This window comes from Marmota monax, unplaced genomic scaffold (assembly GCF_021218885.2).
Source record: "Marmota monax isolate L192 unplaced genomic scaffold, Marmota_monax_Labrador192_F-V1.1 WCK01_AAM20220418_F8-fsc00023, whole genome shotgun sequence".
Taxonomy (NCBI): Eukaryota; Metazoa; Chordata; class Mammalia; order Rodentia; family Sciuridae; genus Marmota; species Marmota monax.
In genome coordinates, this window is record NW_026692907.1 from 20,746,991 (window position 1) to 20,819,079 (window position 72,089).

The window sequence follows — 72,089 nt, forward strand, 5'->3', positions numbered from 1 at the left end:
AAATAACTTGAATAAAATATTTGCAAAAGACATAAGTAGACAATTTCTCCAAAGAAGACATAAAATTGGCCAACTGATATATGAAAAGATGCCCAGTATCATTTATTATCAAGGACTTGCAGATCAAAACCACTGTGAGGTATGACATCATGGTTGTTAAGATGGTTATTTTAAAACAATAACAGATGGTGATGTGGAGAAAAGAGAACTCTTGTATGACCAGAATGTAACATGATATGGAGGTTTCTAAATAAATTAAAAATAGTGCATCCACATGCCTCAGAAATCTCTCCTCTGGGCACAAGAAATAAAATCACCACCTTATAAAGATACTTGTACTCTCCTATTTATTACAACATCATTTACAGTCACCAAGATATGGAAATAATCTGTCAATGAACAAATAAAGAAGCTGTGAAATATGCGTATGTACAATTGAATATATATGTATATATTAATATATGCATAGATGTGAATTTATGTATATATATACATGTATATGATTATTATGTGAATATATGTACATAAATATGAATATTGTTCCACCAAAAAAATGATGGAGATCTTGCCATTGGCAATAAAAGAATGAATCTGTAGGAAATGTTGAGAAGTGAAATAAGGCTGAAACAAAGAGGAAAATAATACTCTTATATGTAAAATATTTTAAAAATTATGTTAATTTTACCCTAATAAACACCCTCATGGAAACATCCAGAGTATATTTGAGCAAATATTTAGGCACCATGGCCCAGCCTAGTAGGAACATAAAATTAAACTTCACAAAGGTGTTAAGTTTGTCTAAGGAATCACTCCTTTATCATCTCCCAGTTGGACCAGGAAGGAATACATGTAACTAAAGTAAAGTCTACCAAAATTCTTTCTCAGGAACTTAATATGGATGTCAGAATATTTCAGTATCTTTCCTTGTGAGTTCACAAACTGTGAGAGCTTATCAAATCTAGGATCCATCTTTGGCACCCTATAAGAATGAAGTCAATTTATCTAGAATGATCTACAATTTTCTGACAATATTATTTAGGCTGCTAGATGTAGATTTTCCTTAAGCCACTGAATTTTTAAGATTTTTTTTAACCACAGCATAAGCCAAAACATCAATTTATAACCCTTCACCTTTTTGTAGACTTTTTAGCATTGAGTTTCTCTGATTTGACATCATCAAAAAAGTTTAAATAAAATTTTGAGTTATTCTAACTATTTCTACCTTAATAAAAGCATGATAGAACTCTAAGTCAGAATCTGTGTAGGTACTGTAGAATAAAATTTCAGATACAATTAAAAGTTCTTGTCCTACACCTATATTCCTTAATAAGATGAAAAAAAAATGCTGTCATAAAATAACTGCCACACATATAATATCAAGAAAAATATAATCTACCATTTGTTTCTGTTGGTGCATGGAAAACACTATGAAATATATCTATTGAAAAACTACAGATTATTAATGCTTTTTACCACATAAAGTGTTGATCATTTTAATCAAGAACAGGGTTTTTTTGCATTAACATATCTAGTAGCAAATATTATTGAGGAAACTACTATATTGTGACTTGTCACAGAAACCTAATTGTAACAGAAGAGCAACCATTGCTACCTGCAGAGTTTGAGAATTGAAATATAATATACTGACTGTGACTGATGATTTAGAAAACAATAGGTCAGCATTTGCCAGTCATTAAAAATAAGACATGTAAAGCACAGCATCATGCCAGAATCACTATATAAAACCTAATAAAAAAACTCTAAATATTATAAGCAAGTTGAGAAAGATAAGTTGTAGACTATTGATAATTATAATAGCAGTATTGTCAAGAAAAACAATAAAACACCTTTTGATTACTCAGTATTATTCTAATATATATTTTCACATGTGACTCTCACAATAACTGTGTTACATAGAGGCTAAAGTTAAAAAAAAAAACTTAAAAAACAGACCCATTTTTCCCCACATATAATTCCATATTACTCTTATTGACACCCTGGAGAACATTCTAGCTTTGTCTACAGTTAGGCTTTAAAGAGCTCCTCACAATTGCTGAGGCTGCCTTGAGTCAACATTTGGTTATTCCTTCTCTCTTGCTCTATCATGGGACATCTATTTTGATGTCACCAAGTCCCTCACTTAATCCTCTTTCCTCACTTGCTCATTCTGCAAGGTGTAATCTAGAAAACTGTCCACTGTCAGGACAGTGCCTGTTTATTGACCTAGGGACTAAACTCCAGCCCTCTATGCAGGTTCCTGCAGTCAAATCTGATCAAAACCCACAATATAATAGTTTGAAACATGTAATATGGAGTCACAATGAACGTGATTTGATATTAGACAAGTCAACACTGAGTGCATCCAATTTTCTCATTCATAAAATGAACAATTAGTATTTGCCTCACTTTTAAAAAATGAGATAATGCTACTATTGTGCTGAGTGCAATGCCTGATAAAACAATAGCTCCTGGCACAGCAACAATTTCTCTTTTCCATCCTCTATCTATGTACTGACCATATAGTTTACTTGTCAATGTTTCAACCAGTTCAGTGGCTCATTCCCTTCTGTTATCACAGGTGCTGATTTATGTTTGCTTGCATTTTGTCTCAATGAATTGCCTTTAATTAATACCATGTGTTTCCACATAAATCCAACCGAGTGATGTGTCTTATTCTAGCTGCTGTGGACTATTCTAGAGATGGTTTCATAGAGATATATAGATAGTATAAATAAGAATTAGAAAAGTGTTTAATACAATGCTCCTCCACATAGAAACATGTATATTAACCCATACATAGTTGTTATTGTTTACATATAAGGTGTCCCACCAAAACTCATGTGTGACAAAATTCAGGAAGATATAGAGGTAAAATGATTAGGTTAGGAGAGACTTAACCTAATCAATGTGCTAATCCTCTGAAAAGGATTAATTGGCTGATAATGACAGGATGGTAGCTAGATGAATAGAGGTATGCTCCTGGGTTTTCTGTTTTGTAGTCGGTGAGGAGAGTTCTCTCTCTGCTTCCTGGTGCCATATCCTGAGCTGCTTTCTTCTGCCACAAATGCTCTGCCTCATGTTGAGCCCCAAGGAATGGAGGTATCTATTTATGAACAGAGACCTTTGAAACCCTGAGCTCCAAATAAACTTTTATTTCTTTAATTCTTCTTGTCAGGTCTTTGGGTCACAGCAATGAAAAGGCTGACAATGTGTAATAAGAATTGTAATGCATTCTGCTGTCATATATAAATTAAAAAAAGAATTTGATAATGATTAGTTAATTCTCCTTTCTATTTCATCAATTCCCTAATAAAAATGCTAAAATTTTGAAAAAAATTGAATACAAATGGGTCATAAACTTTTAATCAGAGAATAATTTTATCTTTATTATTCAATCTTCATAATTTTTTAAATACATGAGAGTGGAATGCATCACAATTCTTGTTACACATATAGAACAATTTTTCATACCTCTGTTTGTGTATGAAGTATGTTCACACCAATTCATGTCTTCATAAATGTACTGTGGATAATGATGTTGATCACATTCCACCATGCTTGCTAATCCCCTGCCTCTCCCTTTCCCTCCCACCCCTCTTCCCTATCTAGAATTCATCTAATCCTCCCATGCTCCTCTTTCCTATCCCACTATGAGTCAGCCTCCTTATATCTGAGAAACATTGGGCATTTTTTTTTGTTATTGGTTAACTTCACTTAGCATTATCTTCTTCAATACCATCCATTTACCTGCAAATGCCATGATTTTATTCTCTTTAATGCTGAATTATATCTCATTGTATATATATACCACATTTTCTTTATCCATTCATCCACTGAAGGGCATCTAGGTTGGCTCCACAGTTTAGTTAATGTGAGTTGTGCTGCTATAAACATTGATGTGACTGTGTCCCTATAGTATGCTGTTTATAAGTCCTTTGGGTATAGTCAGAGGAGAGAGATAGCTGGGTCAAATGGTGGTTCCTTTCCCAGATTTCCAAGGAATCTCCATACTGCTTTCCATATTGGCTGCACCAATTTGCTGTCCCACCAGCAATGTATGAGTGTGTCTTTTCCCCCTTGCCAACACTTGTTGTATTTTGCCTTCATAATAGCTGCCATTCTGACTGGAGTGAGATGGTATCTTAGAGTAGTTTTGATTTGCATTTCTCTAATTGCTAGAGATGATGAACATTTTTTCATATATTTGTTGATTGATTGAATATCTTCTTTTGAGAAATGTCTGTTCATGTCCTTGGCACATTTTATTGATTGGGTTATTTGGTTTTTTTTTGTTTGTTTGTTTATTTTTTGTGTTTTTTTTGGTGTTTAGCTTTTTGAGTTCTTTATATACCCTAGACATTAGTGCTCTATCTGATGTGTGAGGGGTAAAAATTTTCTCCCAAGATGTAGGCTCTCTATTCACCTCACAGATTGTTTCTTTTACTAAGAAACTTTTTAGTTTGGGTCCATCCCATTTATTGAATCTTGGTTTTAATTCTTGCGCTATAGGAGTCTTATTAAGGAAGTTGGGGCCTAATCCCACATGATGGAGATTAGGGCCTAATTTTTCTTCCATTAGACACACAGTCTCTGGTTGTATTTCTAAGTCCTTGATCCATTTTGAGTTGAGTTTTGTGCATGGTGAGAAATAGGTGTTTAATTTCATTTTGTTGCATATGGATTTCCAGTTTTCCCAGCACCATTTGTTAAAGAGGCTATCTTTTCTCTGATGCATGTTTTTTGGCACTTTTGTCTAACATAAGATAATTGTAATTTTGTAGGTTAGTCTATGTGTTCTCTATTCTGTACTATTGGTCTACCAGTCTGTTTTGGTGCCAATACTATGCTCTTTTTGTTGCTATTGCTGTGTAGTATAGTTTAATGTTGTGTTTTTTTGTTGTTGTTGTTGTTGTTTTTGTTTTAAGGTCATTTCCTTATGTTGAATGCCACCTGTTTCACTCTTCCTGCTAAGGATTGCTTTATCTATTCTGGGTCTCTTATTTTTCCAGATGAATTTCATGATTGCTTTTTCTATTTCTATGTGGAATGCCATTGGGATTTTGATCAGAATTGCATTAAATCTGTATAGTGCTTTTGGAAGTATGGTCATTTGATAAAATATTAATTCTGCTTATCCAAGAGCAAGGTAGATCCTTCTATTTTCTAACGTCTTCTTAGATTTTTCTCTTTAGGGTTCTGTAGTTTTCCCTGTATAGATCTTTCACTTCTTTTGTTAAGTTGATTCCCAAGTATTTTTTTTTAGGCTATTGTAAATGGAGTAGTTTTCCTCATTTCCATCTCAGAGGATTCATCACTGATATACAGAAATTCCTTTGATTTATGGGTGTTGACTTTATAACCTGCTACTTTGATGAATTTGTTTACTAGTTCTAGAAGTTTTCTGGTGGAGCTTTTTGGGTCTTCTAGGTATAGAATCATATCATCAGCAAATAGTGCTAATTTAAGTTCTTATTTTCCTATATGTATCCCTTTAATTTCTTTCGTCTAATTGCTCTGGCCAGTGTTTCAAGGACTATGTTGAATAGAAGTGGTGAAAGAGGGCATCCCTGACTTGTTCCAGTTTTTAGAGGAAATGCCTTAAATTTTTCTTCATTTAGAATGATGTTGTCCAGGACTTAATATAGATAGCCTTTAGTGTTGAAATATGTTCCTGTTATCCCTAGTGTTTTGAACATGAAGGGGTGCTTTATTTTGTAAAATGCTTTTTCTGCGTCTATTGAGATGATCATATGATTCTTGTCTTTTAGTCTATTGATGTGATGAATTACATGTATTGATTTCCTTATGTTGAACCAACCTTGCATCCCTGGGATGATGATCTTTTTGATATGTTTTCGTATTCGATTTTCCAGAATTTTATTAAGAATTTTTGTATCTATGTTCATTAGAGATATTGGCCTAAAGTTTGCTTTCTTTGATGTGTCTTTGCCTGGTTTTGGAATCAGGGTGATATTAGCCTCATAGAATGAGTTTGGAATGCTTCCTCTTTCTATTTCCTGAAATAAATTGAAGAGTATTGGTATTAGTTTTTCATTAAAGGTCTTGTAGAACTCGGCTGAGTAACCATCCAGTCCTGGGCTTTTCTTGGTTGGTAGGCTTCTGATGGCGTCTTCTATTTCATCACTTGATATTGGTCTCTTTAAATTGTGTATATCTTCCTGATTCAGTCTGGGCAAGTTGTATGACTTAAGAAATTTGTTGATGCCTTCACTATCTGCCGCAGTCTGGCTGGGCACAATCAGGAGCCACTTGTCAAAAGAAACTAACTTTATTTTTAGAACCACACACGACAAACAAAATAGTCTCTCAGGAAAAACCCTCAGAGCCTCAACTGCCACCACCGGCTTTCCCCAAGCCTCTCTCTCCCACACAAGCTTCTCTCCACCTCCCACAATCCTCCTGCTCTTGAGGCCGATTGGCTGGGTCACGTGGGCGGAGCCAAAAAAGTCCCCCAATGAGCAGCTCCGTGGTCTGAAAGGGCAGGGAAACAGTCCAATGAGCATCACCGCAGAGGAGCCAATCAGCTAGATGTTGCTGGGACCGAGGAGGCAATCAGCTAGATGTTGCTGGGGCCGCTGTGAGCCAATCATCAGCCAGCAGCTGGAAGTTTGCTGGCAGCTGGAAGTTTGCTGGGGCCCCTTTGGCTGTGGCTCTCAACAACTATCTTCTATTTTATTGGAGCATAAGTTTTCAAAATAATTTCTAATTATCCTCTGCATTTCTGTAGTGTCTGTGTGATATTACCTTCTTCATCATGTGTGCTGGTAATTTGAGTTCTCTCTCTCCTTCTCTTCATTAGCGTAACTAAGGGTCTGTCGATTTTATTTATTTTTCAAAGAACCAACTTTTTGTTTTGTCAATTTTTCAATTGTTTCTTTTGTTTCGATTTCAATAATTTCAGCTCTAATTTTAATTATTTCTTGCCTTCTACTGCTTTTGCTGTTGATTTGTTCTTCTTTTTCTAGGGCTTTGAGATGTAAAGTGAGGTCATTTATTAGTTGACTTTTTCTTCTTTTAAGGAATGAACTCTATGCAATGAACTTTCCTCTTAGAACTGCTTTCATAGTGTCCCAGAGATTTTGATATGTTGTATCTATGTTCTCATTTACCTCTAAGAATTTTTAATCTCCTCTTTGATGTCTTTCTTCTGCAACCTATTGTTCATTCAGTAGCATATTGTTTAGTCTCCAAGAGTTAGAGTAATTTTTATTTTTTATTTTGTCATTGATTTCCAATTTCATTCCATTATGATCTGATGAAATACATGGTAGTATCTCTACTTTTTTGTATTTACTATGAATTGCTTTGTGGCATAGTATATGGTCTATTTTAGAGAAGGATCCATGTGCTGCTGAGAAGAAAGTGTATCCACTTGATGTAGGTTGAAATATTCTATATATGTCAATTAAGTCAAAGTTATTGATTGTATTATTGAGTTCTATAGATTCTTTAATCAACTTTTGTTTCAAAAGATGTATCCAGTGGTGAGAGAGGTATGTTTATGTCACCCAAGATTATTGTGTTGTGGTCAATTTGACTCTTGAACTTGAGAAGAATTTGTTTGATGAACATAGCTGCACCATTGTTTGGGGCATATATATTTATGATTGTTATGTCTTGTTGGTGTATAACTCCCTTGAGCAGTATGTAATGTCCATCTTTTCCCTTTTGATTAAGTTTGGCTTGAAGTCTACTTTATTTGATATGAGGGTGGAAACCTCTGCTTGCTTCTGCAGTCCATGTGAGTTGTATGATTTTTCCCAACCTTTCACCTTCAGTCTGTGTATGTCATTACCAGATGAGTCTCCTGGAGGCAACATATTGTTGGGTCTTTTTTTTTTTTAATCCAATCTGCTAGTCCATGTCTTTTGATTTGTGAGTTCAAGCCATTAACATTCAGGGTTACTATTGAAACATGGTTTGTATTCCCATCCATATTTGTTTATTTTTGTTATTTAACTTGACTTGAGTTTCTTGTTTGATTAGTTTTTCCTTGAGGTACTACCTCCCTCTGCTGATTTTCATTCTTGTTTTTGTTTCCTCTTCATGGAATATTTCCAAGGATGTTTTGTAGTGTCTGTCAGTTTTCTAGCTATAAATTCTTTTAACTTTTGTTTATCATAGAAGGTTTTTATTTCATTTTCAAATCTAAAGCTTAATTTTTCTGGATATAAGATTCTTGGTTGGCACCCATTTTCTTTCAGAGCTTGATATATGTTGTTCCAGGAACTTCTATCTTTCAGGGTCTGTGTTGAAAAATCTGCCATTATCCTAATGGGCTTTCTTCAATATATAATTTGATTCCTTTCTCTTGTGGTTTTTAAAATTCTCTCTTTATTCTTTGATGGGCATTTTCATTATAATGTGTCTTGGTGTCAATCTGTTGTGATTTTATACACTCGATGTCCTGTAGGCTTCTTGAATTTGGATTTTTCAATTTATTCTTCATGTTTGGAAATTTTCTTATGTTATTTCATTGAATAGATTGTTAATTCCTTTGGTTTGAACCTCTATGCCTTCCTCAATCCAAATAACTTTTAAATTTGGTCTTTTTATGCTATCCCCTATTTCTTGAATGTTCTGCTCATGGTTTCTTACCATTATCACTGTGTGGTCTATGATCTTTTCAAGATTATATATTTTGTTCTTATTGGCTGATGTCCTATCTTCCAAGTGGTCTACTCTGTTGGTAATGCTTTCATTTGAGCTTTTAATTTGATTTATTATTTCTTTCATTTTAAGGATTTCTGTTTTTTTTTTTTTTTTGCACCTCTATCTCCCTATTGAAGTGATCTTTTGCTTCCTGTATTTATTTATGTAGCTCCTTGTCAAAGTGATCTTTCACTGCCTGTATTTGCTCTCTTATATCTTCCTTGAGTTCACAGAACATTTTAATCATGTATATCCTAAACTTCTCTGTCATTCCTCCTGCTGTGGCTGCCAATGATTCTAATGATATGGTGTCTTCATTGTTTGGGGCATTTTCTTCCCTTGTCTTTGCATGTTGCTTGTGTGTCTTCCTTTCTAGCTATGTGAATATAGATTGTTATTATTTTTACCCTATAGGTTTGTAGTGCTCTTGTAGGGTTCCAAGACTTCTCCTTTGTAGGGAAGGACAATGTTAACAGATCCCAATATCAACAATATAACACCTATGAACAATTTGTTGTTCAGTTTAGTCTTGATGTACAGAAATGTTGGATTCAATTATTATCTAAAATATAATCAGTAATTTTATAAAAAGGTTTACAGTTTCTGACAGTGAACAATAAACTGGGGGTGGGGCTTAGGACGATATGCTGAGGAGGTAAGATGTGAGGATATAGAGTTAATATATCTTAGGAAGTGTGAAGGAGAAATCTAGTGAAGAGGGTTAGTAGCAAGAGAATAGACCAGAAGTAAATTAGGGTAGGCAAGTATGTAGGATGACAATAGAGTACATAAAACAAACACATATATATTTAGAAAAATACATATGTTAAAACAGTAAAATTTGGAGGGGGAAAGAAAAATGAAAGAATGAAAAGGAAAAGGAAAAATAGGGCATATACAACCCCTCTATATTATATTATTCAGACGACTCAGTCCTCAAAGTCCTATTTCATGCAAAGTTCTTGGTTTCACATATGTTGGGGATGTGAGGGCCGGAGGAGGGATAGAAGGAAAAAAAAAAAAACAACCAACCAATCAACAAACCAACCAACAAATCTCAAAGGAAGAAGCCACGTTTTCAGCTAGCTTTAGAGATCCATATGTTTTCTGCTTTTCTTCTCATCCAGTAGGTGGCGTCATCTGTTGTAAGCTGGTGTCTGCTCTCCAGATGGTGGAGGTAACCTGGGTGGAAAGACTGGTCCTGGTGCAGGGTGCCTGGATGCTGGAAGTAGCACCCACCAGTCCCTGAAGAAAGACTGAACCTCACGGGTGTCTTTTTGAGGCCACTCGTATGACTAGCATGCCCAATACTATCTTCCTCTCTTGCCTGGAAATTTCCCAGGTCCTGGAACCGCTCCCCCAGTAGTTCTCAATTGAGGAAACTCTCACCCTGGGGCTCCCATAGGCAGCTCCCTGGTCGCACTGCACAGCTGTGTTGGGCAGCTACTGTGTTGGGTTACTGCCACTGGGAAGGGGAAAGGTTGGAAATCTGGTACCTGGCCACAGGAGATCCCATCTGGGAACTGCCCCCAGCTGAATGGTGAGAATGTTGAGTCAAGATGGCGGCAGCCTGCTTTGAGTGCTGGGGTGTCTAGTAAGATGGGAAGAGCCTGGGTAGTTGGGGGGAGCCTGGGGAGGTAGGGGGAGTCTGGGTTTGTTGGGGGGAGCCTGGGGAGGTGGGGAGAGCCAGGTGATGGCAGTTGTGCTGTGGGTAGGGGTAGGTAGCAGCTGAGTGACTTGCGTGGAAGTGGAGAGAAGTCTTGGCAACTTGCAGATGTGTTGATAGGTGATTCTGCTAAGGCACTCACCAAGTCTTGTGTGGACTGGAACTTCAGGCTTTGGGTCCTGCTCCAACCCTGGGCGTCCTACTTGAATCCTGAGGCCCGGAGCCCTGCATGGGGTCACAGTGATTTCTGCAGAAAGTAGCTGGATAGGGGTCCTCTAACATTCTCAGAGATGTAGTATTTCAACTAGGCGAGATCTGTGGGTCTGGCGGCTGGGGCTTGGGGTAGCTCACTCCCTTCCTGCCACCATGTTTTTTTTTCCCTTCATGATTCTTAAAATTAAAATTACAAGAATCTAAAGATTAACTTTAATTAAAATGGATATTACAAACCAAGCAAAAAAAATAAAGTGTGCAATGTTATATATTTTTTTAAATTCTCCATAGGAATAAAATACTCTTTTTGAAAATAATATAATTATTATTACATACTCATTTATATCCATCAAATTTCAATTATTTTAATTCATTTATATGGAATATTTAGTTGAATAAATAGGTATGAATAGAATACAACTTTTTATCAATTAAAATATGCTAAAGACAAATTTTTTAATTATTTAGTAAAATAATTAGTAAAATATGTCTTCAGGAGCTTTACTATAATGTCTTGAGTCTTATTACATAGGAGGTTATTACAATACAATTTATGAAGTATTGTCAAAGAATGATTGATCTTTATAGATATCTCACTTAAAAAGAGTATTTTCAAATAATGAAGCTGATTTTTCTATAAATATTTGTTTTCATATTTTGTCATTTTTTGTGAAACTTTTTCCAATGTATATGCTGAAGTTCCTGGTCTCAAAAATACACACACACATATGTTTGTATAACAAATTCTAATCACCTTTCAAGTGATTTTTTAATGCTACTTACTTTGAAGAGGAAAGGAGATTCTATTTTGATCTCATTTATTTATAGAAAATACATCTAATAAGTTATATAACTCCTAAAGAACACCAAACAATGATTTTTCCATTAGTCTAGCTTTCTTATTGCCACATAATTTGGTTCAAAAGTACATATGATGCATAGAGGTGTATAGAAAATTAAAATTACAGTTGGATAAACTCAGAGTTCAAGAACTCTATTTAGTGGCAATGCTTTAATTATTGAAAAAAGCAAGAGAACATTGCTCTCCTTTTCCCCATCTTTCTTATTGTGTCTGGTATAATTCTCATACTGTCCTTGATTCTCCAGAGCATATTCTATAATTTTTGCCAGGAAGTCTATCCAATTTCCACATCTGGTGCATCAATAAGAGAACCATATATAGTTTAGTGAAGGAATAAAAAGAATAAAATAGCCCTTAATAATTAAAAGTGAATTATGCTATTGCATATTAGTTGTATCATTGACATTGTTATTATATGTAGAATAGAATGTTTCGAGTGTTCATTTGACAACTTTCATGCATCCACATATAAAGAAGGACATATACATGTGTAATTGGAGTGTTTAAGAATCATCCTTTAAAATGTGAAGACAATTCAGGAACAGTGGTTAGAAATCAAGCATCTTGGAGGCAAGAGATCATATTGATAATGCAGATAGTCCTATCTCCACTATTTTAATAGATACCTAAATATGGTAGAAATAAAACAAACTTTACAACTGTATAACCATCACCAGCATATTTTGTACATTTTTAGTGGAATGTTGTCAGAGATTAGATAATGTTAATACAGTTCCAATTGTATTTAGAGTGTTATTGTCTTCAGTTTGGGGGTGTATGATGTATGATTTTGACACAAGTGCTTAAAATCTTTATTGGAAGCTTGGCCTTCAAAATTATTGATGGTTACATTTGATGTTTTGAACAAATTAGGTTAGCAACATGGCAAACTCAAAGTTATTAGGTATGCCATAATCCATTAACATATCTGTCACCACTATATAAGAAGACATTATCTCCCCAAGTGTCTTTTGATACCCTTGAAAGCTCATAGATACTACTAGGCAGGTATCTGCTGATTTTCTATGGTAGACTGTGTATTTCTTTATCGGTCTGTATCTTTGGTGAACCATAGGCACATTTCTATAGAGAAGCTAGCATGTATTATGTGAAAAAATTAGAGGTATTAGGAGTTGATAGATGGGCCAATACAGTACTAGTTAATATTTTGTTAAATCTTAGTGGTCTCAAACTGGTGATCTCTTGGTATTTTTAACAAATAGATTGTTACCTTGGATTAGTACTTTCATGTCTCTGAAGTAACGAATGCAAGTCATTCCTATCTTAATTACAATAAATGTATGAAACAATAATCACACAAGGATGAATTTTTCAGAACTAGGAGTCTCCTTGTGTAGGCTGCTACTAAGTGTTGTATTAAAAGAAAAGATTACAGCAGTGTGTAAAAGACTTGGCTTCTTTAAGGTAGTCTAGGATCTTACCATAGAAAAATATATTGCCTTTCAGTATATTGACAATTTGTATAGCATTAATGCAAATACATTTTTTTAAATGCAAAAGTCAGCTGCTGAAGTGGTTAGAGCAGAAAAGTGATTTTTAAATTTCTTGGAGTACCTTAAAATACTCAATCTTAGGATATATTTAATTGGCCTGTGGTGAAAACATAGATTATGATTCAAGAACTCTACCCTGGGCTCTATGATGTTTATTGTTTATAGATTGCCATAAAAGTAGTTTCATATCAGGGCCTTGGACTGGTAAATCACATGAGAGGTCATGATAAAATATAGGGATATCACTCAAAGAACCATGATTTTTTTCCATAAAGAAGTTCAACAAATGAAAGATAGCTAGAACTGATTTACTTGTTCAGAGCACTTTAATTGGCTTAAGAAAAACTGAATGAAAAGTAAGAAATAGCCCTCAACCCAAAGCAATATCAAAACATATGAGTTAATAAAATATGAGAAAATTTCATAATGCATTTGAGAGATAACTTCAGTGATCTTTCAGGTTAGGTGACAGACTCACTGGTGATAACATTAAAATAAAGGTACACAGAAACCAGCCTTTCTCTTCATCTTCTTCCTTTTTTAATGATAATCATGGTTTTTTTACATCAATTTGATGAAACTCTGATGCAATATAATGACAGGTTAATTTCTTTGTCTTGGACTCAGAGGAAATATTTCTTTTTTTTTAATCTTATTTTTTTTAGTGGGGTTCCTTTTTTTTTTTTTTGTCTTTTTTGGAACTGGGGGTCAAACCCAGGGCTTTGCAAATACAAGGCAGACGCTTTGCCACTGAGCTACATCTCAGCCAGGAAATATTTCTTGATTAAGGGGAACACAGTCCCAATTAATAAGTCATTTGCAAAATTCTATGTGCAGTGCTGGTAAATGGATATTATGGTGTGATGATATTCTTAGTTGCAATGTGGTCGAGAGAATATATGTGCAGTATGAAAGTAGAAATGGATCTTCTAAACATATATCTTATATGTAATTCAGTGTGTGCATTACATAAGACAGCACATTAACTGGAGATACAAAAATAGTAATTTAATGGACATTTAGTACATTTCATACATATAAATGGAAATCTTCTTTGATGATCTTAATCCGATCTTTCTAAATGTCCACAAACCATTTTTAATAATCATTAAAATTACCTAATTACACATCCTAGTTTTTAACTATGCTGTCTACCATGTTATTTACATAAACACATACAGAAAAATATCTGATAATAAAATTTATAGTGTGTAAAATAGGGTAAGAAAACACCAAATAAGACTGTTCAGTCAGCTCAGTGGTTTACATTATCTATTGACATTGAAGAGGAGATGGAATTATTTGATTTGCAAGTAATATTTTTGTTACATGCTATAAGAATTACTACATTATTACTTTACTATTTTTTCATACAAAAATGATAAAAGAGAAATAGGAAAACTTTACAGTTATGAGTTAAAATTGCACTGCTGTTTTCAGGCATGATATTGGACTTTCCTTAACTCCAACTTTAAAGAACAACATCTGAAATTTCTCATTTAGCCAAATATTACATGTTTATATAATATTGTTTTTACTACATTAACTAAGTGTTAGCATTTGACTCTATATTATTGCACTTTTAGTAAAAATGTTTCACCAAACAAAAACTGATTGCAAATAATTTATTTAAGTTCTCTGCTTGGTTTAGTACTCAGAAATCCATGCAAGAAGAAAGCTATTGAATAAAACCTTATAAATATTATAATAAATATTATAATACTTATAAATATTATAAGTAAATTAACTCAGCTTTCCAATATACCTATAAGTATACTATAGTATTTTATACCATTTCTTTTATTGCATATTTCTATTTATTATCCTATTCTATTTGACTGATCTGCAAGTAAATTTTATTTTATAACAAATTGACATGAAAACATGACATTTATTATCTGGATAAAAATTATTCAATTTCTTTCCCAGTTGCCTAATACTTGCTAAGGATATAAAATAAACATATTCGTGCCACTAAATTGAGACTACAATTCGGCATTTCATTAATATAAGGGTAGAAAATAACCATAGGGTAAAGCTCCAGAAATTTCAACACCAAACACCCAGATTTTCAAAGTTCACAAAAAGAACATAAGATTGATAGCCAACTACCAAAAAGCATTTTTTTCTGCACCTAACTTTTTTAAATAGGTAATATTTAAAGATCTTAGTGCAAGGTAAATTACTATTACTATTATTATTATAACAAGGCCTGAAGAAGAGAGGATGATGGATACTTTTTTTTTTAAATCTGATTTTCAGTCCCTAAGTTATTTGAGCAAGGAGAAAAAAATAAGCCCTGTATTTTAGCTGTCAAGGCAATTGCTTAAATATAATTTTGTGGTTGGGTAGCTCAAGAGTGGATTCATTACAAAACTTCTGATTTTGGGCATTTGCTCTCAAAGTCCTGAATAGGAAGAAAGGATGACTTGTTTCACAATGTGAATTTAAAAAGCAATATAGAAAGAACAGCAATCTGCATCTCATCTCCTTATTGGGATTCTAAACAATTTTGCAGTCCTCTGTTTAAAGCTGCACAGACTACAGGGCTGCAGATGTTTGCAGGGAAGGGCATTTGCTTTCACCAGCATTTCCTTGACCACAGGGGATTCCCAGTTGGCTCTGGACAAAGGCAACAGAGGCATTGTGTCATGTGAGGTGTCATGCAGCTAACCTCTAGAGATGCTGAGCTTTTATGTAGTCTGCCTATTGCTTAACCGCCTTTCCCATGAGCAGGTTTCTTTAGTGTACTCAGGCAGTTTGCAGAGCATGGTAATAAAATGCTTAAGCTAACATTATTAAGAAAATGTAAACAATGTTTTGATAGATGTCATGAATTGGCTCAAAGTACAGACTCGATTGCAATGGAACAGCTGGCTACTTACTGATTTTAAAAGAGCACAGAGCCTGAATATATTGTCTTTTATCTCCTTCTTTCTCCAATAGAATCTGGAGATGTCCCTAGAGTATTGGTGCAGACACTTGCTTGGATAAAAGGAGGGATCTGCTATGTGATTAATAGATATTTAGAACTCAGATACAAGCTCTGCATCAATAAAGCTATAATTTTTTAGCTGACTTTGATCCCTAGTCCTTCATCTACTTTCTTGATGGAACTAATTATTTATAAATACAGTCATTTTTCATGTGATATTTCATCATAATGCTAACATGTAGCTCCACACTTGACTCATGAAGGTTTTCCAATTCTATTTATCCTTAAAAGACTGCTTTTTTTTTCCTCACACATTTTAATTTGAATTCTTATGGTTGAGCTATCCTATTCTTTTTGAGAATCTACTTTCAGTGCCTTATAAATCCCCCCCCCCCCGTAGGTCTTATCCTAGAGATAAGTCCTTTTATTTTTTTTTTTAATCCATTCATTATTTTTTGAAAATCAAATGTTTAAAATCAGTGATGGGTAAATGGAATGCTTAATTTCCTGAAGACCATGCACACTGGCACTATCTTTCTATTTCTTTCTTTCTTTCTTTCTTTCTTTCTTTATTTATTTATTTATTTTAGGGTTGACTCTCTATATCCAATATTCATGCTAGTAGATATTTGGCCTTCCTTCCTTCTCAAAATAACTAATGGAAGGTGGAAAATCTTATCAGGACTCTGTGGTCTGTTTTCTGAAACACAAACAATAAGCAGACTTTAAGCTTTTCCTGAACATACATTCTTCTTTTCATTAGCCACAAACACACAAAAGGAAGCAATCCAAGACCCTATAAGACCCTGATGAAAAGGTTACTTCTTTTCACTAGGCTTTTTCTATATCTTTATTCTTCCTTTTGTTGGTCTACCATAATCTTCAGACAGTACTTTCTCTATGAATAATTTCATTGGCTGGTCCTACACATTGGGGTTATAAGAACAGGATGCTGTCCAGACCAATAAAATCCATTATAGGTCAGGATCTATTTCATTTTTCTTTGAGAAACTGTGATCATCAGAAATACGAGAAACCATCTGATGGTCTCTCACTGACATACCTCTTCGTAAAGGTAGGAAGTGTGAAGACAGAATGATACCTCTGAATCCAGAGTTTGTCCTCGACAAAATGCCCGTATTCACCTGATGTAGCTAATGCCATTAAATTCTCCAAACCATAAGATGTGCTTTTCCAATGGCCAGACCCTATTTACCACAGAAGAAATAAAAGAATTCATGAATGTAGTATAAAACATCTGTCATTGGTCTGATTTTGCATCCTCTGATTAATGTTATTTTCCCAGGTATCTCTATTAAAATGGATTCTTCTATTTAGTACTTGGTGAATTACAGGTATTTTTAATGCATAAAAATATTGTTGTAATATTACTATGGGTTTAAAAGAGCTGACTTTTAGGTCATAAATACTTGTAATGGTGAAATATCAGTGTAGTAGAAAATAGGAAGAGAGAGGTTAGAACTTTAGAAAACTATAATGTAACAAGAGTGTCTGATTATGAACCTTGTACTATTTCTTCTTATGATGAAAGAGAAAATCAAATGTTTACCTGAGTCATGTAGCTTGTGCTATGTCCAAAATTTAGGTGTTACTAATGTGATAGTATTATGAGGAAGGCTTCCAGTAGGAATCAAATTAAAGTCCTTTATAAAAGACTTCCAACAGCATCTGGCTACCTTGCCCTTCAACCTTCCAAAATGTAACAAGAGAGTAGCTCTTACCTAATAACTGAACTTGCTTGATCTTTTCAATCTCCAGAAATGTGATAAAATACATTTCTGTGTTTTATAAATTTCCAGGCCTCAAGTATTTTGTTATAGCAGCACAGGTGAACTAAGACAGCTTATTACTGTCAATGTTTATATTTTACTGTCAAATTTATTCCTATCTCTGATGTTCATCTATCCAAATACTTAGTGTTAACCTAGATGCCCAGATCACCAATATTATAGTTATCATAATAACTACACTATCACCACCACATTTAAGAGCACCACTAGTAATAGCATGCCTATGGACAAATAGCTCTTTGCTCTAGATACTTTTTTAGCCTAATTAACAATTACAAGGAAGGTATGGGTTTTATTATTAACAACTACATTACAACAGTGTGGTTTATAGTATATAGAGAACTAAATTTTGAAATCTCAGGAAAAATCAGAACTTTAAGTGTGGTTGGTCTTCTTTAAAGGTGGGGATTAGTCAAATATTTGGTGACATTGTTTTTCCAGTTTTGAGATAATGTGGTTCTATGATGTAAAGATTAGTGAAAGTGATCTTTAAAAATGACTGCAGCTTTATTTGAATAACTTTATATTCCACAGATATGGAAACCTCAAACCAAACTTAAAAAATGAGAAACAAATAATAACATCTTGCCATAGAAATTGAAAGAACATATGCAAACATCTTAATATCTCTTCAGATAAATTCATCAAAGTTTATGAGGGTTGTAGGACACAATTCTAATTGAAAATTTAAATTTGAATGAAGTTCCCTCTTTAAAATAACTACAGCATGATGGCACACCTTTCTCCTGGATCAATACCATAAACATTGAAAAGACTGGAAATAGCCTAGTGAGATATACATTGTATTACAGTTCACCATTAATACATACAGTTGACACATTCATACCTAAAATCCAAAATCTCCACTAAACAGATGGAAACCTGAATTTTGGTTATCTCATTACTGCTTGGAAGAGCCAGATTAACTTTCAACTTTCTTGTTTTCTTATTATCAAATAAAAAATATATATGTAGTCAGGCACAGTGGCACATGCCTATAATTCCAGTGGCTTGGGAGGCTGATGCAGGAAGATTGTGAGTTCAAAGCCAGGCTCAGCAAAAGTGAGGCATTGAGCAAATCAGTGAGATCCTGTCTCTAAATAAAATACAAAATAGGGCTAGGGATGTGGTTCAGTGGTCAAGTGCCCCTGAGTTCTATTCCTGGTATCCCTGACCCCAAATATATACATTTATATGTATATGTACATGAGAGAGAAACAGAGATATATAATTATGTATAAAATATGTAACTATAAAATTTTTATTTTCTCTCTACTTGTGTGATACATAGATATAACCCAGGGAGTTTTCTTAGAAACAATATGCCAGATATAGAAAATATCCATGCCTAAATCCTTAACTAATTACTTTCAAGATATTTAATCATCTGACATAGGAATATCTTAAACAAATAATGGTAGTATATGGGTTGTTCCATGCATGAACTCCATATTGTAACATCAAACAATAGAACATAATTCAAACGGATATGTTCATGTTAACCCTGGAAAAATATTTTCTCCCTATTTCAGAACTCAGTGATACATTGCACAGATTTCACAATACTATTATGTTTCAAAAATTCAGTATGAAAAAATCAGATCTTTGAACCTTATTATACAAGTATGAAATAGGTGATAAACTCAAAAAAACAGGTTTGAAAAATAAATTAAAGATTAAATGGATAAACAAAAGTCACCCTGATGCTATTGCAGATTTGATTGGATCTTTTAGAGATGGCTATTGCTGCTGACCTCATCAATGACCTTGTGAAACTGTCTCCTTCAGATGAAGGTGACAATGCTATTACTGATAGACATAAATAGCACCAAGTTGTAGAAGATAAGTTAAAAAATTCTATGGAAGTGCTCTGCTCAGCTCTATGTAGAATACCTCTTAGAAATAAAATCTCTACCAAATAAATGCATATAGAAGTCTCATTAAATAAGAGCTGAACTCAGATTTATGAATCTCTCAAATACCCATCTGTCCTTCTATTCTCTTAGAAGCTATATTTATCTCTCTGAAAGAAAAGCAAGTCTATTGTTTCAGATCCTTTATAAATGTAGATCCAGAGAAGGCAATGGTTAAAAAAGCTAACTATATAGCTTAAAATATATGGTGAATAAAAGTAACAACATTCACAAGTCTGTGCTTTGTACATTTAATTTCCTAATGATCTCCATTCTCACTATGTATCTTTCTATAACTGAGCAAGGGAAGCTCAAAAATTTTAGACATTCCTTGAGGTCCTATAGCTGATAAGATTTGAGGATCCAAATCTTATCTTCTCTCTTTCTGTATTTCTTTTCTCATTGTGTTTTACATTTGTTCACTTTTAGTTAGCTGAATCATAATTCTAGGTACAGTTTGAAGGGCTGAATAAAAAGTGAGATATCCTTAGAGAATACGGGCAAATTTTCTCTAGGTATAACTTACTCCTGCCTATTTTCTGAGGATTAAAAAGGGATTATGGATATCATCCAATATTCTCATTAAAAAAATAGGAAGAATGCTTCTTGATTTTTATCCCTTCTGCTCCAGATGCTCAAATGTATATTTTGAGGTGTGGAAGCCAGCTGTCAAATGTGAAATCACCAGATGTTCCCATTCTAAGTGGATGCTAAAGGCATAACATTTGATTATTGAGCTTTAATTTATCAATATATGAGATACAATCAGCAATAGGTGGGGGCTTCACCTTACTGGCATTTTTCTACTGCCCCTGAGGTAGCAATAATGTCCATGGAGACATATTTGGGACTCATGATTTTGACAATTTCTTTTATCAAGTATGGGTTGAAATGCTCAGATCAAAAAGTAAAAAAAAGGAGTTGACTTCCATTTTTATTTCAGAGCAAGAAATATCTAAGAAGGTTAAAATATATGATGAGTAGCCTAGCACAGTGGCACTCACTTGTAATCTCAGCAGCTGAGGAGGCTGAGGCAGGAGGATCATGGGTTCAAAGCCAGCCTTAGTAGCTTAGCGAGGCCCTAAGCAACTCAGTGAGACCCTATCTCTAAATAAAATACAGAAAATGGCTTTTATGTAGGGCTCAATGTTTGAGTGCCCCTGAGTTCAATCAATGATGCCAAAAGTAGAAAAAAATATATATTCATGATGAGGTAGATTTGCCTCATGGGCCCAATGTTTGTAAGAAAATTAAGGGCAAGCATCTATCATTGGTTAGTACTTTCACTAATTTATTATTTATCCACTAAGACATTATGTCATGCAATATATGATTTGACCTTCAAAAATATAACATGAAATAACATAGATTTATAGAAGTAAGAAAAAAATTATTACTTATTGAGTTCCTTGTGTAAACTAAGTTAAATAATCAGAGATTTAAATATATGACATAATGTTATTCTCATGCTAGCACAATTTCATGTACTAGAAATTATATTGACATATATATAGAGAGAGATAATTCTATTTTATATATATGTGTGTGTGTGTGTGTGCACGTATATATAGATAGATAGAAATAGATAGATAGATATAATTCTCAATATATTGGGAGATTTTCATGTTCACCCATGTTTAAATAACAATTAGTGAAATGCAAACAATATGAAATAGTGACTTGCAGATAGCTAAATCCTGTGTTTTTGTGCTATTGAGAGGCAAGATCCACTTTGAGATGATTTGGCTAAAATCTTCTGAGAACTGGACAAACAATTATGCCTGGAGAGGGCTTGGTGTTCCATGGAGGCTCTTTGAATTTTTGGCTTATTAGTGATTTTTATATGTACCTGTAGAAGCTACTAATATCAGACAAATGTCAGAGAGAGAGAGAGAGAGAGAGAAAGTGAGCGTGAGAGCACAAGAGCTGTTTTGTTCAGCTTTTTTGGTCACTGTGACCAAAAGACTTGATAAGAACAAAGTAGAGGAGAAAAGTTTTGGGGGGACTTATAGCTTCAAAAGTCTCAGCCTACAGTTGGCCAGTTCCATATATCTAGGCCTGAGGTAAGGCAGACATGGCATGGTAGAGAAAAGCAAGTCAAGGTGTGGCAACCATGAAGCAAAGAGAGCTCTTCTCTTCTCATCTGGGACAAAATATAAACCCCCAAATCATGCCCCTGTGACTTTCCTCCTCCAACCACACCCTACCTGCCTAGAGATACTACCCAGTTAATCCACATCAGTGGGCTAATCCACTTATTAGGTTACAATTTTCACAGTCCAACCATTCCATCTCCAAACAATTCTTGCATTGTCTCATACGGCAGGGGGTGGGGGTGGCATCCAATGTTTTAGTCAGCTTTTTAACTCATGTGACTAAAATACCTGACAAGAACAATTTTAGAGTAGGAAAACTTTATTTCAGGACTCATGGTTTCAGAGATATCAGCCCATGGAAGACTGGCTCCATTCCTCAGGAATCAAGGTAAGGCAGAACCTCACAGCAGAAGTATGTGGCAGAGGAAGATGGCTCATATGCTGATAAGAAATCAGAGAGAGAAGCAGAAAACTCTACCTGCCAGATACAAACTGTATAATCCAAATGTATGCTCCCAATCACCCAACTCCTCCATCCCCACCCAGCCCACCTTCTGTTCTTACACAATTAATTCCATCAGGGGATTAATTCACTGATTGGGTTGAAGCTTTTATACATTTCAAACATCTCTCCTGAAAACCTTCTTGCATTGTCCCACCCATGAGCCAAACCATAACATCCAATATATCTAAAAGGTAAAATTTCTCAACTTATCCCTGGAAGCTCAAGCCCATCTCACAATACAAATTTATTTAGTTCATTTTTAAGAATTCCCATAATCTTAAGAGTCTCATCATTATGAAGAAGTCCAAGTCCAAAGTTTCTTGAGACTCAAGACAAATTCTCACCATTAGCCTCTGTAAAATATCAAAAGCAAATTACGTATATCAAATATATAATGGCACAGAGTAAGCATTTCTATTCAACAAATGAGAAATAGGGGCATAGAAAGAAGGGATAGGACCAATTCGAGACTTAAATTCAATTGGGCAAATAAGTTCTGTAGCTCTGTGTCCAGCATCTGTGGCATGTGGCATTCTGATGTTATATCCAAAGGGCTTATGTATCTTCTCCCTGATGGTCTAGATGGTTGCCACATGGTCTCTCTCTTGACTTGGTTCTGCTCCATTCCTTGGACTTTCTTCAGCACACATTCTACAGGACTGGGTACTAGCATCTCTGAATATCACAAGTCTGCACTGAAGCTTATGATTCCTTTGCACATCATTCTTCCCTAGGTAGCTCACAGGGTCTCCCACCCTGATACACTTTGCCTGGCCTCTCAGATCTTCCTTTGAAATCTAGGTGGAAGCTTCCATGATCCCCTAGCTCCAGTATCCAGAATTCCTGAAGAACTAGCATCCCATGCTGAGGTCAAAGTCTGCCACCATCATGAACAATAGCTGAATCTCCTGGGACAATGGCTGCCGCAGATTCTAAGTTACTGAGTGTCTGAGCATGTTGAAACAACTTCCTGGGCCTGCATGTGCAAGCAGGGTACCCACAAGGTCTCTTCTCAAAGGAATTTTTACTTTTTGAACCTAAGATGCATGTGGTCTTGCCACTCTCCGAGATACCTTCAAGCCATCTTTCCTATAATATTTTCACAAAGTACTTAGAATTTCTTTAGTAGCTATAATAGTCTTAACAAACACACCCAGTTAGCCCCAGTTTTATTCACACTGTACTCGCCAAACTTCAAGTTTTTTAAAATGTTTCACCTCTGTTCTCTGCTCCTGAGTATCACAGGAAATGTGGTTAAAAGCATCTAGCAATATCCATGCCACTGTGATTGTGGTACTGTTTTGAAAATTCCCCTGCTAGATTAATTGGTGCACCACCTTTAAATGTACCCAATTTCTTTGCTAGAATGTAACATGAGTGGCCTCTAGTCCAATCTCCACTTGAGTCTTCCTAATTCTCTGAAATTTCATGAGCCCAGTATCTACTTTCCATATTCCTATCAGCATCTGGTCTTCTGAGCTTCTACCAGAATTTTTCATTAAGCTCTGCTTGCAATGTTTTAAAGCTTCTCCAGCATGCATCTCTAAACTTTTCACAAACTAGCTTCAAAGGCTTCTAAATGACAATGGTCAGGTTAGTCACAGCAATAACCCCCCTCCCTGTCCCAATTTCTGTTTTCATCAGTTTTTTATGTCACTGTGACCAAAGACTTGATAAGAGCTATGAAGAGGAGAAAGTTTATTTGGGGTTCATGGTTTCAGAGGTCTCAGTCTTTGGTTGACCAACTGCATAGCTCTGGGCCCAAAGGAAGCTGATGGGCATAGAAGAAGAAAGCAACTCAGTACAGGGGAAACAGAAAGTAGAGTGAACTCAACTCCCCAGGGACAAACCATAGATTCCAAATTCATGTCCCCAGTGACCTACCTCATTCAGTCACACCCTATCTGTCTAGAGTTACTGTCCAGTTAATCCATATCAGTAGATTAATCCACTGATTAATTTATAAATCTCAAAACCTAATTACTTCACCTCTGACAACTCTTACATTGTACCTCACATGAGCTTTTTGGGGCTATCTCATATCTAAACCAATAACAAGAGGTTATATAGGGACTGAAATATTTTGTGTTCTTATCACACAGATACAAATGAACTTCTAATATGTGGTACATAAGAAATTGTCACTAAAGTATTTTGCAGTAGAAGTAAAAGAAAGTTCACTCTAAATGAAGGCTTTCCATGATTGCCATTAAAAATATTTCAAACAAATTAGAATAAAAAAGTCAATAAATAAATAAAGAAGATTTCAAGAGGATCAAACTTATCAGAAACAACTATATGAAAGGAAAAAGATCCTAAGCTAGGACTAAGGAATAAAATACAGTCCAACAATCAACAAGGTAATATATTTGGTACACAATTAAAAATGACTAAATCATAAAAGAGGAAAATACATAGTAGAAAAATTAATCAATAGAAATAGACCCAGAAATAACACATATAATAAAATCAACAGATAAGACATTAAAAATGCTATTTAAAATATTTTTATATTCAAGAAAAAGAAACCTATGAACACAAAGATAAGAGATGTAAAAGAATAATGATTGATACCAAATTTCTAAAGCTAGAAAGTAAACTATTTAAATTTTTTTAAAAACATGTTTAATAATCATCAGGTTAGTGGATATTAGTGAATTAAAGTATAGCAACAGAACATATGCTAAATAAAAAAGAAACAGATTTATTGAGCTATAGGAATTTATCATCATCTTCCTTTATGTAATTGGGGTCCCATAGGAGGGAAAAGAGACAAGATGAAAAGAAATAAAATAAAACAGAGGAAATGAAATTACTAAAAACATGATAAAGACTATGAAATGTTATATCAGCATATCCAAGTCATTCAAAGATTTTTAAGGAGAAGAAATACAAAGACTATTCACCAAGTTGTATAATGATAAGATATCTGTAATACTATGGTGTCAAGACATCTTAAAAGAAGTCAGAGAAAGAAAGATAGTTGGTATAGGCAGAAAAAAAAAGATGATAGTTGACATTTTGGTAGAACTATGAAAAACAGATGACAAGGGACAATTTTAAAACACTGAAATAGGAAAACAAAGTTAAATGACAAATGTATTTTTCAAAATTCAGTTAGAAATAAGTTGTTTTTCCCCCAAACAAAAGCTTAGAAAATTAATGAGAAGCATTGGAGCAACATGACAATTGTTAAGGAAGTCCTGAAGGCAGAAAGAAAAGTGGAACAGATGGAAATTTAAATCTACACAGAACAAGTGAAAAGGACAAGAAAAATTAAGTATAGGGGTAAATATGAGATACTTCTTTCTTATTGAAAAATAAACTTTTAAAAAATATAATTTATTTAAAGGAAAAATATTGCACATTTTAAAATATGTAAAAATATGTGATTTTTAGAGTACCTACCATTGATAACACAGATGTTAAAGGAGGAACTGTAAGTATGTTATGAGGCTTTATGTTGTATGCAAAGTGTTATAATAACATTTGACTCTTTAAAGTTAAAAACAATGTATTTTTTGTATCCTAAAGCAACCATGTAAAAAAGAAACAATGAGGTATACTTAGAAAAGAAATTTTGAAGATGAAAATAAGGTACTAAATTTTTTTAATAAGACAGACACAGGAAAAAAAAAAAAGAAAGAAAGAACTATTCATATAAATAGGAAAAAATCACAAAAAAGTAGATTTAAATCCAAACAAATGAAAAATAATATGAAATGCAAATATTCTTAACACTTAAATAAAGATATAGATTGCTACATTGTATAAAAAGCAACACCCAAAATATGCAATTTAAAAAGAGCATACTTAAAATATGAAAATACAGGTGGGTTCATAGTTTATTAAAAAAAAAAAAAAAATATATATATATATATATATATATATATATATATATGTACCACACAAACAGTATTCAAAAGGGAACCAGAGTGGATATATTAATATTCCAAAGTTGTTTTGAAAGAAAGGAATAAGTGCTACAGAAAAATAGATTATTGATAAAATGATCAGTTTATCAACAGAACATAATAACCGTAAATGTGTATGCACATAGCAACAGAACACCTACATAGAATAAACAAAAGCGACAGAACTAAAAAGAGGAAAAGGAATCTGCTATTGCAGTTGGATGTGCTAAAACCATCACTCAATAGTGTGTACAACAAATAGGACCAAAAAGTTAGAAAGATATGAAATACATGTATTATATAAGCAACCAACTGGATCTAATTAACATTTTTTTCTAGGGCATATGGACAATCAATAAGATGAAACCATGAAAAAAACTAGTAAATATAGGATATGTGAAATCAGACAAAAAGTGCTTTGAGCCCTAATAAATATAAATTATAAGTAAATAATAGATAAATGTCTGGGATATCTACCCAGACATTTGGAAATATATTTTTGGAAATATATTTTTAAAAAGCTTTCAAATGAGGCATCAGTTAGAGAAGAAATTATAAAAGAAAGTAAAAAATGTTATGTGCTTAACAAAATTTAACAGTAAAATTTCTGTATTTGTTGGGTGATGTCAAAGTGGTACAAAAGAAATCTGCAGCATTAGTTATTGAACATGGAAGCAATACCAGTAATCTTAATCCTCACCATAAAAAAAAGCAAACAAAAACAAATCCTAGTTAAACAATATGAAGGAAATAATAAATACATAGAAATCAGTAAAAGACAACATAGGAAACAGCAGTGCAAAATCAATGAGAATGAAAGCTAATATAAAAAGATTTATATTGATGCTTGTCAAGGCAGAAAATTATCCTGAGAAAAATGAGATAAAATATATAGTACGAGAGTAATTTGATGACATTTGGAGTAATATCACTACCAAAATTCTATAAATATTAAAAGGATAAAAAAGAAGTATCATAAACACATTTCTTTCAACAAAATTTAACAATTTATGTGAAGTAAACAAAATGTATCAATAAAAGAAATAAAAATGTTAAGTAAACAGGAGGTAGTCTGAACAGTTTTATATCTGCAAAGAAAATTCACAGGATAAAGCTAATTAAAACCTCAAGATCAGATGACTTTATTGGTGAACTATAATAGCTATTCAAATGTTAAGAATAAACTATGAAAATACCAATAATTCTACACTAAAAGCTTATCAAAGACTGAAGTCAGTACAAATCCTTTTGATGGACCATCACTACTCTATACTCTAATTAGTCAAAGATATTAAGAGAAAACCACAGACTAACTCACATAGGTTTACTTTTAAGTATTAATTGAATTCTACCAAATAAAACCAGCAATATCTATGTTGGTATTAATCATCAGAGGTGAGTTTTATCCTGAGAATGCAACTTTAAGCTTTGGTTTAACTTTTGGAAATATTTCAATAAGATTTAAGAGAAAATCATGTGATTCTCTCAATTGATGCAAACAAAACACGTGCTTAAATTCATCACATATTCATGACAATAATTTTCAGTGAAGAATATAGGGACACTTCTTCAACATAATAGAGGATCTACAAGAAATCTATAGGTAGCATCAAACATAATAGAAGACTCAATGCATTCTTACTAAGATTGGGTAAATATAAAGTTTATCAATATAAGACTCTTTTTTGTTTTTTTACAAAACTAGAAATCTTAACCAGTGCAGTAAGGCAAGAAAATGCAATTACATATATATTAAAAAATAAATAAATCTTTTATTTCATCAAAGATAACAAAGATAATAAGACTATATTCATAGTTGACATGGTATTTTAAAGCAGACAATTATGAGAAATTAATTCATGAAAATATCCACCAAAAATGATAAGTTTAGTAATGTTTCAGGATATAAGTTTGCTGTGATTTGGATTTAAGTGTCCCCCAAATGATTTTGTGTTGTGACTTTGTTTTTCAGTGTGTTGATTCTGTGGATCAGAACATTTAGAAGGCAAGGCCAATTAGGAAGGTCTTATATTGAAAGGGAATGAGGTATTTCTCATGAGACCTCAGTTACTTCTCATAAAATGATTATTATAAAAGCCTAAAGCCTGGGCCATCCAGTATCTGTCTGAATTCCTATCTGACTTGTTTCTGTATGTGCTCTTGCCATTGAAATCTATGGCAGGTGCCCACGGAGGGGCACTCCTCAGAAGCTGTGCCATGATGTTTGAACTTCTAGTCCTTAAAACTGTGAGTTTAAAAGCTTTTTTTTTTTTTTTTAGAAGTAGCATTCCTCGGATATTTTGTTATGATAATTGAAAACTGACATATAAAGTCCAAGTAAAATATTTTCATTTGTATGTTCATGGCCAATTGATTTTATAGATAAGTACCAAAGTACTTATCAGGGGTGAAATGATAATCATTTCATAAAATGATGCTGGTAATTTGAATATTCATGGCAATGAAGTGAACCTTAACAGACTTTATCTCATACACACCAACTTGTAATGTAAAATATATTGAAAAAAAAAGTGCTAGGAAGGTAAAACCTCAAAAAAAAAAAAAGTCAAAAATTCTTAATGGATTTAGTTAATGCTTTATGTAATTGGACACAAAAAATATGTTAAAAAGGAAAATTCAGCCAATTAAACTTCTGTAATTAAAAATATTTTCTCTATAACTAGTATCACTAAGAAAATCAAAAGACAACCTGCTGGCTAAGAAATATTTTTGCCAAACACAAATAATCTCAAGAATTAATACCTAAAATGTATAACCATTGAAATATAATAATATAAAGAGAGAAAATTTAAATTTTAAATATCTAATAGATTTAAACAGGCTGTTTCTTCAAATACATAAATAGGTAGAAAATTACAATGATTGATATCATTAATCCTAAGGAAAATGCAAATAATGAATTAATATACCATCTATATATAACTTAAAATAGTGTCAAAAATTGAGGAGACAGTTCTGGTGATTGAAGGATACATGTAACTGGAACATTCATATATTGCTTCTGGAAATGCAAAATGGTACAGACACTTTGGAAGACAGTTTCTTTTAAAAGGAAACGTACCATATTTTCCAGCAGTTCCATTCATAGCTCCTGGGAAAATGAAAACATGCATTTATACAAATAATTTAATTCAACTATTCACATATTTATTATTAACAGTGCAAACTAGAAATAAGCTAAACATCATCAACTGATAAATACATAAGTCCACTGTGGCATAACTACATAGTAAAGTAAACAAGATAAATGAATGAACCATTACTCTGGGCAACCATATGGGTAATCTCAAAAATTTTATACCAAGACAAATAATCCGGTCACAAGAGAATAAATAAATAAATAAATAAATAAATAAATAAATAAGAATTATTTCATTGTATAATATTAAGAAAAAGATATAAACCTTTTGAATTATCAGATATCAGAGATTGTAGGGAAAATTTGAATACAAATTTCCATAAGGAATTTTGGGGAGATATGTGGTAGAAATTATTCATATCATGATTATGACAGTGATTATACAACTATAATATGTATTTGCAAAACTCATCAAACTGTGTGATCTTATTGATAAATTTTATTGTATATGTGTTTTATTTCATCAAAGATAACAAGATCTGATTTGGGGTATAGATTTGGTTGTAGCTGTGACATTCCCATAGAAATACCACTTAAAAGTTATTTAACTTGAAAATGTTTCCTATAATATTATTCAATATTTCACACAAGATGCTCCATAACTTATTTTATTATTGCCAATTTATCCTACCAAAGATCAACAAATTTTTTTCTTAAGAAGCCATAAGGCAAATATTTTAAATTTGTGTTTTGTATGATCTCTGTAGCAACTACTCAATTCTACTCTGAAGTATGAAAATAGTCTTACATAAATGGATGTGGTTTTGTCCAAACGGAAATTTATTTATAAAAACAGGTGACAGTCTAGTTTGCTAGGGCTCTCAGTAACTGAGGCTGACCTTCAGTGTCATTCTGAATAAAAAGACTTTACAATTTAACATTAGATTTGCTTTGTGAGAGGGATGGAGGATTGCTCCAGCTTTTCTATCCATACATGTGTAGAAGATTTTTTTGTGCATACGAAATGATTTAAACAATTTTACTGTAACAGCATTATGGGAAATTTGCTTGGGAGGTTTTGTTTTAGTAACATACAGTTTCTAATTTCATAATGTTCTTTTGTTTTCCCCCAAAAGATTGCTTTTTAAAAAGCTGTATTTCATGCAGCATGGGATATGCATGCATACTGCTAGTATTTCCTTCAATACTAACAATTTTTTTTTTCACTGTGGCTATGTTCTGGGTTAAGTCTTTGTTTCAGTCACTCATTCGTTCAATAAATAACCACACCTATTAGCAAAATATTTGGCATATTGAAGTGCTAAGTGCAATGGGAAAAAAAAAACAGGGTAAAGGGATATGGAATGCTCAAGGTGGAAAAAGGAACGGATTATAATTTTTAAGTGGATGGCCAAGGTTGCCTTCCAGATGTTGTTATGTAGAGTAAGGTATGTAGGGTATATGAGGAAAGAGCAATACAGGCAGAATAACAGTCACTATAGAACATGAGATGGAATCAGGGAATTCAGTCAAAAGGGGCCTGCTATAATTTACATGTGAGAGGCTGGTTGCTCTGAAGAGGGTGTAGAGGGAAGATGGTGTTCATAATCTGAATATGAAATGAGTAGAGGTTTAAAAGAATGTCCAGATATACATGATTTTTAAAGAAGACACATCAAGAATGACTCCAAAGAGTCATGTGCTTGACATAGTAAATATTCAAATGTCAACAGTTTGACATGATTAGCAGTTTAAAAAAGTGGACAATGTGTAAATAATTATTAGCACACAAAAGAATGATGTTCAGCAATGTAGCACAGAAATAAATTCCTTTACTGAAAGGTTCTTTCACAAAAGATATGAAGCTGTTTATGTAGCATGATTTTCTGATTTCTGTGTTTCTATAGCAATTATTATGATGACCATTTTAGCACTCACTGCATCTTGATTGAATTTATTTTTTTGGTGTGTATCTTCATTTATAGTCTTAGGAGATCTTTTATATGAGGCTGCAAATATTATCAGACATTTGTTGCTTACACCAAGCATATTATTTTGTCGTCTAATTGATTAATTTTAGATAATGTTAATTGAACATTTTCTGAGTTTCTTAGCTTATAGAAAGTGCTTTACATGAACTATCTCATTTTAATCTCAACAAAATCATGGGGATGCCCCATCATCATTCAGTTTTAAGGATGAAAAATGGGAGCCTTAGAAACATTTAGATACATCCTTAATGTCTGTAGCTAGTGAGTGGAAGGGGAAAGATGTGAAAACCTGTCCCACCTCTACAATTCTACAACAAATGAACAAACTGAGCCACATTTACAAACCGTTGCCAGGGGCTGAAACTTAGAGGGCAGAGTGGATGGTATGATTTTTTTTTCCATTGTTTTTAGCAAGGATCAAGGGAGAATTTACTCTTTCCTTTGAATTGTTATTTCCTTAATTGTAATACTTTTGTTTCAGGTGGCACTTTGAGAGAGTGTATAGATTCGTCACTTGAAAAAGTGCTGGTTTTGGATTATTAAACTCTTATATGTTCACTAGTCATATATGTATTAATTACCTACTGTGTACTAAGTGCTTTCAAACTAATGGATATTAAAAGTGAACAAAGTATGCAGCATGGAATATTGAATTTGGTGAAGAAGACAGACAATAAATACATAAACATTGTCTTTGATTAACTCACACACATTTTCATGACCTTATGACCTTTTTTTTTAATTAACAACTTTATTCTTCTACCCGCCAAGTCTTATTCACTCTTCTGCTTCACAAAGTACTTATGAATTATGGTGTCCATTACTTTTCATGACCTTTTTCAATAGTCAACTCTTTAGTGAAGGTCAAAAAATGTCAACCACTCTGGGACAATTTTATATTCTACTCCCTTCCATTTTTATTCTTGAAAATTTTCATTATCTATTTTTTTGGAGGGAAGGGGCTGAGGAATTTGGGGCAGAACAGGAAAAAAATGTTACTACCATAACTAAAACACAAAAGATTGATTTGGGCAGCTTTAGGACAGATATGACTAAGAAGAATAGTCCCCAACAACAGGAGTCTGCCCAGAGGCAATGAAGCTGGGGTCACTATTCAAAAGAGAAAGAGGGCAAGGGAACTCCCTGGAGGCAGAAGGATCAGTCAGAGAGAGGGCTGACATGTCTAGGTTATGTCATTTATGTCATTCAACATCACCTGCAGGGGAGCCTCCAGTCACAGAGCTCTGTTGCTGCTTTCAGACCTTATCTTACACATAACTAACAGTTATGGGTGAGATTTTCTAAGTGTGCAAATCAGGCAGCCTTTAAACAGTTAAAAAATGTGTTGTTTGGTCTAATTTTAAAAGAAATATCTTTAAGAAAGAGATAAAATTTTGAGTTTTGTCCCAGTGGACTTTGAGATTAGTAGGTTTCCTCCTATTGCAAGGATGTTAAGAACCTACAGGCCATGCACAGAGGCTGTCTCTGGTTTATTTATACAACAATTATATGTACATAGTTTAATTACTTATCTTGTTTACTGTTAGCCTAGCTAGAGTAGACAGTGTGAGGATTTTTGCTTATACTGTTCATTACTCAATCTTCATGTCTTAGTATTTTGCTAGGCACTCAGAAGACACTTAATAATTATTAGTTGCTTGATAAATTAGTTAATTCTAAGAATGTGAAACATAACTCATCCCTTGACATCATAAGGGCAGGTAGTTTGTTGAATAATGAAAAGAGGCATTCATTAATAATTATGGATATTTAAATTAACATTATTTTAATTAAAATTAATAAATATGTACTTATTTTTCAGACATATTAATGTTGGAATAAAACTTTGATTTGCAATGCCACACTGTATTTTAGCAAAATGAACTGTGAATTCATGTATGGAATATTTTGGTAGTTTGGGTGAGAATTGAAAGGTATATGAGTGAAGGCCATCTAATTTCTTTGCATTTGTCCGTTCTTTGACAATTAATTTTTACTATAATGTGATAATTTTTTGTCATTTGCCTTTGTCTAAATTTCTTAAAACATTTAATTTGGTTTCAATTATTTCTTATAATAATTTCTTATATAATAAAAATCTGAGGTTACAATAACAAGTATGCCCAGCATAAATATGTTTGGGAAAAACACATTTGCTTTTTGGTAAAGATAAGCTCAAGTTGTGAGGGCAGAATTGTGTCCAAATCTTACCCAGTGATCATGCGTTTTTATCAAGTTTTGCACTCTGAGTATAAAGCAGTAACTTCTACTGGACCAACAATGTAAAACAATGGTTTCAGAAATTGGACAACAAGTAGTGCAGGACTATGGTCCTCTGAGAAGGCAAGCAAGACAGGTTAACCCTGTGACCACCTTGCTTTCTTCCTATGGGGGGGGGGGGGGGGATCATACAGAGGGCACATGTATAATACTGACTTGAGGAGACAGAGATTAGAATTTAGAATGATTGATGTGGCAGGAATTTCTGGAATAGTAAGAGAAATGAAAGAAATACTTGAAAAAAGAACTGCAGAAATAAGCTTGTGTTCTGTCCACAAGTTTGGTCAAATCCTAAACTGTACATTGGTTGGTAGTATACCACAAGGGTTGCAAAGATTAGCTACAGAAGGGAGAAAAAATTACTGTGGAGCTGAAATGTGAGAAATCTGGAGAATTCACACATTTGAGTTCTAACCACTCAGAGTAGAGTTGTTACTAAAACTGTGAGGCATTTGATTGAGATCTCAGAATACAGAGCTCTTCAACTGGGGTGGGGTAATATTTTCCTAGGGGGTTTATTATGATTTGGGTGTGAGGTATTCCCCTGAAGCTCATGTGTGAGCAGAGGAGAAATGATCCGATTGTAAGAGATCTAAACTAATCAGGTTTGAAATGCATTTGACAAATTAATGATTTGGAAGGACTACTGTACTGAGTGACAACTGAAGGCAGGTAGGGTGTGAGTAGAGGAAGTGGGTCACAAGGCAATGACTTTGAGGATTATATTTTGTTCCTGGTGTTTTTCTTGTTCTCTCTGCTTCCTGTCTGTCATGAGCTGAGCAGCTTTCCTCCACCATGCCCTTCTGTCATGATGTTTTATCTCATTCAAACCCAGAGCAATGAAGCTGGCTGATCTCTGAAATAGCAACCTGAGACTATGAGCTCAAATCACTTTTCTTCCTAAGTTGATTTCTCAGGTGTTTTGGTTATACTAACACAAAGCTGATTAATGCAGGGTTGCTAGAAAGAAATTTCGTTTTTGTCATTAAAGGAGACCTTCTGACATCTCATAGACAAAGTATAGACGTGCTGCTAAATATCATACTATGCACAGAATAGACTCCTACAACAACAACAACAAAATATTCAGGTCCAAACATGAAAATTCCTGAGATGTAGTAACCCATCTTTGCAGCATATCTAAGCTGTCCCTGAAGTAAAGTCTAATTTAGAGGTGCTCAAATAAAGATTAAAATGGAACTGTGAAGATACAAACAGTTTCAGAAATAAATTAACTGCCCATCAGGAAAAATCAATACTATTTAAAGGAAAAAAATATATAATCTGAATATTAATCAATGTTGTAATCACAATGGCCATCATTTGATTAAAAATCACAACTAGTATAGAAGAAAGAAAGTATCACCAATAATTAGGGGAAAAGAATATTTAATAAGAACAGACCCCAAAATTGACAATGGTGATGGCATGATCAACCAAGAACTTTAGAAATGCTATTACACATGAGTTTAAAAAAATAAACATAATAAGGTAAATTAAAGATATGAAAAATGAAATGCCTAAAATTATAAAAATACAATACTGCAACTGTATTCAATCAGAAGGGAAAATTGACTGCTAAACATAATAACATTGAATCTCAAAACACTATTTTTAGTGAAACAAAAAAATCAACACCAAAGAGTTCATGAACCAAAATCTGTATTATTCCATTAATATGAAACTCTATTATAGGCAAAACTTGTTTATATTGGTAGTGAATGGTTGGCTAAGGCCAAGAATTTGTTGGGAAGTTGACTGCAATATGCTATAAAGGAGGTTTCTTTATTCCTTTATTATGGTGACTGCTGAGAGCCACAGCGGAGTCTGTATGGCCCCTGGCATTTTGCCAACAGTATTGATTGACAGGCGAGGCATTACTATCTGCCTCTGCTGCTACTTTTGAGTTCTCACACTATTTTGGAGTTCTCGTGGGGATTTAGAATTGTTTCAAAATTATTAGAATTGTTTCAAAATTTTCACTGTAACATAATCATCATATATATGTATATAGCTTCATTTTTTTAATATGTGACAGTATTCCTCTAAGGTCACAACATTTTAGTCCAGGACTTCTTTTTCTTTTTCTTTTTTTGATTTTTTTATTTGTTTTAATTAGTTATACATGACAGTAGAATGTATTTATGCACTGATAAAAACTGCTCAAGACAAGGATGTCTTCTTTCACCACTTCTATTCAACATCACCCTTGAAATTCTAGCCAGAGCAATTAAACAAAAGAAAGAAATTAAAGGGATACAAATAGATAAAGAAGAACTCAAACTATTACTGTTTGCTGATGACATGATTCTATATCTAGAATATCCAAAAAATTCCACCAGGAAACTTCTAGAACTAATAAATGAATTCAGCAAACTAGCAAGGTATAAAATCAACACCCATAAATCAAATGCTTTCTTATACATCAGCAATAAGTCCACTGAAAGAGAAATTAGGAAAACTACTCCATTCAGAATAGCCTCAAAACAAACAAAAGAACAACAACAACAAAAAAAAAAAAACAAAACAACAACAACAAAAAAAAACCTGGCAATCAAACTAACAAAAGAGGTGAAAGACCTCTACAAGGAAAACTACAGAACACTAAAGAAAGAATTGAAGAAAACCTCAGAAGATGGGAAGATCTCCTGGACAGGCAGAATTAATATTGTCAAAATGGCCATACTACCAAAAGCACTATACATATTTAATGTAATTCCTATTAAAATCTCAGTGACATTTTTCATAGAAATAAAAAAGCAATCATGAAATTTATTTGGAAAAATAAGAGACACTGAATAGCTAAATCAATCCTTAGCAAAAAAAGTGAAGCAGGAGGCATCACAATAACAGACCTTAAACTATACTACAGAGTATGGTAACAAAAATAGCATGGGCTTGGCACCATAATAGACTTGTAGATCAATGGTACAGAATAGAGGACACAGTGACAAAACCACATAAATACAGTTATCTCATACTAGACAAGTGTGTCAAAAATATTCACTGGAGAAAAGATAGCCTATTCAACAAATGCTGCTAGTAAAACTAGAAATCCATATGTAGCAAAATTAAATTAAACCTCTATCTCTCACCCTGAACAAAAATCAATTGAAAGTGGATCAAAGACTTAGGCACTAGAAGAGAAACCCTGCGCCTAATAGAAGAAAAAATAGAAATAAAAAAATCTTTATTACGTCTGCTTAAGATCTGACTTCCTTAACAAGCACAAGAAGTAAAATCAAGAATCAATAAAGGGGATGGATTCAAATTAAAAAGCTTCTTCTCAGCAAAGAAAATAATTAATGATGTGAGGAGAGAGCCTACAGATTGGGAGAAAATCTTTACCACATGCACCTCTGAAAAGGCATTAATCTCTAGGATATATGAAGAACTCAAAACACTTAACACCAAAACCACAAATAATGCAATCAATAAATGGGCTAAGGAATTGAACAGACACTTCACAGAAGAAGAAATACAAATGATCAACAAATATATGAAAAAGTGTTCAACATCTCTAGAAATTGGAGAATTGCAAATGAAAACTACTCTAAGATTTCATCTCACTCCTTTCAGAATGGCAATCATCAAGAATATAGGAATTAATAACTGTTGGTGAGGATGTGGTGAAAAAGGCACACTCATACATTGCTGATGGGACTGCAAATTGGTGCAATCACTATAGAAAGCAGTATAGAGATTCTTCAGAAAACTGAAAATGGAACCACCGTTTGACCCAGCTATCCCACTCCTTGGTTTATACCCAAAGATCTTAAAATCAGCATACTGTAGTGACACAGCCACATCAATGTTTATAGCAGCTCAATTCACAATAGCTTAACTAACTATAGAACCAACCTAGGTGTCTCTCAATAGATTAATAGATAAAGAAAATGTGATATATATATATATATATATATATATATATATATATATTCAGTGGAATATTACTCATCTTTAAGAAGAGTAAAATTATGGCATTTGCCAGTAAATGGTTGGAATTGGAGAATATCGCCAATCCCACAAAACCAAAGGCCAAAGTTTTCTCTAATATGTGGCTGCTGATTCACAATAAGGTGGGGGGGGGGGCACTAGGGAAGAATAGCATTACCTTAGATAAGGTAGAGGGAAGTGATGGGAGGAGAGGGGAGGGGATGTAGGGATAGGAAAGATAGTAGAATGAAACAGATGCATATTATCTTGAAGGACTATGGCTTTCTCCTCTACACATTAGAAATTAGTGTAAGTTACTGTTTCTATAGAAAGCTACTTTCTTTCATGTACACCAGGACAGTTGCTCCTTAGGACCTTGGTCAGACAAACAAACTAAGTAAGCTAATACTGCTCATGTCACTGCTTCTGCAGCTTAACATATATAATCCTCTCTCAGTGGCAACTGGTACAGAACTGAGGGCAAGCATGCATGTTACTCCTCTAACAACCACTGGTGAAAAGGCACCATTAGGGATGGAGGTGCTATCTGATCAGTGCTATCACCACTGAACCCTTCTTGGAGCAGTCATTGATATCTTGTAAGTTTTCCCCTGTCAATCATGGCTTGCACTGTCTCCACTTTCTTTGCCCTCTATGAAACCTACCCATTGCCTTGACACAACAGGGCTATGGACAATGACACTAATGTGTGCTTGTTTCTCTCTCAAACACGGGAAAGGTTTTTTCTCTTACTGAAGTTTCTTTATCTGAATGAAGCAAATCCTCCCCCAAAGAATTGCGATTGTCTTGGAACTCTTCCCTGAAACTACTAACCAGAAGAGATTAAATTCACATGGCAGGAAGAAGATTGAGGAGTGTCACCACACCTAGACATTCTTTGGCACAAGCTTTGTTCTTTCTGTTCTTTATCTTACCAAGAGAATCATCCAAAACTGATTGTCCATTTCAAAAAAATAATTTACACCTTCTTGAAAATCACAATATCCTTCACATTCTTCTGCCTTCTGAAGAGGGTTTTTAAGCCTCAATCACCTGACTTTTCTTTGTATTCCATATTCTTTTTTTTTTTTTTTAGCAATGAATTGTATTCCATATTCTGATATTCTGTATGGGTCCCATAACTATCCACACTAATAGATTTGTATGATTTGCCTCCTCTTATTCTATCTAAATCAGTGTGTTTCTACAAACCTTCAGATGACTTAGGAGAATCTTCCTTTGGCCCTACATGATCATTGACATCTTCATAGCATTCTCTAAGAAATACATTGATGAACTCTCAATATTCATTAAGGTACTTTGGAAGTACCTTGAAAAGGTAAAATATATAAGTAAATAAATTATATTGAATATAGTCATACCTTAAAAATACATGTTTGCATATGAATAATCACAGGCACTGATCATTGCTACCATTAATTGCATTATACCTTCAGTGAAAATATTAGGTGTCATGAGGTGTGTGTATGTGTGTGTGTGTGTGTGTGTGTGTGTGTGTGTGTGTGATGGTTTGAATGAGAGATGTCCCCCAAAAGTTCACATGTGAGAAAATGCAAGAAGGTTCAGAGGAATAAGAGTCTTGACCCAATCAGTGAATTAATCCCCTGATAGGGGTTAACTGAGTGGTAATTGAAGTGGTAATTGAGGGCAAGGGTGTGGCTGGAGAAGATGGGAATTGGGACTTGGTTTGGGGGTGTATACTTGTGTCTGGCCAGGGGAGTCTCTTTCTCTGCTTCTGATCATCATGTGAGTTGTTTCCCTCTGTCCCACTCTTCTGCCATGATGTTCAACCTCACCTGGAGCCCTGAGAAATGGAGCCTGCTGTTTATGCATCGAGACCTCTGAAACCATGAGCCTCTAAATAAACTTTTCCTCCTCTCCAGTTGTGCTGGTCAGGTTCTTAGTCACAACAGTGAAAAAGCTTACTAAAATAATGTGTGTTTTCATTCGCCTATTAGCAGAGTTTTAAATTTTCTTTGACTTAACTTCATCATCATAACATTGGCAACTTTTTATTTTATCAGCCATAGTGATGTGTTTAAAACAAAAATTTTTGTCAGAGATAGCATAGCAGGCCACTCTATCATTGTCAATAATACTAAATTTCTGCACAAACCACAAAATTAAATGTTTGGGAATATTACAAAGTGATATGTTTGCATAGGCATCAATTGAACTTAGAAAAGAGTCCCAGAGGGGGTTCATTTGCATAGCATTTACATTGCCACTTTTGTCAATTAACTCAAACATAACTTAACTCAGTAGACACTTCTGAGAGAAAACTGAAGAAAAATATGTCATTTCATTTTAGCATCCACAACAGCAAAAACACAGACTCTACTGGGGAGAAAGAAAAAAGCAGAAAAGTCAGTCTAAACTTAATATATTCAGTATCTTACATATTTGTATTTCAGAAAAGTAAGTATTTACGTGTGTGTGTGTGCGCGTGTGTGCGTGTGTATGCATGTTTCTTTCAAACATACACTAAGCCTTTGGGAAACTGTTTTGATTTAAATTCTTTTCTACTTTTCTGTGAAGCAAACCATCCCTTTTAAACCTTGAAAATGAAATATAAAAATCAATTTACCAAAAGCTGGCATGTGAATTTTCAAATAAATGTTTAGCAACACCCACAGCTATTTATTTTTCAATTATATTGATCTTGTATTCTGAGAAGAGATTTCTTCTACCTACAACATAATGTTGTGCAAAATTTGTGAGCTCGGTTTTAGAAACTTCGTAACTGCTTTTTTATTTTAATGTTTGCAACAGAAAAGCAAGATTTATCACTTAAGAATGAATTATAACATTTTCCTTAAAGTATTAAAAGTGGTGTTCATTCCTGATGGAAATAAGACAGGGTTTGCGAAGTCCAGGTACAGTAAAAATATTAGACATTTTCCTTCACTTTCATAAACTACTAACTCAAATTTGGCATTAACATTTTCTATATATGTGGTGTGCTTGTATTTCCTATTAAAGCTTTGCAAATTTATAATATATATTGAAAAAAAAACATGTTTATGAGTCCAGAGCCTCATTATTTTCTTGTGAGATAAAGAACAGAATGATATTATATATCCTATGAATGATTATTGTTCTATTTTATGTCAATAGTGTCAAACAGACATTTTCCTTATTTACTTCTTCTATATACATGTCATCTCCTTTTATCTATCCATCTTAACTTTCTATGTCTTTCTGCCACCATAAGGACCCAGCTCAAAGTGTCTGACAACATTTTCCCTTTGACTTTACTAGGAAAATTAGTTGAACTGACTGTCATCTGAAAACAAAATTAGAACTGTGAGGCCTCACCAGCTCCTGCACTAAAATAGCAGCTGCTCCATGGCAAAGGCGGAAGCTCAGATCTCTATGCTCTATGATGTAGCATAGTGCTTGGAACATAGAAATGCTTAATACTTATAATAATTATTTATGAATTAATAAATATAGCAAACTCCATTTATTTAGTGGATAAGAGAAATATTCCCAAGGAATTTAAAACTTCTCAAACTTGAAGCTATAGTGATTAAAAAATATTCATACTAAAAATTCTTCAATATACTTTTTATTTCTTTCTAAAGTTACTTTAAACTATAATGGGCATACAAAAGAGTATAAATAATTATATTTAGCACATCAAAAACATTTTTGCTTGAACTATCTAAGCACAGTAAATAGAAAAACAGATAAACATTTTACCTCCCTCTAGAAAGACAGGATCCTTTATCATCTATTTATAGTGCATTTAAGTTTAAATAATGTAAGTATGACTAAAATCATTTAAAACAATTATGACCATCCTTATGGTACACATATATTTTTAAAATGTGAAAGATTTTCTCCTTAAAGTGAATATGTACATTTACATACCTGTAGGCAATATATGAGAGCCCCAACTACTTTAGATTTTGTAAACATTTAATATTGTAAGGCTTTTTCATTTGTTTTTCTAGAAGGGGATTTTATTCTGGGCTCTTATATTTCAATTTGCATTTCTCTGATTATTATTATTAAGACTAAGAATACTTTTCTTTGTTTATGGCTTATTAATTTTTTCTCTTCTATGAAATTTCTATTAGATAGGGATTTTCAAATTTTCTACAGAGGAAAAAAAAGTGTTGTTGTGAGCTATTGGTTATGGAACTAAATTCCTGTATTCAAATTCTGGCTCTGCAACTTACCACCTGTGGTATTGAGGTACATCTTAGAAATCCCCATGTTTAATACATCATTTCTTAAATAACACACTAATTTTTAGGACTGTTGTGAGGGTTAAATAAGTTAATAACATATTTTCCTTAAATATATCCTCGTATATTTATATCTACAAGTGTACTATTATTTCCTCACCAATTCTTTACTCTTATTTTTTTATCTTTCAATAGTTTGACACTGTTTTTTTTTATTGTACTTTAAACATTTCTTAAACTTTTAGAATTTTTACTTAATCCTTTTTGGAATCTGGCTCATTAGGTTTGATAGTATGTCATTTGTTATTTTTTCAATACTCTCTTACATTTCTTGAAAATATGTTTGTATTCTACATGTGATAATTTTAACACTTGAATTTGCTTTCAGCTACATTATACCGTTTTTAGGTGTTTATTTGCCTTTTCCTCAAGGTGTATTTAGTCTATCTCTTATTTTTAGTGATACTCAATGGTGAATCTACTTTCCTTGAAAGTTGTGAAAAATCTTTGAAAACTGAGCTTGAAAGTATTTTTTTCCCAAAAATTAATTCGCATGAGATTCTTCCATGTGTTTAATAACGATAGTAGTCATAATAATTTTTATTCACTTTCAACCATATTTTTGAGTTTAAAATATAAAAATTTGAGGAGGGATAACAAATGTGCTTGCAGATTTATGTTTAGGGTTTAGACACAATGTTAACTGATTGAATCCCTAATTTTTTTCTCTCGTGGTAATTTTATTATTTTTTTTCATATACTCTACTTAGGCTTCCTTCTTTGCAAATATCATAAATCAAATGAGTGTGATTGAAAAGGATCAGAACTAGAGCTGGTGACTTCCCACTGCTTTGTCCTCTGAATTACTTCACTTGAAGAAACCAAAGGCATTGAAAGTTGAATTAGTCACATTTTTGTTGCTCTGACCAAAATACCTGATAAGAACAACTTTTAAGAGGGCAGGGTTATTTTGGCTCATAGAGGTTTGATCTATGGCCAACAGGATCCAATGCAGAAACCACATTGCAGAGGAAATCTGCTCAGCACATGGCAGTCAGGAAGCAAAATGAGAAAGGGAGAGAGAGGGAGAAGGAGAGGGAGACAGCAATGGGGGTAGGGGTAGGGGTGGGAGGTTGAGGAGGAGACAGAAAGAGGAGCCAGGAACAAATGTAATTCCTAAGGGTTTGCCTCCCCTTAACTACCTCCTCTTGTCATGTCCATTTACCTAAAATCACCACCTAGTTGCTCATTAAAATTATTATTCCATCAAATGGATTAATCCACCAATGAGGTTACAGCTCTCATAATTCAATCTTTACACCTCTAAACATTGCTGCATTGCCTATAATAGGAGCTTTTCAGGGGATATTCCTAGATACAAGCGGTAACAAAATCAACCTGTGGACTAGCAAATAGTGGCTCTGCTTTCTTACTTTTTTGTTACTATGAATTTTACTTTCTTTTTATCTCTGGATTCCTAATATTTCTTTAAAATTTGAGATATGTCAGTCATGCCTTTAATAAGTACCTTTATATTTAATCCATCATCAATCAATGTAGTGTATCTGTTTAGTTTCTCGGAACATTTAATCCTCAACAAGCATCTTATCTACTTTCTCATTAGGTAAATTTAAATTTATAAAATTATTTGACCACCTTAGTAAGTTTTCCATGCAGTCCTATTCAGGCAGTTCATATGAACTGAATACTAGTCAATAGAACCCATCAAAACCAGGCCACAGTTTACACTGTATAGCAGATCCAAAAGTAGGAAAAGATATAAGCTATTTAGAAGAAATGCTATCTATGTGTAAGCAAATTTTTACATATTTATGGTAAACAAGGTTTTTGAGATAAAGGACAATTGAAAGCATAACATTTACAGTGAAGTTTATAAAGCACAAAAAAGTCCTACATAAAATTGTTTCCCTTAAGAAATAATCAATGTGAAAATTTAAGTTAACAAAGATGAAAGCAATAAGCCTGGTACGTCTGAGTTTTCTGAAATTATAAGCAGATAGCACTTTGTGTTCAAATTTGAACTAAAGATATTTTAGCTGCAAAATTGAAAAGCTGAAATTTAATAACTAAGTTTTAGGAAAGAATAATGTGAGTATAGATATTTCTGATGTTCAATTTCCCTTTATATGTCCAATTAACCTTTATTAACTTAGAAAACATAGCTTTCTAATTTGATTGGCAGCAACAGAGCTGGCGCCAGTAAAAGGAGTTGAGAAACTCTGCTGGAAAATCATGGTTTATTAATACATCATTAAGCACTTTAAATGGATTTAAATGGTGTATGTCTAAGCAAGGAAATAATTCAGCATTTGTTAGTTACTGACAGAGTACAGAATTTAAATTTACATTATAAGCCTTGCATTAAAATTCCTAATGCGCCAGCTATTGAATTACATATCACACAATCAGAGTGTATGTCTCTTTACCAAGGAAAACCATAAATGTTAACGATTATATACTTTTATCCAGAGAAAAACATATTATAATCCAGTAATATGATCTAGAAAAGTATGAGTACAAATAAAATAAAAATTATATGATTTATTTGCAATATACATTTGATGGGACTTAGTGTGTTTATGATGATTTGAAGCTATGTGATATCAAATGCAGTTGAGGAATACAATTTGAATTGTACTTTGCTTTCAATGAGCATCAGGAAGAATACCCATTATTTTAAAGCACCGCTATATTTTTCTCTATATATTAGCATTCCAAATTATGTCTAGGAAAAACAATAGTGTTTAAGTTCACAAAACATTTTCATATTTATTTTATTTTCTAATGTCAATCCAAACCTTGGATGTATTCACTTATTTTTAACATTTACTTGAAAATATATGATAAGCTAAGACAAAATATTTGTTTGTTTCTTATTAATTTACACCCATACATAACTATAGCTTGGAGATGAGGTGTACTCTAATACAGGAATATTCAGAGGTTAAATGATTAGATTATGAGAGCCATAACTTAATGAGTCCATACTACTTTAAATGGACTGACTTTCTGGTAACTCTAAGCTGCTATCATGATGTAACCACCTTCCTTTGCTACTGCTTTTCTGCCACCTTCATAGTGGTGTGCGACATTTCAGGCCCAAAGTAATGAACTTGGCCCACCATGGACTGAACTCTTGAAACTGTAAGACCAAAATAAAATACTCCTCCTCCTCTTGATGGGTATTTTGTTTACAGCAACATAAAATTGACCAACACATATATAAAACAAAATATTGTTTTCTAAGAAATAGTTGACATTTTTACATCTTAAAACTTTTCACATTTTTCACCAACTTAAGTACTTGAATAAAATGGATATTATTTTCATCACTCCTCTCCCTTTTCTTTTAGGGGTGCTGATGAACATACCTAAAGCTAAAGAAACAGGGATTATCAAGGTAAATCTTAATGTTTCAATTCAGAGTGTATGCAGAAGGTCTTGCACATGATAAACACATGCTCTTTTGGATGAACTGCTGACCTGCAACTCAGCCCATCCAAATTTGTATAGCATCAGAAATATATAAGTAATTGAATTTGCATGACAATACTTTGAATCTCTCTCCCTTGCTGTGATCTGAATTGTCTTGCACACAGATATTTTATACATATTTGCCTGTTGTACCAAGAAAGGAAACATATTAGTTAAGACAATTTGACTATCTTGACTAAGTCACTTCTTTGAAATAAGTTTTTCTCAAAAATAAAATTAAAACTGTTTATCTCTGAAAAACTTTGAGGAACAAATAGGCACTAGGGAATGTTTGTATGTGAGGAAGTAATAATATTGATACTTACGTTCATATCACCACCAAGTTCATATCACCAAATTTCTCTTCTTTCAATCAATGTTTCACTTTTTTCTCTCTGAACACAGCATAGACTCTGACATGTGTGAACACATCACACTTTGCCACATTCATGGCTATATTCTATTTTCATTATCTCAGTATGAATGTGATTGCTAAAGAAACAATGGTTCTCAAGGTAAATGTAAATGTTTCAATCAGAGTGTGTGCACTCATTAGTGAGGTTACTAGGGCTAGGAGTAGAGATGACAATCTGCTCTTTTATAGACAGAGATGACACAATACTTGTGCAACTGACACAGATAACTGTAGAGTCATGCAACACACTTTAGGGTACTTTCCTAATATTTTAATACAGTTTTTAGTGAATATAGCATGAAAGGAAATGTTCAAAAATTGGATTTTCTATCTTTTCCTTTTGTTTTCTTTTTATATAAGGAGACCCTGGCTTAAAAAGACCAAATTAGTCAATTTTGTAAAATTTGAAAATGTTACATTTTACTAACAAGTTTCTGGGCATCCATTTAAGCTTATCTGAGCTTACAGTCATGAATTAATATATAGCTTCTTTTAAAAAGGTTTAACTCTTTTTATCCACACACAAAAATTGTAAGCATATGGTCACACAGTATTATTAATATATTCATAGAACATTCAAGGTCTTTTTATAGTGTCATAGTTTAAAGTTGATGTACAAGTTATTATGATTTTTTACATTAATAATAGCTTTTTAGATAAAGACTGAGAAATGGACAAAAAATAATTTATTATGACTACTTCAATTTTGTCTCATTTAATTATTTAATCCCCACTCCAAAATATTTTATGTATTGGGAAATCAGTAACAGTGTTTACTTCACTTTTATTATAATGTATCTTTTAAGTAAATAACTAAAAAGCAATTCAAATTGTGAATAAATGTGGAAGATTCAACAACAAAAATGTCAGAAAAATAATGGAAAAATCTGGAGTATTAAGCCAATTCTTTAGAAAGAACAGAACCCCATTGCCTACAAAAGAATGTGTGTTTCCTATCTACACAGAATCTACAATAGTAAGTAAATGAGTAGCAGGCTTTTAGTGGATTTTGGTGATATGACAGGAAAAATGATAACAGAAGTATTTCTGAAACAATGGAGAATTATGTATACATGTAAACTTTTTGCTGTAACTTCAGTTTATGAAAAATTGCATATGCACTTTCCTAGGTGTGAATACATACAAAAAAATGACTGTCATTGAATTCAGTTTATATAGAAGATAGTGAAATCAGAAAGAAAAATGATCAAAGAGAGTACAGCCAAGAACAACAAATAAGCTGTATTTTTTTTTTTAAAAAAGTAAAGTGAAACAAAAAGTTAGATAGAGAAGATACTGAAAAGAAAGTGTGATAAGGAAAACCAGAGTCATAAACTCACCATCAACTTTACGCCTTGCACTTCTGTTAGAAGTTGTAAGCAGGGGATGAAAAAATCAAATGAAGCCAGAGGGACACAAAAATGAGTGACATAATTATACAAACATTAGTAACTGGAAGTGTATTTTAAATACTGTGTCTTTGGAACTTTCTAACATCAACAATCTGCAACAAACCCTAATACTCTCCTTCTTACTTTCTTCGACTTGAAATGGTGTATTTTGAGTTAGTGGAAGACAGAGTTGAACTTACTACTATGCTAGTGTTTAATCACAAAATATTAACTAATCATCTTGGAAATTTGCTTTGTTTCTCCTTTGTATATTTAGAAAGATACTACATGACAATAAGAAAAAAAATGAATGAAAGAGAGGAAAGAAAAAGGGAGCAAGAAGTAATACTAGAAATGTCAAGACACTTTGTTTCTACAGATTTTTCAGAGGCACCTTAATGGTGTCTTGCTTTTATATAGGCATATATTGTTTTACATATTGTTTCATATGTATCTAAGTGTTGATGTTTACTCTTAGAATACTTGTTGAAAGCCAATCTTATTTTATTTTATAGTAAAAGTATCAGGTGACTAAGTTTAAAAACAACAACAACAAAGTGTATACAGTAAACTAATATGTATCCATAAAAGTACTGTGTTTTGATGAATAACATACCATGGATATGAAAAAGGCGAATAAAAAATTTGAAGGCTATTACATAAGCAATTAAAATGTGTAGCTATTATTTGTTCAATTGTTCTTCTGAAGAATTAAAAAGGAAGAAGGGAAGGAATGAAGTGAAGTGAGGAAGGAAGGAAGGAAGGAAGGAAGGAAGGAAGGAAGGAAGGAAGGAAGGGCAAAATAAAGCCTTGGCCAATAAGGCTTTGGCTTTGGGGTCAAGAAGCAGAGATTAATACAAGATGATTTAAGTAACAAGCTAGACTGGAGCAGGGAAGAGTTCTGTTAAAATCAGACATATATTTTTACAGTAAGGCTAGACTTCTCCAGATGGAATACTATGTATAGTATCATCTAAAGAGAGATATAGTATATGCTCCTAAGAGATTATTAGGATTATGGCAACGAATACAAATGGAAAGAAAATAAATGATAAGAAGCTTCTATGTCTCCGGCAGGATGAAGAAAAATCAGGTTTAGAAGTGTGTATGCAGATAAGAAAACCCTATGGAAGAGCTATGGCATTAATCATGGAAGATTAAAGTTATACTGGCACCAACAAGGCTGACACTAGAAGGATGCCTCTGAAAGGTAGCACATTTGAAGAAAATTGGATGGATAACATATAGATATTATTTGTAAAGAAAATGTATCTGTATGTACCTTGGAGTTACATTTTGGAAACACACTAATAGAAATGACAAATGCACTTGGTATAAAAAGAATCAACAGACATGAAAGAAAAAGTTGATAATGCACAGTGATTAATGCCAAGTCAGTTTTGGGTAGTTAGGCATTCGAGATCATCTCACCATTCAATTGACTTAGTGAACAAATCGTGTGGCCAAAGCACCGAATTTTAGAGCTTAAGACATAGATGGGTATATGTAGGATTTAACTGCAAAGGCAACAGTTTAAATTTAGTGGAACATTTGCTAAGTATTTAGTGAATATGCTAAACATTTTAATTTCAATTGTCTATAACCACCTGCGGTGAAAATCATGTATTTTTTAAAAATTGAGTCTTTAGAGTCAAATAGCAGCTTTCCACAGAGATTAGTCATATTAAAAAGAAAAATGCATCAGGTCGATGAGTAAAGTAGGAACAAACAGACTAATTGAAACCAGGGCACAGAAGAAAATGAATCCTTCATCTGTAAAACAAAAACAAAAGTGAAAACAAAACAGTCCCTCTCTCAGCAAGTCTCTTTCCAAGTCAAAGAGTTTCTGAGTTTTTCCTCATGATTTTACCAAGTAGCATTTTAACCCTGTATTGCTTCTCTGCATTGATTAGCTGTGTTTGAAGTTGTGTGACACACTGATAATCCAGGAATCTCCAATAAATTGACTTAATTTTTCTGGGTTTCCTGTCCCTTCACTTCAAAATGAAGCCAATCAAACCTGTTACAGACTCTATTCACCATAGGAATAAAACTGTATGTAAATAACTCAAAATAGTATCTATCAATTGCAAACTTTGTTTTCTTCTCATTGTTCCAAAGTTGTCTGCTCTTTAGCTCCAGAGTCTTTATTTACCATAACCTTCAGCTTTTGCAACATGCCAAAATTAAATTGCAATATATAAATCTTACATCTAAATTTTGAAACAAACCAGTAATCATAAAATAAATAAGAATCATTGTTAAAAATCTATTATGTAATGTCAGGTTACAAATCCAGATGGTTTTAAACATGTGTTTAACCTATTCTTTAAAGTTTATATCTTACCACAATTTTATGCCTTATTTTGGATAGCCAAGATCATGGAAGAAATTATGCTAATTCATCCCAATTCACTTAACAATGTTAAATAACTCTAATAGAACAATTGATAAAAATAATGTATGCACACAAATACACTTATGACATAAATACATTCTCATGATATATATTACAATCAATAGATCATATATATATATATATATATATATATATATATATATATATATATTTATTTATTTAAAAGAAATGTGGAACAAAGGTTTATAAAAGCTTAACATTCTGTTGACAGCATACTACATTGTGAGAAGGGTAACAGTTTTATAATGTATCCACATGGAGAATCTAACCTACATCTCCCAGAATTTTGTTTCTCATGTTTATTTGTCAGTGGCTATTGTGTAACACATGCAGATTATTACTGTGGGGCTGGCCCCCCTCCTCCAGAGGAAGGAGCAGCTGGATAGGAAATCCTTTTACCTTCTTTTGATTTATTTTTTAGTTTTGACATTGGGCCGGGTATATATACTTCAACATCAAGATGGGAGGCAATATAAAAGGATATGAGTTTCCATCTAGTCTCATGGTGTTCCATCTTGCGCTTGTAAGTTCTAGCTTGCTTGCTATTTCACCTTTTTTGACTGTGTTCCTTGTGAAGTTTAAGATTTAGTATTTTAAGTACAGATGACAACTTTATAGGCAGTTAAACCAGCTTCCTGTAAGCCAACTAAGTATAACAATATGCAACATATTACATATGCAATATATTATCTACATATATACACTATATATATATATATATATATATATATATATATATTACATATGTTTACAGGGTTGTGTGTAGGGGGGTATTGGTTCTGGGAATACTGAAGTTGGTTCTCTAATCAGATTTAATTTAAAGACAATGGTGTTTCTAGTGATATGGAAAATACTGGTAAGCATGACACAGCAAAAAGAGTTATTTAAATTATCACCATTTTTTTTAAATTATCACCTTTCGATAATTAAGTACCCTTAGAAGGCAGGGCTCTGAGACAACAAATATTTGCCACCTTAGAAATTTTAATTAAAATAAACACAGGATTGTTTGGTTATTTCTAGTTGTGCTGGAAAACTTGAAAAGAATTTGATAGTCTTAGGACCTTAAATTCCACCACACAAGCTGCATGGAGGACCTGAAAATTTGTGACTGCTTAGAAAGAAACCTGTGTTTCCTATAGCCACAAGGTCAAGATCTCTTGGAAAAAAGAAGTCCAAGTTGTAATTTTACAGGTGACTTAATTACAATGTAAATTGCATTTTCAAACCTGCAGGGTCACCTTTTCAAATGTAGGCATTGATGAAGGAGTCAACGGGAATCCTGAATAGGATCCTGAAAACTGGAATGGAGATCCATGGGTAGATTCCAGTAAATCTGGAAAGTACCATCAAGTCTAACATGGTTGCATCTGGCCCCTTCTACAATCATAAAAGTGGTGCAATTGCTAGAGAGCCTCCTTGGATTTAGAAGGCCTTTTGTGAATGTGCTATTTCATTGTGTGCACAAAGTGACTTGAAATAGTGCTAGTTTTACGTGGAGCCTCGGATAAAGGAAGACTCTGTAATGGGTCCAAATTGCTATGCAAGCTGTTCTGCCCATGGCCTATATAATCCAGCAAATCCAATGGCACTTAAAGTGTCTATATTAGGTAGGGATTATATTTGGACCTTTTTCAGGCCTCTACAGAAAAATAATAGCACAGACACAGAATTGGGAATTGAAATGCTGGTACATAAAATAGGTAAATAAGAGAATATCTAAAATATAAGATATCCCTTAGGAGTTCCTTAGTACTACCAGTTCCAGATTAAAGTCAATGGAAAACTTCAACAACCCAATACAGAAAATAATAGCAATGGCCTAGACCATTCGGGAATGAAGGTTTGGGTTGGTTTCCTATCAGATAAAGATCCATGACAGCTAAAGTGCTTGCTGACATCACAGCACAGGGAATGCAGTTTGGGTAGTAGAAGAAGGTAATTATAAATACCAGTTACAAACACAACACTGGTTGAAGAAATTAGGACTGAAGTTTTTATATGTCTTACTCATTATGAGTATATTTGTGTGTACATAGATTGATGATAGAGAAAACAAATATATTCATTTTCTTTTCTCTCTTATCTGTTCCACATCTTAGTCATTTGGATGTCTGTAACAAAGATACTATAGACAGGGTGGCTTATAAACAACAGAAAGTAATTTCTCACCATTTTGGAGGCTAAGACATTAGCAGATTCAACGTCTGGTGAGAGCCCACTCCCACTCCCTGTTTCATAGGTGGTTGTCTTTTTACTCTGTTCCCACTGGGCAGATTGAGGCAAGAGAATTCTCTAGTGTCTCCTTTATAAAAGTCTTGATATCATTCATAAGAAGTCCTCCTTATAACAATCACTTCAAATAGACCAACTCCCTTCAAATATCACATTGGGGTTTATATTTTAACATGCGAATTTTGAGAGGAAGCAAACATTAATTCTCTACAGTTATAACAATCTCCTTATAATATAGCATAATTAACTTTACATAATCATATTTAACTATGGTTAAATATATAATATTTCTGTTACAGGATATCAGTAGACTGAAAATTGCCTAAGTACATTGCATCCTCTTCTGGGGGAGGGGAGGTGTCAGTGCATTTGGTTTTATGCAAGATCTATTGTATTACTTTGGTTTGTGGAATATATGATATTGTCATTTTCTTTATTTGGAGATTAAATATGGCTTAAGGAGGAATGTATTCTCCAATTTACAATGCATAGATTATTATAGTTTAATTTATGTGAGAGGATATAGTGAATATGATATGTTGTTTTAGGTTAGCTATTTGAACAAACACTTATCCAGATGTTGTTGTAAAAACATTTTTTAAATGTTACATCAATATATTTTGAGTGATGGAAATTTCTCTCCATAATTTAGGTGGACCTAGTTAATTAAGTGAGGAAGCTAAGAGCAAAGTCTCATTTTGACCAAAAAAGAAGTGATTTGACCTCAGGATTGTAACATAAAATACCCTGCCTGAGATTTCTTCCATTGAAATTTAGGGTTTAAGAGTCAGTATCACTTCTTACCTGACTTTCCAGCTTGTCAGCCCATTCTATATATTTTAGAATTCTGAGCCATTGCAATTTCATGACCAAATTCCTGAAGTGATTATCATTCTTGTTGTGGTTCTTAAATAGATGTGTATGTATGGTGTATATTGCACATACATAAACACACACACATTTTGTTTTCAGTGTTCTCCAGATTAGGAAATATATAAGAACCCATTTTTGCAGTTGTCTACAGGACCAAAGAAGTAATTTACAAAACAAATCCTAGATGTTAAAAAATTTTGGAAGTCTATAGGACAGCATGCCATTACAGAGGAAGGATTATTGCTTCTGCCTCCTTTTTGCCTTTACAATCTCATGTGAAGTGTTCTCATAGGAAGAATGGTAATGCCATCCCAATGTATAAAGATGAAGCATATTGGCAAATATAGTAGTTTTTTGACTTCATGATAAAGGCCAGAATATGAGAAAAATGGGATGAATGCTATTTTGACCACAGATGGATACACTTAAGCATGTGTCACATTCATCTTTTATTTCACACTGAGGTTGTGAGCCAGTATTTTTATTGTCTTTCTAAATGATCTCCTTCTTTTGCTAATAGTTTCTACATGTAATTAGAAACACAAGTATTGAAAACAAGATCAACTTTATACCAATCATAATTTGAGCAGGCTTGATATGAAGTTTGACTTTTTATGAAATGTACTGTGGATCACACTATATGGAAGCACATCCTTCTAAGGAATGGAGGCAGAGGCATGTTCAAGTACAGTGATTCATTTTGTTAACTGAAGAACCATCAATAGTTAACCCCTTCCAGTCCACTGTTCAGTATATAGCACGTTATTGAAGTACAAGTGGCCATTCTTCTGTTTTGCTACTCAACATCTGTTCAGCTTTGATCTCAATGTCATCTCAAACCTACACTTACCTCAAAAAGCTAGTTGATCTGTCCATTGTACCACCACAGAACTCTGTCCGTATTTTGTAATAACACTTTCCATACTTCCATTGTATTTGTCCATGTGTTTCTTCCTTTAAAGAGGCCTATTTGTGGGTAGGACTCATGTTTCCTATAACTCTTTGTAAGCTAAAACTTACAATAGCAGGGATCTAGAGTGTTTAATTTTTCATAAACAGCAGAAAAATAACTTTAAGACAGGACCAACTATCTTTGGGTAGAAAGAATGAGAACCAGTAACAGGATAAAAAAGCTGCCCTTTTTCTAATGTAGTTTTTTTTTTTTTTTTTTTTTTTTTGTAGTGCTGGGGATTGAACCCAGGGCCTTATGCATGGGAGACAAGCATTCTACCAACTGAGCTATATCACCAGCCCCTCCAATGCAGGTTCTTAGCAATTTTGTTGAAAACCTATTAGCTATGGATGTATTGGTTTATTTCTAGGCTCTGTACTTTTTTCTCTTGATCTGGGTATCACCTTCTATGTCAGTACCATGCTGTCTTGCTTCCTGTAACTTTGTAGTATATTTTGAAGGCAAGTGGTTTAATGCCTCCCCAAATTGCTTTAGCCATTTCTTACTTTTATATTCTATGAAGAATCTTTTTGATAGAAATTATATTGAATTGGAATGACACTTTGGGTTGTATGGACATTTTAACAATATTGTTTCTTAAAATCCATTAACATGGGCTATCTTTTCATTTTTTTTTTGTTGTTGTTGTTTTTTGTTTTTTTTGTTTGTGTACATTTCAGCTCCTTCCATTAGTTATTTATGGTTTTCATTACAAAAAATCTTTTTTTCTATTTGTTTAAATTTATTTCTATATGTTATATTTTATACCTATTGCAAGTGGGATTTCACTCTTCTCTTTTAAATAATTTGCCATTAGTTTAGAGCAATGTTAATGATTCCTATAGGTTGAATTTTCAAATTTTTTATTTGAAAATAGGGTTTTTATGTTTTATATTTCTTTATAATTCAATGTCCTGCATCTTTGTATTTGTTTATTAGTTCCAATATTTTTCAATGTAGTTTGGGGTTTTTCTATAAATATGAACATGTCTTGTGCAAACAGGGACAATTTGAATTTCCCTTTCTGAGTTTGAATATCCTTTATTTGTCTTGCCTGATTGTTCTAGCTAGGACTAGCAGTACTATGTTGAATAAAGTAGTGAAAGTTGGCATCCTTGTCCTGTTCTAGTTCATATAGAGAAAGTGTTTTTTTTTTTACTCTATTCATCATGTTGTTAGTATGTGGCCTTTTTCATGCTAAGAAATATCCCTTTTTTACCTGATTTTTTCATGTTTTTATCATGACTATATTTTGGTTTTATCAAATTCTTTTTCTGTAACTGTTCAAATGACCATATGGTTTTTTGTTCCTTCATTCTGTTGATAGGGTGTATCATATTTATTGATTCACATATGTTGAGCCATTCTTGTATCCCTGGGATACATTTCACATAATCAAGATAAGTAATCTTTTTAATGTGCTAATGGATTCAATTAACAAGTATTTTACTGAGGATTTTTGTATATATGTCCATCAAGACTTTGGCCTATAGTTTTCTTTTTTTGTAGTATCCTTGTCTGGTTTTGGTAACAATACATTTATGATTTCATAGAATGTGTTTGAAAGAATTCCCTATTCTTCATATTTTTGAAACACTCACGAATAATTGGTATTGTTCTTTAAATATCTGTTAGAAAACAGAGGTGAAAACACCTGGCCCTGGGGTTTTCTTTGATGAAAAATTTTTATACTACTTAAATTTTTTTATTTGAAATTGATTGTTTATGTATTACATTTCTTCATAATTCTATCTTTGTAAGGTTTATGTAAGGTTTCAGGAACTTGTTTCTTCTAGGTTATCTTTTTTTTCTTCCATACAGTGTTTGTCAGCTTTTAGCCAGTATTCTACTTTCTTCAGTCATACTAAACTGCCTGCAGTTACCACTCAATAGTGCATGCCAATTATTAATCCATAAAATGCATTAATCCACTGATGAAGTTATAGCTACCACCATTGCCTAAAAGTTTCACCTCTGAACCTTTCTGCCTTTGGAAGTAGTGCTTTGAAAACATAAAATTTGTAGGCAACTTTAAAGATACAGACCATAACATATACATTTATTGATAATAAATTCTAATCATTTTTATTTGTATTGTTGTGGTATCATTTCCTATGTCTTGATTTCCATCTCTGATGTTTTAATCTTCTCTCTCTTTTTCTTTTAATCAAGTTAAAATTTTGCCAATAATATTTATCTTTTTGAGAATCTGGTTTTCCTTTCATTTATTTCTTTGTATTTTTGTTTCTATTCTATCTATTTTTGCTATAGTCATTATTACTTCTTTCCTTCTTTTAATTTTGGACTTGTGTTGTTCTTTTTATTTATTTTTCCTGGTTTCTTTTAGATATAGAGAAAAGTGGTTTGCTTGAGATCTCTGTGCCTTTTGAATGTAGCATTGATTTCTAAAAATATTTCTCCTAATACTTCTTTTGTTGTATTCCATAGGTTTTGGTATGTTGTATGTCTATTTTCATTTGTTTCAAGAAATGTTTTAATTTCCTTGCTTATTTCTCTCTTGATCAATTATTTATTCAAGAATAAATTGTTTAATTTCTCAGTATTTGTATGGCTTCAAAGTTTTTCTTCACATTGACTTCTAGTTTTACTGTATTTTGATCAGAAAAGACATTCAATATAACATCAACTTTTAAAAATGTTTTGCAACTTATTTTGTGGCCACCGTTTAACTATACTGAAGAATGTTCCATGTACTCTTAAAAAATTTATATTCTATAGTCATTGGACAGAATGTTCTGTAGAAATATTTGATCTAAGGTGAAACTCAACTCTGTTGTTTCTTTATTGGTTTTCTGACTGGATGTTCTGACAATTTTTTGAAATAGAGGCAATAGTCTGCTACTATTGTGTTGAAGTCTATTGGTCAAACTCTAGGTCTATTAATATTTATTTTATGTTTGTGTACTCTAATATTGGCTGCATTTGCATATAGAACTGCTACTTCTTCTTGCTATAGAAGAAGTAACTAACTAACATTATTTCTTATTATGTAATTACATCCCCACTGTCTTTGGCTGCTCTTAAATTCTGTTTTATTTAAATTTAGCTACTCCTACTTTTTATTTTGGATTCCATTTGCATTTAACATCTTATTCCATCCCTTCACTTTTAGCATATGCATGCCCTGAGAGAGGTAGAGTGAGCTGTAAAAAACAAATAATTAAATGTTGTTTGTATATCCATTCAGTCACTCTACATTTTTAAATGGGAAAATTGAATTAGGGTTTAAGGTAATTATTTATAGGTAAAACCTTCCTACAGCTATTTTTTAACTTGTTCTCTAACTTAATTGCAGTTTCTTTTTCTTTTCTTTCCTTTTTTTTTTCTATATTGTAGTCTTACTCTGTAGTTGAAAGACATAGTCTATTTTAATTCCATGATATTATTTTTATTTTGCTGATTAGAGATTTTTTGCTTTATGCTTGCCAAAAAGCTTAAAAAATTCTTGTGATTATAGAAAGATGTTTTAAAATATTAATAGTAAAACATTATCATAAATGTAAGTGAAAGAACAGAAAATATAGAAATTTAAATCTCTACACATGCATTTCCCTTCTCTCCATATTTTGAATTTTTGATATCTCATTTTACATCTTTCTATATTGCCTATATCTTAGTATATTAATGTGCTAATTGTTATATTATTTGTTTAGTCTTTACATTAAAATTATGTAAATTATACAACATGTTTATAATATAGAGAACTCTTAATTATTGAGTACTCTTATCAATAAATTTTATATTTAATGTTTTCTTCTTTCTCATTAATATTTTCCTTAGGAATACAGTGGGATGAATCTAACATAAATTTCCTATGTACATGTATGAATACACCATAGTGAATCTCAACATCTATCTACATCCATAAGATTAAGATCCTAATTTGAATAAAATATATTCCATACTTGTATGGATATATCAAAATAGACTGTACTATCATGTATAACTAAAAAGAATAAATAAAAATTTTACAAAAAGAAAAATGAAAAACATTAGAATTTCTTGTAGAGTAGATCTGGCACAGGTAGGACATCTTTATCTCTTTTTCATTTCATTTGGAGAGCATTTCTGTGCATGTTATGCTGGGAAGACAGTTTTTCTTCCTTCAGTACTGTAAAAATCTTATACAACTCTCTCCTAGTTTATAAAGTTTCTGTTGAAAAGTCTGCTATTGGAAAAGTTTGGGCATACTCATGTGCTATGTTTTTTTGTTTGTTTGTTTTGTTTTATCTTTTTGACTTAAGAATCTTCTCTTTATCTTTCAATTTGGAAACCTTGATTATAATATATCTTGTGATAGATTTGCTTGAGTTGTATATGACTGATTTCTTCTGACTTTCTTGTACTTGGATATTTCTATCCTTATTTATATTTGAGAAGTTTCCTCTTATAATCTTTTTGAGTAAGCTTTCTCTCTCTTTGGTATTCTTAAGCCCTGTTGAAATCAAATAATCTGAATATTTTCTTTAAATGCTACCTCAGACTTTCCTTATGATTCCTTCATTCCTTTTTATTCTTTTTTTTCTCCACTTGTATTTTCATATAGCTTGTCTTTGAGGTAACTACTTGTTCTCTTTGATCTATTCTGCTATTCGTGTTTTCTCTTTCTTTCTTTTTTTTTTAGTTACACATGACAGTACAATGATATTGACAATTCATACATTTGAATCAAATGGGGTATAATTTCTCATTTTTTGATTGTACAGGTTGCAGAATCACATTGGTCATACAGTCACCTATATTCATACAGCCATAATAATGTCTATTTTATTCTTCTGCCCTTCCTACCCCCCTTTCCCTCCTGCCTCCCCTCCCATCACATCTCTCTACCCAATCTAATGTGACACACTTCTTCTTCTTCGTGTTTTCTATTGTGTTTTTAATTTCACTTAATGTATTTTTTTAGCACAGGGATTTCTGTTTGGTATTTTAAAAATTTTCTTCCAACTGAGAAGATAAAAAGAACACAAACACACTCACACATTTACACACATTATGTATAATACACAATATATAATTATATAAATGCATATATAATACAGTATATATTTCATTATATGAATCAAAATGACAATATTGGGAATGGCATTTTTAGTTTATTAAAAAAAACTGTCAAACATGAATTGGTATGCATATACTTTGTATACAACCAGAGGTATGAAAAAATATGTTCTATGTGTATAATAAGAATTATAATGCATTCCACTGTCATATGTAAATAAAAAAAGAATATAAAAATTTGAAAAACAGGTCAAAGAATATATGTATGTGTGTTATATATGTATATCTATATATTTATGTAATATATATTATTTCACTTTCAATTTTTTTTACTCTTTTCAGTATCAAATTAAAAAAGTGATGCTTGAAAACGCTATTTGTTTTTTAGTAAATATATTCTTGTTGATGGCCTTTACCTCTTGAGCAGTAGCTCCATCTTCCCTCTGCACCTATGCAGTCCATTCTCCACATTTGAACATGAAAAATTAAAAATGCAAATTCAATTAAATTACTCATGAACATATTACATATATATATATATATATATATATATATATATATATATATATATATATCAGCCTTATTGTTATTACAGTATAAATAGCATAATCATTAATGTTAATATGTTCTTCAAAGTTGACCATGAATAAACCTCTGCATTTTTAATCATACCTCATATCGCTTTCTCTGACTTCATTCTTCAACCATAGATGGCTTTTTTATATTCAATTCCTTGGATATGGTATACTTTCTCCTGTCTTGGGTCCTTGGCACATGCTTGTATGTCACTTCTCCAGGAATGCCAAACTAGATTTCTCAAACTACAGCCCCATCTCCATTATATCAACTCTACCTAAAAAGAAAGTCCACAAAGAAAATGGCTGTCTGTTATCCCTTCAAATTCATAACACATGGGATAGAACCTATAATATAAATGAATGCTCAATAAAACATGGGTGAATTAATGACTAAACGACTGTACTTCAAGGGGTGCACAGAAAGTTACAACAAACATATGTGTGTGTGTGTGCATGCATGCAAAGATTTAAAATTTTTCTGAATAACATATAAAATTTTACAAAACAGATGTTAGTTATAACTGATGAAGTGGAATTCTATCTTATTTCACCATTAGTAATATATTTTAACTTTAATTTATTATGTTTTCTATAAAATGTCAAATGAGATAATGAAGATATCTTCTGTATTTTTTTCTGTGTCTTTTATATTTTTTGAAACCTGTTTCTCTTTTATTTTCAGTAAAATAAAAAATATGGCCATTATGTTCTTTTATTTAAATTCTAGGGATGACTTTTTTTTTAAGTCATCCAACTTTTAATTTTATTTTTACTTAAGTTGTTTCCCTTCCCTACCAAAAAACTCAGTTATCCTTGCCAAATTATCCAAACTAAAACATGAATTCTACCTCTAAATGGTAAATGAAAATAATATATAGACTAATTAGCATATTAAAATACATTTTCTGACATTTCAATTTAATTCATGTTTAAACATTACTTGAAATACAAAGAACATAGCTTGATATATGAGCTTCAAAGGCAAAAATAACAAAACATTTTTTATGGTGAGTTACTACCGAGTTTCCAAAAGCTATAGCATTCCATAAATGTTTAGTCAAGAGTAATATTTTAACCCACTCCATTAAAATATTTTAGGGTGTGAGAACTAAAATTAGTTTTGTTTTTGATATGTTTATGTCTACAAAAATACTAAATTTCATGAAAATAATTCACCTGTTGTATGTTCTCTGAGAAAGGGAGAATTACATAACTTAAAGTAATTGTCTTAGGTCTTACATCTAGCTTGCAGACAAAGAGATGTAGGCTCTCATTTTCTTATTCTATTGGTCACAGGTCTTCTCATTACACTAGTATTGTCTCCTTGAAATATTAATCATAGCAAATAACAAATCCTTGTTAGAGCATCATCAATCTTGTACCTTCATGTGTATGGTAGATATGGGTTCAGAAAGTCCTGATCAGTTTCTCTCCATCTGTTTCCAGTGAACAGAAGTGAGCCAGTTCATCGGTTCATATGTATATATATCATACAATTACATCTCTTTGATTTTTAAGTGGAAAGCTTTTTTTTTCTTTTGTTTTTAATTTGGTTTAAAATTATTATTGATTGAGGGTGTAGCTCAGTGGTAGAGTACTGGCCTAAAAGTAGAGAAGTTCTGGATTCAATCCCCAGTACCACAAACAGTAAATAAACAATAAATTAAAATCATCATTTGATAGTGATCAATAGTAGTTGGTACTTAATCAAAATAGAAAACATAAACATGCACATATAGATTTAGTTTGAACCACCCATTTTTCCATAGTAAAGTTACTGCGCCATATTCTTTTATTTACAGTGGCTATAGCATTGGTTTGCTACTGGTGTCTTAGCATGCATTCAATTTCATTTTTATTACTCTCTGGGATCTTTCTATATTTATGCAAGAGAGTTTATGAACACCTTCTGCTATTTTATTATATTTTCTTCTTACTAAGGCCATATAGTTTTCAGTGAAAATAATAGCTGGTTTCTACTGTTTACTGTGTGCTTTCTTTCTTGTCCATTTTTCTTCAGTTTTCTCTTGCTTGTACGTATATTCTGTAGCTTCATTACCCTGCTATGTATTTTGCTGTTGCTTCTGTTTTCTCACTCTTTTGCATAATGCTTAGTCTCCACAAAGCTGCTTTTATTCTCTTACTTTTCTTTACCTTTGTGTTTTCATTTATGTATTGTCTCATTCTTTCCTAACTGAATGTTTGGTAGGTCTTGTAAGTTATTTGGGGCTAGCACTCTAACCTTCTATATCATCACTGATTTCATAACTCATTTTTTGTTTGCATTTTTTTCTGCCTCTGTAGTTGGTAAGATTCTTTACATTTCCACGTGTGTGGAAAGAGAATAGAAGGATGTAAGGATGACCATCCAGCCTTGCTCCATTCTTCTACAACCTGAAGTCTGACTCTAAGATGCTTTCTTAATTATTTCCTTTAAATCATGACTTTGTCAACAACCTACAGGATAAATAAAACAATGTAAGCCTAACACTATATCGACAGTGAAGTAGACTATATGAGTTGCATAAGCAAATAAGTTATTTTTCTTGTCCAATACTTCCAAAAATGTAAGAAGTAGGTAAGAAAAAAAATGATTTTCATAAAATGTTTTATTCATATTAGATGTGGCCCTTGCAAATTATTTTAAGGTACTTTAACTTTAGGAATAATAGATAAAACTGCCAAAGTGAGAAATTATTTTTATCTGATTTTTGCAAAGTTTTCTTTCTAAGTAAAAAGAACAACTCTGATAGTCTGAGATTCTAATTTGTTTCATTGTGTTATTGAGCCACGTATATTAACCATTGTATAACACAAAAAAATTTAGTTTCAAGATCAAAAAAGAAATATTAATAGTAAGATATTGATAACAGGAAATTAAAATTGTGCTGAATGTTACACAGAAACTTCTAAAACATATCATAGTCTCTTCCCTCACTTCCCCTGTTGTGTAAATAAGGGTTGATCCCCAAATATGGAAGAGCCTTTCTGTTGAGTGAGGACCCAGGTACACACACAAGGCAGTTGATGGATCTCAATTCTTATTATCATGGAATTCCAAAGTCGTCTATGGGATAGAGTAGAAAAATCTGTTTCTAGAGAAAATTTTGAAAGCTAGGTCCTTCTCAAGGTGCCTTATAATTACGTCACCATGAGAAACATAAAACAGCCTCTGTAATTTCAATTTCTCAACTGTAGTATAAACATAATAGTTCCTGTTCTTATGATTATTGAAAGAAAAGTCCAGTTACTTGAATTGCTAAAGCACTCATCAAGCTAGATAGATTTCATTTTCTTTATTATTATTTTTCTTTCTTACTGTCTTCATTTTATCCTTTACTTTCTTTGCTTACTATTCTTCCCAATTTATTTTCTCATTATTCTTCATTTCTTCTTTTAATTCTTCAGGAGCGAATACATGATTCTATTACATCAAACGCATTCTTCATTTCAAAGCTCACTAAACCCTATGCCAAAATAGAATGTTATTGTAGCATTTTAAAGATTGTGCCTAGATTTCATGCCATCCAGTAATGAAATAAAGGCTTATATCAAATGATTTGCATTTGCTTGTACCTGTTGTGATATGTGTAAGCTTCCACTTTGGACAACTATGTGGTATTGCCACATATTTAGTGTGTTGTCACATACCCTCTGGTAGAAAGGGTTTACAGAACACAACTCTCGGGCCCTTTGAAAACAGTGGATATAGGATAAAGAAAAATGAACATAATGTCCCTTAAGGTAAAATCTTTGGCTGGCAATGCTCAGCTCAATTTGTTATTGTTAGAGACACCTGCAGTAGACCTTGATATGACAGCATATTACATATGTATGTGTGTGTGTATATGTGTGTGTGTGTCCCATGGGTGTGTACCTCAAAAGTAAACTTTGTATGCAATTATGAAAAAAAAAGTCAAGATAATGGGCCTCATAAAAGAAACTTAACTTTTTTAATAGGAAGAAAACTTTTTGGAGTTGCCTTTTATTTCATCTTTTACAGAAGTACACAGTAAGAGGAGACCCTGAGGACAAAGGGGAAACAACATGATATTGTAGCAGTATATTGTCTGAGACAACTATGTATTCTGTACACTAGCAAATGTCATGAATGGGTTTCAAATGTGGATTTTGTGAACATATTTGGAATCATGGGGACCCTTTCAAAGAGCTGAAAGTTTACCCTGGAGGCTCACTAAGGAGTCAGAAGTCTGAAATTTAGCAACCTATGGGCAGATATTTCCCATGATGGAGACACAGAAAGTTTTATCATTCTTCTTCTTCTTCTTCTTCTTCTTCTTCTTCTTCTTCTTCTTCTTCTTCTTCTTCTTCTTCTTCTTCTTCTTCTCCTCCTCCTCCTCCTCCTTCTCCTTCTCCTTCTCCTTCTCCTTCTTCTTTTTATACCTGTAGCACTCCTCTTGTTAGAATATGAGGGTAAAAGAAGAGATCAGGAACAAATAAATATTTTTCTACTTTATCATTCTTTATTGCTGGTGACATTACAGACTGACCATTTTCCCTTTGTTGAATAATGAAAAAAATTGTAATAAACACCTTTACTACCAGGAAATGATCAATAATGTTCCTTCAAAAATTTTTTCATATTTCTTTTAACACCCTTATTTTAAAATATGAAGTAGAACAATCACAAATGCAGACCTTGTCAAGGGAGTGCAGAGTGTCCTCTGGGCCCCTATTCTTCATCCGTCATTCTGGATACACTCAGATTTGCCTTTAGACTTGTTATTCAAATCATATTCCTCATATTTAATGATGCATAAAAAATTCTGCAATAAAACCCATCATAGTTGTCATTTATCTATGTTCAGTTCTCATTGTTATCCATTACAAATACAGTTTGAGTCGCCCCATTTTTATGCACTTTTCCCATGAATGACTCTTGTTTTACTTTTATCTTTTTCCTTTCCTCACTTGTTCCTGTCTTTTTACTCTATGTCTTTGAGATTTTTATTCATAAACATTCACTTACCGAATGCTGGAATTTTTTAATGACAATTTGAGGTGATATCCATGACACATTTCTTATGTTAATCTTAAAGTGCAACATTTTGAAAGGATGAGTGGTTTGTAGTCATCTTTTTTATGTATAATGGATTTAGTTTCAAAGAGGGTTTGTGTGTAACTGCAGAATAAGATCCTGAATACCCACCAAGGATTTTTACAAGTCTCTTATTCTCATAAAATCAAAGCAAGCAAGGAAAGTTGAGCACCAAAGATGAGAAGGGAAAATGCCAGTGAGAGGTATTATTTACCATGTCAATTATATGAAAACTTTTAATCAATACTATTTATATTTAAGAATAAACTTGGGAAAATTAGGTTATATATTTCTTTCTTAATATGTAAAGTGACTTCAAATTGAGACAGCTAACCAGAAAATGCAATTCCAAAAAATTTTACCAGAAACTTGATAATGAGATAAACTTGTATGTGATGTAAGTATTTTTACTTCATTTTAAATTTTTTGTCTGAATACTTCCTTTGTATTTATTTGACATATTATAGAATTAGACACAGAAAAGACAAAGTACATATTCTTATAAACTGGGTGAACATTCATAAAGAACAAATTTGGCTTAGAGGTTATTTTCATCCTATTAAGTAAAGTAGGTTTGTAACCTTTACTTCTCTGCTTCTAAGTTTTTTGTTAATATTTTTGCTACAACCAAGGAGAGAGAATTTTTAACCACACATAGGGGTCTTGAATTGATTTTGTGTGTTTCAAAGTGCTCACCACTTTCCTTGGATTTAATTATAATTATGTCAATTTGTTATATTTACTCTATAATTACAATAACTGCTCTGCATTTATTTTTAGTACAGTTCAGAGAGGAGTTGAGTGGGTTGTGTATACTATATGTTAATGACACTTTAAGAGCACATAGAATCAGTGTGTATTTGATCAGTGAAGCTATGCATTAAGAAATCTCTCAGGTATGGAAACAGAGGTGAAAAATGTGTTTTTAAATTTGAATTACGAAATCAAACATGAATATTACATAACATGAGAGAAAATAGGATATACAATATATAGGTAGTGTTTATCTTTTTTAGGCAGACTCTGTCTTAGCAATTATTGCCCCCTGTCTTACCCTTTTTGTAGAACTAATTGGCATTCTGTGTTTTGCTTCTTGGAAACAAGGTATGGGCAAATTGGCTGATTCAATGGTCTTGAGCTACATTAGCATGTTGGTCAAATATGGAATTAAAAACTAAGAAAGAATATCAATTTCACTTGCCTCTCTTTTACAAGATGTAAGAGACATATTGGCACTCAGATATTCTAAATCTAGAAAAAACAAAACAAAACATAAGTCAAACTCAGGATAGCATTGTGGGTAAATGGAGTAAATGAATGTCTGAATAATTTGGCAAAAACTTTTGGTTTTTCTGTTGACTTGCATACGTGTGATCTTGTATATTTCACTCCACATTGCCAAACTTTGATTTTCTTAGATGTGATATGATTATACTGCACAATGATAACAAGAATTAATATCAATATATATGGAATATATTTATCACATACATAGAAATGCTGTGTAGATGGGCTGTTATCAAAGTTTCTACTAATGAAAGCATTTTCCTTTTTCTCTAAGAGCAGAATTAGTCTTATTCTCTGTGATAAAGACAGACTATTTTTGATGTTTGATTGCTAAAAACTCTTAAGGAATTTTTCTTCTTCTATTCCAGACCAAATTTGTATATTTTTCCTTGCAAATCTTTTAGAAGTATTTTTGTAATTTTATTTCATATCCATTGGTGTTTATGTCATTGCTTTCCACATAAGTTCCTGAGATTGAGATGAGGAAAGATGGGGAGAAGGGGGTTAACCATCATCTAGCAAGGCCTTATAGGACCAAATAAAACAAATCTGTTATACAGTCAGCACAATAGATGGTTTTCTGTAATGCTCCCTCATTTTCGGAGAATGTTGAGAAGATTGCTTAACAAATAGAGACAGTTAAATGATCAAATTATTCTGAAATGAAAAAAGAACCCTGGCTTTTTCCTATCTTAAAATAGTTTAAATATTTGAAAGGGATAGATACAGAAGTAAAAGTATTCTTTTTTCTTTAATCCAAACAGAGATATGAGAAAGTTCATATTTGAATATTTCCAACATAACAGGATTCAGTAGTTCCTTCAGAAATGGGAACTATCTGTTAGGATTGAGTGAAGACTATGTTAGGATAAATGTAGTGCTATACTCTGGAAATCATAACAGTCAGAAGAAAAATTCTACACTTCTATGGTCCTAGATTAGTTAGGTAATACATTGTATCATAGCCTTATTGTGGCCTGTTGAGATTCCAGGTCATGGGCAACTCTCACCGTCTCCAGTAGTAGTGGGTATGGAAAGATATGCACAATATAACCATCTGCCAAAGCTTAGAGAGGTGGGATAGGCATTCCAGAAGAGAAAAAGAAGCAAAAGAAGGGCACAGAATGTCCAGATGTGCACATTTCATTAGGATACTCTGAATTTTCTGAATATGTTGAGCAGATACAATTATTAATGGTGCCCCATTCACTTTGAAGTGGGTCTTGGATTTGATGAAAATATAAATAGTTATCTTAGCCAAATGAAGACATTAAGTAGCTTCATATGAATTTAGTTAAAAATTAAACTTAATAGAATTATTTTTATAACCATATTATTTATTATACTTTTAGTCATAATAAAGGAAATAAAAATGTTCAAGTCAAATTAAAATCATGTTTTCAAAAAATTTGTTGCAAGACCATGGCAAATCTCTTATAAATGTAGAAAATATCTTTTCTTTTTATCTGGTAAACAACTGATCTTCTTAGTGGTAGTTTTTTTTTCCTATATTCCTTTCACATCCATCTCATTAAATAAGCTTCTTTCCTTGAAATTTAACCAGTCTGACATGGTGTCTGAAATCTTATTGAAATGTGTTTTGTTTAATATTTTTTATCTTGTTGCAGAAAATAAAAATAAAAAAAAAAAACACTACAAGAGCTGTTAGAATATTTCACTGCATGACTGGTGGCTGAGGGAATTAATTCAAGAGTTTGTTTTTAATTTCTACATTTCTAATGAAAGCACAATCTTGGGGAATTATTTTACAGTCCCTAATCCCTAAGCTATGTTCTATCTTACTGAGATCTAAATTGGAGAAAACTTTTTTCTTAAGAGAATGTCCAATTTGGAGAATATTCAATTCAACAATGAAAAAATGCTGGATGTTCTCATGTAAAACACTATAAATATGTTTATATCTAATCTTTTGGCTTAACATCCTGTTGAATCAGAAGGATGATACATAAAGTTCATTTACTGACATGTCTAAATATGCAATATATTTCTAAGAATATGTAAATGGCCTAATAATCTTATTTTGTAACATTCCTTAATGTCTTAAAGATTATATGCAAGCTATTGCCTGTAAAACTAGATGAGAAAAATTGTGCTTATTAAACATGTCTATCCACAATTTAAAATCCTTTTATGAGTCATTAGAAAATAAGAGTGAAATGAATAAGCAATGCTGTCAAAATGATGTGGCATTAGCATCTACAGTGATACTAATAAGAAAAGAGGATTAGAAAGACATTAGAAAACTAACTCACAAAGAAAATAATGAAATGAGTTAAAAGGCTATTTTGAATATTGGCCATTTTTCCATGCTTATTTTCCATGGATGAATATAGATGTGATTGAATGTGATTGATAGGTCTTATGAGACACTGTAGATATTTTAAAGTCCAAATATTTGGATGCAAGTGTATAGAAGCAAGCAAAAGGGAACCCAGGTGGTCAGAGAATAACATGATACGGATAGTAAATTATGAAAAATTGAATAAAATCATCTTTCATTTTTTCTTTTCATTTTCATGCTCAAAAGCCTAGTAATCATCATTGGGGTATAACAGTTAAGAAATAACCAAGCTGAAATGGGTATATTACTTATTATATATTATTCATCTTGCATAAATTCATTCCACGTGGGCCTCATAGCAGCTTCAAGAGGCAAGTTAATATTTCAAAATGGTAACTTTAATATGACTCACAAATGTTTTCTATTTGTCAAAATGAATGTTTTCACAAATTTTCTGCAATAACATTTTTTTGAGTGAGGCATCCTTTTCCAGTTAACCAGAGACAACCACCATGTTTGACACTTTCAGCCTCCTTACCTGACTGGCACCCCTAGGTTTATTAAGGAAAATATTAATAACTTGATATAAGAGGAACAAAATTTGAGGATTAAAAATTGAAGTAGCTTTCTCAAATTCAAATAACATGTGGCATAGAAAGGATCTCACAAAAGTAAAAGATCCCTCTGTTAACTTCCTTTTCTTTCCCTGTATGTCCTCCTGTCTACTACTATGATTGGAAGTACAATGACCCTCCAAAGATGTCCATATCCTAGTCCCCAGAAACTGTCAATATGTTACTTTCCATATAAAAAGACCAAAAAAAGGATTTTGGTTGGCAAATGGTATTAACATTAATCTTAACATAAAGAAATAATCCTGACTCATCTGAGTGGTTTCAAATGAATTATATGAATGCTTGACTAGTGAACTCTTCCTTCTGGGTCATAGAAATGAGGCAGAAGAAAGCAGAGAGATTTATTGTTAAAGGAACTGAACTTGGACTTGCTTTCATTGAAGTTAGAGGAAAGTGCCAAAATTGGGGGTAGCTTCTAAAAGCTGAGAAAGGTCTTCTAAGCCAGAAAACAAGAATCTAAGTCCTATAACTGCCTGGAACCAAATCACTCCACCAACTCAAAAATGTACAGTAGCAGATTCTCCTCTAGATACTCCAGAAAGAAACAGAGCCCTATTATTACCTTAATTTCAGTATGGAAAGAACTATGTTAGGCCTTGGACATAAAGAACTGTAAAATAATGAATTTATGTTGTTTAAAGCAACTTAATTTAATTGATTTTTTTTTTTTTTTTGGCAGCAATGGTACACTAATGTAACTACACAGGGAAAAAAAAATGGATTTCTGGTTACCAATTGGACCACAACTGCTGCTGGATGTCATCACTATATTAAAATATCATTTTGTGCTTTTTATTGTCCTATGCAAAAGTAGGAAGGATTAAAACCTTATCTGTGCCATTCTGTTTGTTCTCTCAGTTTGTTGCACTTGGAGCAAACTACAGAATGTGTGTGTGTGTGTATGTAGGTGTGTGTGTATGTGTGTGTGTGTGCAGTACCCCACTCAGATGGGTGGTAGTGTAAGAACAAAGTTAGACCACATCAGTTGTAAGATTTAAAGTTACTTAGGATCTATAAAGTAATATTTAGAAATGATGGTATATCTAATTATGAAAGTTCTTTGGTTTAGGTTGACTAATGTGACTAATAAAGATTTGTTATGGGCTATGTTATTTTAAAAAAAAATCTGAAACCATTTGTGTGTTCATCTTAGCTCTGGAATATTTTGGTTGTCTTTCCTGGCAAAGATTTTGAATACTTTTGTGTCCCCTGTAGCCTATCCTGACTTTTTAGAGATTTGAACCAAGTTTCCTCTGGATATAAGTCAAGTTGCTTTCACAGTCCACTGTTGTCTAGCTCATCACCTGAGCTCCAGTGAAAATTAGCAAATTTGATAATTGCCACTCACATCTCAAGACTGAATGCAATCTGGCTAGTGTCATAATTGATAGGGTTCCAAAGACACACAAAATGATACAGGATATACTCATTTCTGGGCTCCATTGACATGACGCACACTTGCTAGCATGAAATAAGAAAACAACTAAATCACACTTCCTAATAAAAATACATTTTGATTTTAATTTATAGTGCCTAACCCAAAGCAAGAACAGTTTTTAATAATAAAAAGGCAATTAACAAGTTAACCTTAATATAATCATATTGTAAGTGGTTTTTGTTGCTATCGGCAATATTTCAACTATAGCGAACAATGAGAAGATAAAAGGAATCTGGAAAGTGCACAGTGCTATTTCCTCACCTTTTTAGGGTATGAAATTCTGCATTAGCAGAGGAAAGTCCTTCTCTTCAGGTTGGATTTGCTTCCAGGAGACGCTAAAGCTAGTTAGCTGAAAGGGAAAGTCCTTGAGAAGGTGATGATGTTTGTCTCCAGATCAGCCTGAAGGTTCAATAGCTTTCCAAGGACTCTTTCATATTTCTACTGTATTTAAAAATATACTAGCTGAAATAGAAGTTTGGTTGGCAAAACACAATTACCCTTTCCAAATGTTACTGAACTCACAGACAATTGGATGCTGACATTGATGTCCTCCTTTCATTAAGGAGGCAACTCCAAAGGGACTTTCCTGAGTGCAGAACCTCATCTGTTGTTGGTCCTCTTGAAGCTAGAGAATTAGGGATTCGTGATCACTTTTCTGATAATAAACTTATTTAGAAATACTAAGCGTACTGCATATTTTTAATAAACTCGTTCAGGAATAATTAGGTACCCTAAATTCCCACTATGTGTCATGGACTAAAATTGTTCTTTATATTTCTCACCTTTTTCTTCTTAAAAAAATCTAGTATTACAGGCACTATTATTCCCATTTTCAAGGAAAGACTACTTGAACCCAGTGAGGGTGAGACAATTTCCCAGATTATAATAATTAGAAGTGGCATTTGGGGTTTCAAACCCAGGAAATTCACATTTGTAGACAAATAAATCTTTCTTAGATCTTCATATGTGTCTACTTTTTCTTTTAATTTCTTTGTGCTTAACCTTCAAAGGATTAGCTTTCTGTATAGAGATAAAACTGATCTCTTCTGTAGCATTATTTGAAGAAGGTATCAAAAAATTCTTTTAGGTAACTTAATCATGAGGATTTCCAGGTTTGAGGGAAACACTGTCCCCACTAGACTAAGGGAGTTGTTCCAGAGTATGATAATTACCTATTTACCTGCCAGTTCTCCTTCATGGGGCTGAACAAGGAGGCAAGCACTGTGTGCTTCTTAACATAATAAGAGACATTAAATGCTCAAAGATGTCATGTCAAAATATGAAATTAGTTTCAGTGATGCAAGCCCATTATCCAACAAGAACACATTTGAAACATTTCTCAATATAGAATCCAAAGGCCTAACAGCAAACCTAAGAAATAAAATGAATCAAATTCATATGCCCTATCTTTATCTTTCTAATGTCAAAGTAATGTCCTTATTTAACTGATTGCTACATTTCCAGAATATTCATCTGTAAATGCATAGTATTTGATACTTAAGGAGAAGTAGGAATTCTCAACAGTTTGCTCTTACCAATTCAATAAAGTAGTTGTTCCATGTTTTAGTCACCCTTTTTGTTGCTGTAACTAAAAGGACCAGACCAGAGCAATTGTAGAGCAGGAAAAGTTTATTGGGGGGCTCAAAGTTTCAGAGGTCTTACTCCATTGAACGCTGGCTCCATTCCTTGGGGCTTGAGGTGAGGCAGAACATCAAGGCAGAAGAATGTGACAGAAGAAAGCAGCTCACATGAGATTAGGAGGCAGAAAGAAAGTCCACTAGACAGGTACAAATATATACCCAAATCCAGGCCCCAATTCCCACCTCCTCCAGCCACACCCTATCACTTCAGTTACCACTCAGTTAATCCCAATCAGGGGATTGAATCACTGAGTGGATTATTCTATTATAACCCAATTTCTCCTCAGAACTTTCTTACATTTTCTCACATGTGAGCTTTTGGGAGACATCTCACATTCAAACCATAACCTTCTATCTCCTGTCATACCTTTGCAAAGCCTTCACCAATACCATGCCCTCCACTTCCAATACATGTTCTCCACTTCCCACCTTCTGATAACCCATGTCCCTACCTCTCGGCACAAACAATGTTTTTCTTATTTCCTAATAATTGTGGTTATGATGACTGTGGTAAAAGTTTAAATAAGAGAGTTTGGGTTGTCTGGACTTGAACATTTTCATTAAAATAAATTGAAGATGTACAGGGGGAAAAAAAAGAAAAAATAGATAGGATAAGCACTTCAGGAAGAGGAGCAAGTAGGTAGGACCAAGGAAAGACCAAATCTTGAGTCTCTTAAAAAATAAGTACGTATCTGGATAAACCAAATGTAGCAATACTTCAA